At 43.5% G+C, this 72,089-nt stretch overlaps 2 protein-coding genes across 3 annotated transcripts; both read right to left on the bottom strand.

Moving 5' to 3' along the window:
• Positions 1-10,356: 10,356 nt before the first annotated feature.
• LOC134341748 (probable G-protein coupled receptor 139) lies at positions 10,357-37,068 on the bottom strand. Its single transcript, XM_063039658.1, has 3 exons — positions 37,004-37,068; positions 34,303-34,331; positions 10,357-13,155 (listed from the first exon to the last, which is right to left on the bottom strand). The coding sequence occupies exons 1-3, from the start codon at positions 37,066-37,068 to the stop codon at positions 12,254-12,256; spliced, it is 996 nt and encodes a 331-aa protein (XP_062895728.1). The 3' UTR covers positions 10,357-12,253.
• On the bottom strand, positions 34,411-55,878 carry LOC134341744 (gastrula zinc finger protein xLCGF3.1-like). 2 transcript variants are annotated; one of them, XM_063039652.1, is made up of 3 exons: positions 55,762-55,878; positions 48,183-48,350; positions 34,411-40,427 (listed from the first exon to the last, which is right to left on the bottom strand). In XM_063039652.1, exon 3 carries the CDS (start codon positions 40,018-40,020, stop codon positions 39,193-39,195), a length of 828 nt encoding a protein of 275 aa, XP_062895722.1. In that variant the 5' UTR covers positions 40,021-40,427; positions 48,183-48,350; positions 55,762-55,878; the 3' UTR covers positions 34,411-39,192. The 2 variants fall into 2 exon arrangements, with proteins under 2 accessions (XP_062895722.1, XP_062895723.1); XM_063039653.1 differs by lacking the exon at positions 55,762-55,878 and adding an exon at positions 51,247-51,362.
• Between the last annotated feature and the right edge of the window lie 16,211 nt (positions 55,879-72,089).

The raw sequence follows: 72,089 nt of genomic DNA on the forward strand, positions 1-72,089 counted from the left end.
GGGACCCATACGGGTGCCCATAGCTACACCTTTAGTTTGGAGGAAATGGGAGGAGCAAAAGGAGAAATTATTAAGAGTAAGGACTAATTCTGCTAGACGGAGCAGAGTGGTGGTAGAGGGGAACTGATTAGGTCTGGAATACAAAAAGAAGCGTAGAGCTTTGAGACCTTCCTGATGGGGGATGGAAGTATATAGGGACTGGACATCCATGGTGAAAATAAAGCGGTGGGGGCCAGGGAACTTAAAATCATCGAAAAGTTTAAGAGCGTGAGAAGTGTCACGAACATAGGTCGGAAGGGATTGAACAAGGGGTGATAAAACAGTGTCGAGGTATGCAGAAACGAGTTCGGTGGGGCAGGAGCAAGCTGAGACAATAGGTCGGCCAGGACAGGCAGGTTTGTGGATCTTGGGTAGGAGGTAGAAACGGGAAGTGCGGGGTGTGGGAACTATAAGGTTGGTAGCAGTGGATGGGAGATCCCCTGAGCGGATAAAGTCGTTGATAGTGTGGGAGACAATGGCCTGGTGGTCCTTAGTGGGGTCACGATCGAGGGGTAAATAAGAGGAGGTATCCGCGAGTTGTCGCTGTGCCTCGGCTGCGTTCACCAGCAACTTTGATGTATGTTCCTTGAATTTCCAGCATCTGCAGAATTCCTGTTGTTTGCGTTTAAACCGACGTAAATCCATCGTTTTGCTCTTCAGCATAACCGGTAGTTTCATACTGTGCTGGATAACACAGCAGGCATTTTATATCTATCAACGGATTTCAATGAGTTTTGTTTATTATTCTGTGACAGATCCCCGCTACCTCACTGAAGACATATCGGGAATGCTGCAGATTCTCGGTTCCTGCACCAACACTTTTATTTACTCCCTGACCCAGAGCAAATTCCGAGAAGAAATTAGGAATATGGTGATATTCCCATTCAATCGGATTTTGAAACTTATTAAACGTTCGAAATAAATAGTGTAAATTATTACAAACAAGCTGCCTTCACGATACCTATTCTGTAAACCCACTTGTCTATAAATGGAAACAATATGATGAACAGACTTATAGAACTAAAACGGGAGAAAATGTGCTGATGCTCGAAATAGAAAACAACACACACTGTCAGAATTTACTCTTTTCTATATTTGCTGTCTGGTCTGCTGAGTTCCATCATATTTTGTGTGTGTTGCCTTAGAGCAATAAACCAGCTGTTTATAGCTGATTCCGACGGCATCACTGGCTTCAGCGACCGAGAGAAATCCACTTTGCACCTTACCTCACCCCCCGATTACATTGAACATTGTGGCGAATCTGTTACCCTTGTTTACCGGTTCTAACAAAACTGCCTGATCATGGGGTATACTTTCGTCAGTAATAACCACTCCTGATCCCGTGATAACCTGGCCTTTCATTCACCCTCGTTTTCTCCTCTTTCTCAACCTGTAGGTTCTCCTTCTCTCAGTTATCATGAACTATCTTCCAGTAGCACAATTGTAACTGTCTTACATATGACAACAAAATACCATTGTCTTTACTGCAGAGAGAGAGAGAGAGAGAGAGAGAGAGAGAGAGAGAGAGAGAGAGAGGACAATGTAAAGTTTGGGATGCTGAAATTGTTATGGGTCTCGGAGGAATATGAGGAATCAACAAGCAAGTCAAATTGTGAATTGGGAGAGTGAATAGAGACGAGGAAATGACTAGAGTGAAGAGTATTAACAGGAATCCCAGGCAATTTTATCGATACAGTGTAAAAAAACGTAAACATTGTAAACAAACCACGATTAAATTGAAGCTTGCGGTGAATCTGTTACCCCTGCTTCCCGGTTCTGACAAAAAAGTATATTTTCATCTGTAACTATAATATCCCCCATATTCACTGGGATCCTTAGTGTAGAGGCTCAGAAGAGAAAAATTTGTACGTTGTTATCCTGGAAAGACAGCGATATTTACCGTCTATACTACGTCAGTTTGTGCAGATTTAGCATGTCATCTGAAACTTAGGCCAACTTCTAGAGTAGTATAGTGGAGAGTACCGTTACTGGTTGCATCATTGTCTGGTATGGAAACACCGGGTTCCTTGAAAATAATAAACAATTAAAAGTTGTGGATGCAGCCAGTCCATCAGATGAACATCCCTCCCCGCCGCTGAAAACGTCGACAAAGAGCGAAATCACAGGAAAGCAACATTCATCATCAGGGACGCCCATCACCCAGGTGATGATCACTTCTCGATGCTGCTGCCCAGAAGGAGTGACAGGAGCGTCAGGTCCCGTAGTAACAGGTTCAGCAATACTTCTACTCGTAAATGATCAGGCTCCTGCAGTAGAGGGGATAATTTAACTTACCCCAACAATGAACTCACATGAGAGTTCCTTGCCCTTCCCGTCGTCTATTGTTGCAGAAACATAGAAACATAGAAAATAGGTGCAGGAGTAGGCCATTCGGCCCTTCGAGCCTGCAGCGCCATTTATTATGATCATGGCTGATCATCCAACTCAGAACCCCACCGCAGCCTTCCCTCCATACCCCCTGACCCCCATAGCCACAAGGGCCATATCTAACTCCCTCTTAAATATAGCCAATGAACTGGCCTCAACTGTTTCCTGTGGCAGAGAATTCCACAGATTCACCACTCTCTGTGTGAAGAAGTTTTTCCTAATCTCGGTCCTAAAAGGCTTCCCCTCTATCCTCAAACTGTGGCCCCTCGTTCTGGACTTCCCCAACATCGGGAACAATCTTCCTGCATCTAGCCTGTCCAATCCCTGTAGGATTTTATACGTTTCAATCAGATCCCCCCCTCAATCTTCTAAATTCCAACGAGTACAAGCCCAGTTCATCCAGTCATTCTTCATATGAAAGTCCTGCCATCCCAGGAATCAATCTGGTGAACCTTCTTTGTACTCCCTCTATGGCAAGGATGTCTTTCCTCAGATTAGGGGACCAAAACTGCACACAATACTCCAGGTGTGGTCTCACCAAGGCCTAGAGTCTCACCAGTGTTCTCTTTGTCCTATCGCTCTTCTTCCTCCCAAGCCCATCGGTGCACCCCCCCGCCCCCCCCCCCCCCCCCCGAGGAACATATGTACACATGTGGATTATATATATATATACTTCATTCAATGAGTCAATTTTCAGAATTAAATCATATATACGAAAGACGATATTAAACACTCGATTACTGTTTCAAGGTTAAATACCGTTATTGCCATCTAGATCACAGTCGATCCCTGGATTGTGTCCGTGGACATTGGATGTCCTTTCGCAGCCATTCTGTGTCCCGCAGTAGCCACTGTAAGTGAATGTCTCACTGCATCCCTGACGCTCACATTAACCAGGGATTTGCCCATTTTAAGTCAGTACGTCACTCTGCATTTGGAGTCAATCTGGGCTTCTTCACGTCCCTGGAAGTCAAATGTGATTGTTAACCGCAGTGGTTCTGAGATCCACCTGTAGCCTCTCTGTGTCACAAACACGGATTCGGCAGCGCAGTAGATACGGCAATTGCGCTTGTGAACATGCACGTGTCAACTAATTATTAACTCATTGTGGTAATATTTAACTCCACACTCGTCTTCGTAGTGCTTGTTCGAGACTTGGACATAGCTACGCTTTGATATTTGCATTCCACCTTGGCTGTAAAATCGGACTGTGGATTGAGCTGACTCTGAAGACGAGCGGTACTGTATTCGTTTTATTCCTGGTTGTTCTTTTCAGCCGCAGTGTAGACTTCGTTTTCCATTTGAGCATTTTGGTCAATGACCCTGTTTGGCCGAGCGGTTATTGTTTTCCTTTTCCCTTTAACACTGTTCGCATTAAGGTCTGTGAAATATCGACCGGCTCCAGTGTCTCTCACTCCGCACTTGGGTCATATCCGAACCGGGTGACGCTCTGTCTCTTCCGCGTCCCTCCTTCCCCTGCGCCCCTGCCTGTCTCAGTGACTCTCCCTCTTCCACACCGCTCTACGTCTCCGCTGACCTTTTGATGTGTCATTCACACATTCACTCCTTCCCTGCCGCTCACCTTTCCAAGGCGTCACTAACTCCTTGATGCCCCTGTCAACACAGCCGACGGGTTCTCTTTCAGCCAGCACACCTCTCCCTTTGCCTCGACAAAACTAACCGTAGTGACGGTCGTTTTCAATCGACGTTTTACTCCATTCCTTCCAGGCGCTCTTTTTAACCAAGTGATCATTAACCCAACCAGCCCATCAGACACTTTCGGTCAGTCCGTCACTCCTTCCCAATTGACCATTTTACATCGACCCGTTACCCTCTCTTTCTTCTCAATGTGTCACTCCGTCTCCTCTGGCCATTTTACCCGGAGGGCCTCTCCTTCCCTTTTTCTCGTCACTCTCTCCTTTCGACCATAATAACAAAGGCGTCAGTGATCATTTCATGGCGGCCCGCCACGCCCTTTGGATTTCAGTGAGTCGCCGCTTCCTTGACATCCGTTTTCTGTCTCTGTATTTTCCATTTTCTTTCTGTCTATTTTCCCTCCCTGGTGAACACTGTCACCCTCCTTCCTGGTGACGATACTAACTCGACGCGTCACTCTCTCCCTGGTGACAATATTAAATTCTGGCTTTTTAATTCCATCCCTAGCTCCAACTTTTAATCAGCACATAACTTCCTCCCTGGTGTTGGCCAGAGGAAACTACAGTCTAATCAAGGACAGGACACGCAGGCAAACCAGTTGTCTTTGTTCCCCCCTATTTTGCGGACTCTGAATTGATTCTTACTGTTGGATAATCTAATAGGAGTAATTGAATGTGGATACAAGCAACAAGGTATTGGCCTGCTAAATCTGAGGCCGTTCCCATGGGAGTAGGTACTTGTTATGTAAAATGCCAGACCTACCAAAGAAGCAATCTGTAATCTCGTGAATCTCTGTCTGGGTTGCCTCATTTAACTGTATTGGACCACTCAGAGTGTAAAGGCAGAAACACACAAGGCTGGGGAGAGCAGAATCACGAAACAATGTTGGTTGTAGCCCTATACAATGACCAGTAAGAAGGTCATCCAGGTAGTTCAGGTGACCTTGAGCCAAATGGACGGAGATCCAACAGCCCAGTTAATGAGGGACAGTATAAGACTCAGGAACTGCAAATACGCAGGGGAGATAAATCTCCAGCAACCAGAGACCTACCACCGCGGATAAGGTGGATCCCACGGACACGTGGTGATCGGGACCACAGGCAACGCCTGGACAGCCTAGTCACCTTTTCCCAGGTAATAACTTTTCTCTTCATTCAAGTAGGGTGCACGCCTGGGAGATAGTTTGTGAACCCGTGCTTTTTAGTTCAGACAACAGCAGGTACTTTTCGGCAAACACGGATTCTCTATGCCTCACTGATCATTATTACAAAGGGTAATTCTTGTAACAGAACTGGAGTCCCTGTTGGGGTTCGAGAACAAATCTCTCTGTTCAGCGGGAGAGTCGGGTCGGACCACGTAGGTGAGGTACAGAGAGATCTGGGACTGGGTAGTTAGCGGGTGCTTCCACCTCCAACCCCCCAGGAAGAAGAATTTTGGAAATTCAGCAAGTCCAAAAGACTTGGATTGTTTTGAATGGAGGATGACTGGCAGAAAATTTAAACAATTACAAAAATCAGTCGTAATTGCTAGTTTAATGGATGATTTGATTAAATTACGAGAAAGTGCTAAGGCAGAATGGCACAGATTAGAAAGAGAAAACGAATGTCAACATAAAGCAGAAGCCGAGCGAGATAGGTTACAACAGGAAGTCCTGGAACATCTGCAAAGAGCTGACGCCGAGAGAGAGAGCTTGGAGGGAGAACACAAAAGGCTCCAAAAGGACATAGAAACGTACTATTTGAGATTGCCTTGGAGCCCTTGGCAATCGCTCTTCGTGATTCACCCAATATTTTTGGCATTATTCGTGGGAATGGGACGCATAAGGTATCATTATATGCAGATGACCTGTTACTATATATCTCTAATTCAGAGAAATCCATCCCTGCAGTAATATTATTACTTGCTCAATTTAGTAGGTTTTTTTTTCTGGTTATAAGTTGAATCTTAATAAGAGTGATCTTTTTTCCATTAAATATTCAAGTTCCAATCTATTAACAATCACCATTTGGACTGGTTACAGATTATTTTACTTATTTTACTGTTAAAATTACTAAGAAGCATAAGGATCTATTTAAAGTTAACTTTTTACCCCTCATTTATCATGTTAAACAATTGCTTACCAAATGATCACCATTGTCCTTATCATTGATTGGTCAAGATGACTATTTTACCTAAATTTCTGTATCTATTTCAGGTGGTACCAATCCTCATCTCTAAATCCTTTTTTTGATATTATTGATTCTAAAATTTCTTCATATATATGGCAGAATAGAAATCCTAGATTATGTAAGAAATATTTACAGAAATAAAAAAAAAAGGATGGCAGTTTGGCATTGCCGAATTTTAGTTTTTATTACTGGGCAATTAATATTCGATGTCTAACGTTCTGGACACAAGATTTGGATGAAATTCAATGTCCACGATGGGTGAACCTCGAGTGTGAGTCTGTACAGGGGTTCTCATTGGCTTCTATTTTACGGGCTTGTCTTCCCTTTGTACTTAATAAACTGAATAAACAAAAGATTAATCCAATAATTAAACATACAATACGAGTATGACTTCGATTTCGTAAATTTTTTGGATTGAATAAATCTGTCCTAGCAAGTCCTATTATATCCAATGTTGTTTTCTTACAACCATCCAGAACTGATCAAGCTTTTCTTTTATGGAAAACAAAAGGAATAATATGTTTTCGTGATTTATTCATAGATAATTATCTCATGTCCTTTGAACAGTTGTCTAATAAATACAATTTGCCTAGATCACATTTTTTGAGATATTTAAAGATTAGAAACTTATTGAAGGTTATTTTACCTACTTTTCCCATATCACATCAAACTGAAATATCAGAAAATATTTCAGGCTTAAACTTCTATCAGAAGAGTTTAATAGCAATTGTTTATGATTTAATTACGAAAATACCTTTAGGTATGGCTGATAAAATTAAGAATGAATGGGAAAGAGAACTTCAGGCATCTTTACCTATAGAGAAATGGAAGAAAATTATCCAACTAGTTAACACTTCTTCAATGTGTGCCAGACACGCTTTGATACAATTTAAGTTGGTCCATAGTGCCCTTATGTCTAAGGATAAGTTAGCTGGCCTTTATGGTCATATAAATCCTGTGCGTGGCAGATGTAATTCTGAGGTAGCTCCCTTGACACATATCTTATGTTCTTCCACGCTTTTGGAAAAATATTGGAAAGACATTTTTGATATTATTTCAGTAGTTTTGCTGATTTATTTACAACCTCATCCTATTACTGCAATTTTTTGTACTACCAGTGATGGACTCTAGTCATTTATCCCCTTCAGCTTGTCGTTTGATTGCATTTGTTACATTAATAGCCAGAAGATCATTTTTTTTTCAATGGAAGGAATCTAATCCCCCTACTACATTTCAATGGTTTTCCCCAAACTATAACATGTTTAAACTTGTAAAAAAAAAGAGTGGTACTATCGATCCTTCGGTTAAATTTGAAAAAAAAAAGAACAAACCTGGAGACCATTTATTCAATATTTTTATATGATCTAAGCTGACCTTTTCCAAATCCTTTTTAATAACTTTTTGTTTGTGTATAGAGGAGCGGAGTTAATGGCAAATAATGATTTTAACCGATGAAATATGGTAGCTCAGTCTATGTTTTGTTTTGTTTTGTTTTGTTTTTAGTGTAGGGGTTAAAAATAACTTGTTTGATTTTTGTTCATATTCAGTTATTAAGAGATTGAGATGCTGAAATTAAATATATCACTCGGAGTCTGTGTCTGTGTACGTTAACCGTTATCAATGTGATCCCGATCTCCTTGTATTATTATCATTGTTATGTTTATCAATTTGAAACTCAATACAAAAGATTGAAACTCAATATAAAAGATTGAAACAGAAAGAAAGGACGTAGAAACCTTCAGGGAAAAGATTACTGAGTTACAGTATCAGAGAGGTACGGGCTTGATGCATATGAAACAGTTTCAGTTGAAGTGTGAGAAATTACTTGAAGAAAATAAAAGTAAACTAGATGTCAGTGATGCGCCACCAGCAGTCTGATCGTTCCGTTTACTGTATATTGAAGTGATGGGTCACTTTGAAGGAGGAAGTCCTGCCAGTGATCTCACTCACTTTCGAGAAGTGTAATGAAATTAATTGCTAATCTTCACGCTCGATGGTGAAACTGTGCTTTCATTCAGAAGTACCTGAATCTATAGCATATTGTTTGCGCGAATTCACGGTTCAGGAAACTGTCAATGTGACCAATTGGAGATGAAGGGAATTCCCCAGCTGACGTCATTAGGATTAATGCAAAGGTTTTTTTCAGCGTAACATGGACAAGCAAACGCTGAAGGAAAGTGCTGGTACTGCAGGGGTACAATATATGCAATCGAAACCGAGAGCAGAAGCTCTAAACGGAGAGACAGGACTCAATAATAATACTCCCTGTCGATATTCGTCAGAAAATCCGTCTTTACAGTGGTAGTGTTCACTAAAAGAAAGCGGAAATTCTACCGCTGTTCTCCATAAATAATTATCGGTATTCTCATGTCCGTAAAAAAAGAACAAATTCCCAGGGCTGAGAGAGATCTTATCCCATGGCGTGTGTGGTAGTCTGGGTGGAAATTTCTAAAGACATGGAGAAACACAGCACAGAAACAGGCCACTCGGCTCGTGTAGTCATGCTGAACTATTCTGCCGAGTCCCATTGACCTCCACCGTGACCGTAGCCCTGCACTCCATTCCCAAACTTCTGTTGCATCTGTACTTATCCAAACTTCTGTTGTATCTGTACTTACCCAAACTTCTGTTGTATCTGTACTTACCCAAACTTTTGTTGTATCTGTACTTACCCAAACTTCTGTTGCATCTGTACTTATCCAAACTTCTGTTGCATGTGTATCCGAGTAGGCTTACCCGCACGTTCGTCTAGGGAAACCAGCTTTCGGCCCCGCCAAAACAGAGCATTCAAACTTGGGTGGATGTTGTGTAAGTACCCCAGTACAAACTCACAACGCAAATTTCAGACAGTACGCAATAACCGAGTCAATGATTACACTTTATAACTCTGATTTTGTTGTGTGGTTAGTAGAGAAACAAAATATAAAAGACAAAAGCGCCACTCTTATTAAAGTTAACATTTCGTGCATAAAACCCTCCTTTAACGACCTCCGCCGAAACGCCGCCATTCTCCGGACGCTCGAATTTCCATATTCTCCGTCTGCTGAACACCGAACGCGCCCCGCACTCGTTCTTCCTCTTTCCTCGCCTCGACCGAAAGCCCGCGAGCAAACTCGGTTCCCAGAAATATAAGTTAGAATAACATGTCTCCCATTGGTTAGTTTCCCGTTATCTGTAAGTATAACCCAAACAACGCAGCTACAGAGAAACCAGTACATCAGCACTTAGCATTACAGGGAAGCCACTACAGTAGTCTTAGCAGTTAACATTGCTGAGAACCCTACACATGTCGTAATCAATCCTCCGCTTGTTAGTCCCGAAGCCAGCCTGTTCCACTCTCACCACCCGCATGCTCCCCTTAAGAATTTCACCTTGCACTCTTAACCTCCGACCATTAGTCCCACCCAGCCTCAGTGGGAAAGAGCCTGCTTACAATTACCAGATCCAATCCCTAAAAATCTCTATGAACTCATTCAATTTCATTGATATCTTTCCTTCCGAAAGGTGACCAGGACTGCACACAATACACCTAATCGGCTTCACAAACGTCTTATTCAACTCCAACATAACATCTCATCTCCGATACTCAATACCTTGACCTATGAAGGTCCATGTACCAAAAGTTCTCTTTACCATCCTGTCAACCTGTGATGACACCTTCGAGAGATTATGGATCTCTATTCCCGGATCCCTCTGTTCCACCGCACTCATCGGTGCCCCAACATTCAACGTGTAAGCCTCCCAAAGTGCAATGGGTCGCAGTTCTCTGCATGAAATTCCATCTACCACTTTTCAGCTCAATTTTCCGGCTGGTCCAAAGACTCTAAGTGACTCTAACAGATTTTGGGGAAGTCTGATAAATTTAGAACTCACGCCAATGACATTAGATCTGTGATAAGTCTGAAGGAACGAGCTGTTCCAGAGTTTTAAGTCTACAGATCCCCATAGGTAAAACACCAAAGAATATGCGCTGTATTTCCCCCGCGTTTCTTTACCCAGACCGGGGTGAGAACAGAACGGCGTCCTGGATGTAACAGATTCCCGGAGCCACTGAACGATGAATTCCCAGCCCAACATTTCCATATAAACTGAAATGCATGCTTCCTTTAATTACACGAGACACGGTGCACAAGAACAGAGACATGATATTGTTGTACATCGTTCTACTCAATTATCTGTGCAATCATTGGAGTTTCATGGAACAAAACGCCAGACACAGTTCCACTGTATCTCGGTACACGTGAGAGACTCATCCTAAACCGATAAACTGGATAAGTTTGTGACCGCTGTAGCGAAACACCCTGAGGCTGAGAGGATCGCGATTATCGGCAGACGATAACCAGTTTGTAATATATCCCACGCAAGGAGGCGTCAGCATCCAGGCACCACAGATGGTTCTGAAGTACAGCGAACACAGAGAATATGGGATCGCTTTGTTCCTCACCGGGTGAGTTGCTGCAGATCTGAAACCGATTGCGTGAGCGCCCGGCGGCAGCAGAGAGTCTGACAGATCAGAAGGATCTGGGTGAACATTTGGATAGAAGGGGCGTAAAAGATTCGCCATCCACTTCTAGTCAGGGAGAACACCTTACCGGAAATGACGTGCCGCCGTTTCGTACTCTGTGAACTTGCGAACCAAGTAGCCGTTTACTTCTCAATGTGGTCCAGACAAGGGAACTCTATGTGAGCAGACTAATCTTTCCACGGACTGTGACTCCCTCATGTTGGGGAGACTGATACAGATTTGTTCTCTAGATGGAATGAATTGGAATCGGTTTAATATTGTCACATGTACTGAGATGCTGTGAAAATCCAGTCCTGTGTACAGTTCAAATCATTATATAGAGCCGTGAAGTAGAATAACCAGAAAAAGGTCAAACAGTAACAATGCTGAATAAAATGTAACAACTACAGATACATTGAATAACAAGGAGACAAAAAAGGAGGAAAATCACAACGGAATAAACTGGGAGGTGCAGAGTCCATATTATCGTGCTCGGGATCATTTCAACAATATTTTATCAGCGGAGTAGAAGACCTGCCCGAGCCTGTAGTTATGTGTTTGCAGTACTCTGTAGTTTTACTCGTGCTTTCCTGATCTTTTCCAGAAAACAGCGCCTCGGTCAGCTCTCCTTCCTCTCTGCTCAGTGAGACACATTCAGTGATACAGTTTCGGTCTAATCCGGCCTCTGTGATAGAGGCAACCCGCAGAGTTTCGGCTCTCTTCAACCAGCCGCGTTCGATAAAACCTGATAGCGGTCGTGCTCTAAAAAATATTGTTAATTTTGTCACCACACAGTACCGTAAAAACGAACAATGTAGCTGCGACAGACAGACAAAGCTGGAAGATCTGTACCAACACCTGTTCTTTTACCCAGGCCCTGCAATAGCCCTGTCGGGAGAGACTGCAAATGCAATGCAAATCCCTCGACATGTCTGTCTTCGGATGCCGCTGCGGCCAAGTTAATACTAAAAAAAAATCGAGAGCAACTGCACCCCACATTGCGGATTGGCATTCGCATTTCCCCAACACTAACATCGATTTTTCAAACTTACGTTCACATTGTGATTGCATGATGTTTCTGGAATGCTAGAATTTATCAGAGCGATACCCGGGACAAGAGCTAATTTCCAGTATGACCTGCGAGCTGGGTGAACCGGACCGTTCGCAGTCACTGTTAAACGGGAGAGGTTTCGGGAACACAGGAGAGGTTTCATGCTGGAGCGGAGCAGTACGGCTGGAACAGGCGAACAGAACTGTGGGTCACAACGATGGCGCTGATCTACACTAACAAATATAGGTCGTTCCACTGGGGAAGAGAGGGGGGATATAAACTGGTGAATGCAGGAAAAAACGATTAAAATGATCGTCAGTGAGCCAGTGCGAGGAATCATGCTGGCGAGGAATGAGATAAACAAGGAGAACGCCTGGCTCCATTGGTGCAGAGATTGCCTGCAATGGGTGTTGAATTATTTGGGCCAGGAAGGCAAACATCACTAATTCATGACATCCTTGCAGCAATGAGAGCCAGGGGATGTTTTATCGCGTCCTTCAGTTGCTCCCTGAACTTGGTCTGGGTGACGGCGTAAAGAGCCGTGTTTGTGCAGCAGCTCAGAATCTGCAGCATCGAGCCCAGTCCTCGCAGAGAATCAGCAGGAAGCGTCACGGCAGAGAAAGCAGACAGTCGGTTCCACGCAGAATACACAGTGAACGGTGCCCACAGCAGGACGAAATTGCCAGAGATGATCAGCAGTAAAATGAGTGATTTCCTGCGGCTCTCCATCTCCGGGTCTCTGGCACTCTGTCCCTTGTCAGCACGCCGGAGTCTCCTGCGCCCCCTGCTGGTGACTAAAACGTACCGGATGGTTAATCCATTCGTCAGGAGGACCAGCAGGAATGGGATTACAGGAGTGAGAAGGTAATTAAATAAATCAATTGACATTCCGACAAATAAAGACACATAACCTGCGGTATCTACACAAATAAATGGAGCGATCAGCGCTGCATAATATCCCGAGAGTCGAAAATACCAGTAAATGTTCCTTAAACAGCTGATCGCAGTCACTGTCCCCAGCATCACAGCCGCAGTTCTCCCGGTGCAATATTTTGTTTTCAGCTTCTGGCAACAAATGGCCACAAACCGGTCAAATGTGAAAGTGACGGTGAACCAGACCGAACAATCGGTGGCGGTGTAAAGCAGGACGGCGTGGATTTGACACACTGGTGTGTCCGCAGCCCAGATGAGAAGTTCAATTGGCGCGTAAATATTCGGAATCTTGTTCAGTATCAGGTCCAGGACAACAACCATAAGATCCGCCGCTGCCATGGCAACTAGGTAGCGAGTGACAACTCTGGAGAGACCGCACTTTCCTCTGGACAGGATTAAAATCGTCACCAGGTTCACTGCAAGAAGCATAAAACACAATCAGTGGAGACACATCCGGAAGCGTTCTCTATTATCATACAATTTATCGGATTTGTTCTCTGTGTCTAGTCACATGAGTGAATAAATGCTCCTCGGGTAGTCTATCAAGAAAATCAATGATTAGAGTCAAATCGTAAGTGAAATCAGTGAAAAATCAACCGCAATATTTTCGGGCCGATATCACACAGGAAACATCAGTGAATAACACAGATAACGATCACTGGTAATTGGTAACTTTGTATATGTTGAGGGGAAAGATGTAAATGGAACTTCAAAAACGAAATCTACAGAATCTTGAATTCTATTAGATAAATTTCCTCAACAATGACTGATTAGATCAAGGGCAGGCTCCCTCCCCTGATCATTATACGCTACTCTGCAAAAGTCTTTGGCAAACATATATATAGTTAGGTAGACTAAGCGTTTTGCACAATACCGTATTGTCAGCGTAGAGCGGAGAACCAGGTTGCAAATATGGCGGAAGAAAATGATGTTGAAAATGATTGTCAATTACAGAATGTCTCCCCGGTGCTTCCCGCTCCCTCCCCTCTCCCTTCCACTTTTCCCAACTACGATTCTCTCACCCTGACCCCTTCCCACTCTTAGTCGACAAACGACACCCATATCAGAATCAGATTGAACGTCACCATCTTAAGTCAAGAGATCAGTTCCTTTTTGTGCGGCAGCAGTACAGTGGAATACACACAATTACTACGGTACGGTGGAAAGGTCTCGGGCATCCTCGCTATATATAAAATACTGTCACTGGTCATCCTGTCAGCAGTAGTTCCGATGAATTCACTCAGTGTGCGAGTAATTCCGAACAGCGGAATCTATCCAAGTTTCAGACAACCCATTAACCGATTTGAATCCGCTGACCTAAAGCTCGGAGAAGCTGGTCGTTCAGATTTGACATTGCTCTGACACGTTCAGCGGGAGACCAGGTTTTGCTGCAGCCGATGCTATGTTCAGAAGCCGAAAGTTAACTGGGCAAATGATATTCCTTTGTTTCCCCCCCCCCCCCACGGTTCTGTATCCCCTTCAGATCCTCCTGCCCTTATTAAAGAGATTTTCCTCCATTCCTTTGCATTTTATTTCAGTCGTGGTAAAATAAAAATGCCTCCCGGCAATAATGACCCTCTTTTATCCCCAAAGCAATGCGTCGCTGTCAGAATCTCATGATCTGTTCGTAATCTTTCAGTGCGCAGATTTCTTGTCAGTTTTTGTTGCTTCAGAACACTGACCGAGTTGACAGTCAAATGTAAACGCCGACGATAATAAAATCATCAGTTGTGGACGGTTTTGAATTTCAATAGGAGAATGGAATCGGTTTTGTACCAGGGCTACTCTAAATTACTGAGATCACAGTCAATTTTCACTGGTCAAACATTCAAAAATAAAATACACAGAAAGGACAGTGGCATTTTATAATTGTTGAGTTCCAATCAGAGAATCAAATCCGATACTGATATCGATTGGACGAGGATCGTCAGAGGAGAGCGAATGATTGTGAGGAGACTTTAACGATAATATAGTAAAAATGAGATCCCTTTCCCTTTTTGTTTGAATAAAATGCCAATGTATTTCAAGGAAGAATTCTGAACTTCGAATGGAATTGCAGAATTCAGTCCATACAGACAACTACATTTTCCGCTGCACAGTGTTATTCAGATTAATATTGTTTGAGATAACCAGAGAATAAGAGAGTCGATAATATTCACCATAATGTAACTTCTCTCAGGAGAAGACAGATAATAAGCAGTCTCTCTTTATCATTATTATAACCCACTTCGGCGAAAGCCTCAGAGTGACATTTGAAAAGCGAATGAAGGATTGTTTTAAATCACGTGAATTACCACAGGAAAGGGCAGAGGTGAAACAATTCAGACATTTGCTGACAAATTCCGATAATGCGGAGATGGAGCTGCAGCGGGACGAATGCCAGTGGTGAACCGTCAGGAAAGGACCACGGATTCCCTGGACAGCCCGAGAGTTTTAGAATAGACAGTCGGTTCTGGGAGAAGTGGGAAGGCGGAATGTTCAGTTCGATGACGTGTCAGGCACGTACGAAGCTTGGCGGTACTGGATGTGCAGGGACGTTGGCGGGTAGTTGATAGTCAGACCGGTTGTCTGCGGGATTAATCCGCACTTGGAAGTCAGATTAAATTCCGTTGCAAACACAAGGAGCTTGAAGCAACTTGATTCAAAAGTCGATATTTTCGAGCGGATGATGGAGCGACTGAAAGGAAGCAAGGCTTCCAGAGGCAAAATATCAGAACCTCGTTCATGAACTGATGTGAGCAACGATTGAACGGAGGTTACCGATTGGATCATTGACCATTACACATGCACAATTACAAGAGCCACAGTGAACAGCATCGTTGCAGAGTTTGAACATTTGGAGTTTTCTTACCTGGAGTGTGCGACATTAGCAATAATTTCAAATGGGTGATAAACATTAGAATTGTAAATTTCACATTGTATATTTGAGCTTTGAACAGACACTCACCGGGAAGAGCAATGATAGCCAGACCAGGGTAGTAAATCACTTGAATGACTTTTAATGCGTGCGCGATTCGAAGATCCAAGGTCATCCATTCATACTTCGCAAAGATCAACTGAGCAGCCCAGAAGACATTCTTCGGAGCTTCTGTCGCATTCCACGCTGCTGTTCCCAGACTCTGGCCCATTACGGAACGAACAAACCTTCCTTCCGCAGAGTGTGCTCTCTCTGTCCCGCTGTGTGGATCGGCGAACCGCTGTGAGTGCCGGAGCGGCTGATCAGTGAGAACTCAGTGATTCCGATGCTTATTAATAGGAGAGGGGAACTCCCTTCTGACGCCTGAACCCTCCGTGGAAATGACGATGTTGGCATTAATGAAATGACAGATCCAGTTAACCCTTTTTGCATTGCAGCTGAGCAGAAGGTGTGGGGAGCTGTTGTCAAATAACTTCGAGCATTAAGGTTTTATATATTCATAATTTGCTTGGACGCTTTTCAGCAGATTTAGCAAAAAATGAGGCAAAGTAGATTTCGAAGATGAAGTAAAATGTGTAGTTTCCCTTATTAATCACGTTTAAAAAGAAAACGATATTTGTTTCATAAGATTTCTTTTGAATCTTATGATTGTAAAGCAGAGGGGCTTGAGTCTGGCTGAGAGAGAGAGGGGAGAGAGAGAAAGAGAGACTGAGAGAGAGGAGGAGAGAGAGGAGTGAGAGAGAGAGAGAGAGAGAGAGAGAGAGAGACGGGGAGAGAGAGAGAGGGGGAGAGAGAGAGAGTGTGAGTGAATGGGGAGAGTGATGAGAATGGGAGAGAGAGAGGGGGAAGAGAGGGAGAGACAGGAAAGAAAGAGAGAGAGAGAGAGAGAGAGAGAGAGAGAAAGAGCGAGAGACAGAGTTGTAAATTGCAAAATCAGTTGCATTGAGACAGTTCCACTCTCTTGGCCTCAGAAGTCTGTGTTCAATGGTACAAACAACCGTCACAAACTGACCTCTTTCTTGTTTCCAGTGAAGAACCGTGAGGTCATCTGTGTCTTGACATGTCCTTCACTCTCTCCGGATGCAAACAGATACTTACAGAATCAAAACCAGGTTTATTATCACCGGCATGTGCCCTGAAATGTGTTAACTTAGCAGCAGCAGTTCAATGCAATGCATAATATAGAAGAAAAAAATATGTAAATCAATTACAGTATATGTGATATTTAGGAATCGGATGGCAGAGGGGACGAAGCTGTTCCTGAATAGCTAACTGTGAGCCTTCAGGCTTCTGTATGGTAACAATGGAAAAGGCCATGCCCGGGGTGCTGGGGGGCCTTAATAAGGACACTGACACGGCTCCTTGAAGATGTCCTGGGTACTTAGTAGGCTGGTACCCAAGATGGAGCTGCCTAAGTTTACGACTATCTGCAGCTTCTTTCGGTCCTGTGCAGTATCAACACCCCCAAGCCCCCAACCCTCCATATCAGATAGTGATACAGCCTGTCAGAATGCTCGCCCATCTACAGAAATGTTTGCGTGTATATGTTGACATACCAAATCTCTTCAAACTAAAGTATATTCACTGTCTTGCCTTCTTTATAGCTGCATCGATATGTTGGGACCGGGTTAGGTCCTCAGAGATCTTGACACCCAGGAACTTGGAACTGCTCACTCTCTCCACTTCTGATCTCTCAATGAGGATCGGTACCTGATCCCTTGTCTTGCCGTTCCTGAAGTTCACAATCAGCCCTTTTGTCTGACTGACCCTGAGAGCAAGGTGGTTGCTGAGACACCACTCCACTAGCTGGTGTATCTCGTTCCTGTGCGCCCTCTCATGTTAACTTAGCAGCAGCAGTTCAATGCAATACATATCACAGAATAAAACATTAAGTAAATCAATTACAGTATATGTGTGTTGAATAGACTAAAACATCGGGCAAAACAGAAACTGAGGCAGTGTTCACGGATACAGAGCCCATTTAGGAATCGGATGGCAGAGGGAAGGAAGTTGGCATGTCGCAAAGGTAATGCTACAGTTGTTATGGGGGACTTCAACATGCAGTTAGACTGGAGGAATCAGGCTGGTACCGGACCCCAAGAAAGGGAGTTTGTGAAGTCCCTCCGCGATGGATTCTTAAAACAGCTTGTACTAGAGCCTACCAGAGAGAACGCAATTCTAGATTTAGTGTTGTGCAAGGAACCGGATTTCATCAGGGACCTCGAGGTAAAGGAGCCATTAGGAAGTAGTGACCATAATGTGATAAGTTTTAATCTACAATTTGAGAGGTAGAAGGGAAACTCGGAAGTATCAGTATTACAGTTGAACAAAGGGAACTGTGGTGCTATGAGGGAGGAGCTGGCCAAAGTTCAATGGAAAGATTCCCTCGCAGGGATGACAGTGGAACAGCAATGACAAGTGTTCCTGGGAATTATGCGAAAGGTGCAGGATCAGTTCATTCCAAAGAGGAAGAAAGATCCTAAGGGGAGCAAGGGGAGGCCGTGGCTGACAAGGGAAGTAATGGACAGTATAAAAAAGTCCCGTCAGTTGGTTGGCACAGGTTTTCAGAGTCTTTCCAGGAACTTTATCGAACCTTTCGCCTTGCGAGGATTCACTCACATTCAGGACAGCCTAACATCGGCCTCTGAGACGAAGATCAGAGCGTCACCGCGCGCAGCAGGGGTCTTCACAGCTGTAGTTGTACTCGCCCATAGTTGGGTATATCTGGTGGTGAAGCAACGCTGCCATTCATGCTATTGGGTTTTGCTTTATAGGGAGTAATGTCTTGCAAACTCTGCCAGAGTTGTTGTACATCCGATGTCACCTCGAACCTCGTTGGAAATTGTAGCTTCGCCCTCCCCAAATCATACCTGGCTTTCTGTTACGGACCAGATCGCCAGATTTAAATGCCACAGATCTGGACTTGAGCAGACGACGTATCCTCCGGTTGATCCACGACCTTTGGTTTGGGAATTACAGTAATTCTTTGTAGACACACATTCAGCCACACAGTTTTAATGAAGTTGGTGACAACTACACTATACTCATCCAGATTCGAAGATGAATTCCTGAATACAGTTCAGTCCACCGATTCAAAGCAGTCCTGTAGGCGCTCCTGCGTTTCCCTTGTCCGTACCTTCTTGGTCCTCACTACTGGTGCTGCAGTCTTCAGTCTCTGCCTATATTCAGGGAGTAGAAGTACAGCCAGGTGATCAGACTTCCCAAGGTGAGGGCGTGGAATAGCACGGTCGGCATTCTTGATGGTGGTGTGACAGTGTTTCAGTGTGTTGTTTCCTCTGCTATTGCAGGTAATCTGTTCATAGTAATTCATCGTGATTTTTTTCAGGCTGGCCTGGCTGACATCCCCCAAAACGCCGGTGAAGGCGTTAGAGTGCGCTGCTTCCTGCATGTTGATCCCATTGTTCCTTCCTCATGCCACCGAATGTAGGGTTCACACCTTTTAGATTTTTACTGAAATGTATGTTCTCGCTCTTCTCTCTAAATTCATCAAGTATTATTATTATTACTATTATTACTATTTATTATTATTATTAATAATATAATTATTATTATTATTATTATTATTATTATTATTATTATTATTATTATTACTACCCGGATACCTATCTTTGAAATCCACACGCATTATCACCTTTACTTCCTGCTTACGACTGGGTGTCCTGGTGTGCTATCCCATGTATTTTGGATTACCCTACACATAATACTGTATCGGTCGTCATGTTATTGTAGGACGCTGACTCTGAAACATGACGAGGATTTATAGTAATGGATGGCACCTTTTAAAGTAAGATTTTGCTGAATGAAGTTTGCCGCGTGATTGTGTCTGTGTAAGTAACCAGATGACGAGCTCCCGCGTGGGAGGTTGGTCACGAGGGTTCAGTCGCTCGGCATTCACGATGACGTAGTAACTAGGATAAGACACCGGCTTTGTGGCAGAAGCCAGAGAGTGGAGGTAGATTGTTGCAGCTCTGACTGGAGACCTGTGTCTCCTACAGTCCCTCAGGGATCAGTGCTGGACACATTTTTGTTTCTCGGCTATATCAAGCATCTGAATGATAATGTTGTTTCCTGGATATTTGCGGATGACAGTATGATTGGAGCTGTAGTGGACAGCGAGGATCTGCACCAGCTGGAAAAATGAGCTGAAAAAAATATCTGATGGAATTTAGAGCAGAGAAGTGCGTGGTGTTGCCCTTCGGTAGAAATAACCGGGGAGATTGAACGGTAGGGCACTGGGGAATGCGATAGAACAAAGGGAGCTGGGAGCTGGGAGTGCAAGTCCATAATTTATTGAAAGTGGCGTCACAGGTAGTTTCTACTGTAGTGATACTTCCTTCATTTTCATCTTTGTGCTTCAGTTAATTTCAGTTTCGTGTACTTCCTATCACAACAGTATATGTTCGTTGGAGCTGTTAGTCATATTTCTGTTAATGAAAGTACATCCTTAGAAGTTTTATCTGACTGTTCTGTAAAGTATTTATGTTTTATTCTGTTCATACCTCTTCTGTCCCCTCAAAACCATTGGAACTAATCAGGTGCCAATCAATATTAGGGAATTAAAAGTTACCCATGATAACAACACTGTTATTTTAGCACCTTTCCAACAACTGCCTCCCAATCTGCTCCTCGGTATCTCTGTTGCTACCACGCGGCCGACAGAATACTCCCAATAGAGTAACTGCTCCCTTCCTGTTCCTGACTTCTACCCATATCGACTCAGAAGAGGATGCTGACATATTACCTCCCCTTTCTGTAGCTGTAATAGTATCCCTGACCAGTAATACCACCACTCCTCCCCTTATCACCCCTCTCTATCCCTTGTAAAACACTGAAATCCAGGAATATTGTGAATCCATTCCTGCCCTGGTGCCAGCCAAATCTCAGTTATGGCCACTGCATCATAACTTCACGTATATATCCAAGCTCTCAGTTCATCACCTTTGTCCCTGATGCTTCTTGCATTAAAGTACATGCACTTTAGCCCTTCTACCTTACTGCATTTACACCCTTTATTCTGTTTCTCTTTCATCAAACCCTCTTTATATTTTCGATCCGGCTTTACTCCATACACTACAGTTGCAGCTCTTACATGACCTTTATCCCCCTCCACCTCACTATCTGCTCTAACACTCTGGTTCCCCTCCCACTGCAAATCTAGTTTAAACCCGCTGGAGCAGTAAAAGCAAACCTTCCCGCAAGGATGTTAGTCCCCCTCCGCTTCAGGTGCAACCCGTCCCATCGGAACAGGTCCCACATTCCCTGGAACAAGGCCCAATTGTCCAAAAACATGCAGTCCCCCCTCCTGCATCATCTCCTTAGCCACGTATTTAGCTGCATTATCGTCCTATTTCTAGCCTCACTGGCACGCGGCACGGGTAGCAATCCTGAGACTGCAACCCTGGAGGTCCTGTCCTTCAACTTTGCACCTAACTCCCTAAAATCTCTTTGCAGGACCACCTCCTTCTTCCAAGACTCGTCATTGGTCCCTGCATGGACCACGACATTTGGCTGCTCACCCTCCTTCCTGAGAATACCGAGAACTCGATCCGAGATATCGCGGACACTGACACGAGGGAGGCAACAGACCATCCGGGATTTTCGATCTCTCCCACAGAACCACCTATCTGTCCCCCTAACTATCGAATCCCCTATCACTACTGCTCTCCTCTTTTCCCTCCTTCTGTTCTGAGCTAAGGGTCCAGTGTCATTACCAGAGAGGCGACCACTGCAACTTGTCCCTGGTAGGTCGTCCCCACCAACAGTATCCAAAACGGTATACTTATTATTGATGGGAACGGCCACAGAGGTGTTCTGCTCTTTCTGTCTGTTCCCCTTTCCTCTCCTGACAGTCATCAAGCTACATGTCTCCTGACTTTTAGGAGTGACTATCTCCCTGTAACTCCTGTTTATTTCTGCCCCTGCCTCAGGAATGATCCGATCATGATGATAAACCAACATACTGTCAGGCATAACGGAATCCTTAGTTAGTCCTTATTGAATCGTGTAAACTACAATCAACTGAAGTCATTGGAAAAATAAGAAGGTGGAGCTACAGAGAATGGGACAATGGGACATAATTCAAAACCCAACATACCCATATTCCTAGCATGATTCGATCCCAGCCACCCAGAACTAAAAAAAAAAAGCCTTCTTGTGATGTTACCATCAGTCGTCCAGCACATCTTTAACAAAATATTCATTATTTTGCCCCTGTCAAATTAATCCAGCATGTTAACAGCAACTTCAACCTCCGAAATTGTAAATGTACCTGCTCCATTACAACCAGCAAACCAGACACCTTACTTCATCAAAACACAATCCTAAAACCTGTATTGCATTACACCCAAACTTTTTAAAGAAGAAATTAATCTGATCCATAAGCCATACAGCCATAATCAAAAACATGTAATTCAGCAAAAATTAGATGTTCAACAAAGATGTTCGAGTGGCAACTCAAGAATATTGACATTGACATTTGCAAATATTTTACATTTTACACTTTACACTTTACATTTATCACTTATTTTACTGATGTTGTCAAGAGTTTGAACTGAGCTGAGGGTCTATTAATACTATTTGTAAAAGATATAACTTGCATCTATTAATACTATTTGTAAAAGATATAACTTGCATTTTCGCGACTGAAAACTTAAAACCTCATCTATGTGCATGTCGATTGAACTTATTGACTGATATTTTCATCCTACTTAGTAAAATACAAATTTCTGCCTCTAATCTATTAAACTCCAGCATCTGTATGTAATGATTTACCCACCCAGTGCCTATCATATAGAATATATTTAAGCATAAAAATAGACGGCTATAAATATAAGAAAATAAATTGTGCACCCTTACATAGACGGACCAGATGAAACAAAGAAAAAAAAATATACACCCCAACTCATGGAGTAAATAAGGTGCTCGAGGAATATAAAGAATATAAGAAGTATCCTAGGAAAGAAATTAGAAAAGCAAAAAGTAGATATGAGGTTGCTTTGGCGAGTAAGGAGAAAATAAATCCAAAGGGTTTCCACAGTTATATAAATAGCAAAAGGATAGTGAGGAATAAAATTGGCCTCTTAGAGAATCAGAGTGGTCGGCTATGTGTGGAGCCAAAAGAGATGGGGGAGATTCTGAATAATTTCTTTTCTTCTGTATTCAGTAAGGAGAACGACATTGAATTGTGTAAGATAAGGGAAACGGGTAGGGAAGTTATGGAAACTATGATGATTAAAGAAGAAGTAGTACGGGAGCTTTTAAGGAATATAAACGTGGATAAGTCTCGGGGTCCTGACAGGATATTTCCGAGGACATTAAGGGAAGTTAGTGTGGAAATAGCAGGGGCTCTGACAGAAATATTTCAAATATCATTAGAAACGGGGATAGTGCCAGAGGATCGGCGTATCGCTCATGTTGATCCATTGTTTAAAAAGGGTTCTTAGAGTAAACATAGCAATTATCGGCCTGTGAGTTTGACGTCAGTGTGGGTAAAATGATGGAAAGTGTTCTTAGAGGTGGTATATATAATGATCTGGATAGACAGGGTCTGAATAGGAACAGTCAATATGGATTTGTGCGTCGAAGGTCATGTTTGACAAATCTTATTGAATTTTTTGAAGAGGTTACTCGGAATGTTGACGAGGATAAAGCACTGGATGTTGTCTATATGGACTTCAGTAAGGCCTTTGACAAGGTCCCACACGGAAGGTTGGTTAGGAAGGTTAAATCGTTAGGTATTAATATTGAAGTAGTAAAATGGATTCAGCAGTGGCTGGATGGGCGACGCCAGAGAGTAGTGGTGGAAAACTGTTTGTCAGACTGGAGGCCGGTGATTAGTGCTGTGCCACAGGGATCTGTACTGGGTCCAATGTTATTTGTCATATACTTTAATGATCTGGATGATGGGGTGTTAAATTGGATGAGTAAGTATGCAGATGATACGAAGATAGGTGGAGTTGTGGATAATGAAGTAGGTTTTCAAAGCTTGCAGAGAGATTTAGGTCAATTGGAAGAGTGGACAGAAAGATGGAAGATGGATTATAATGCTGATAAATGTGAGTTGCTACACTTTGGTAGGACTAATCAAAATAGGACATACATTGTAATTGGTAGGGCATTGAAGAATGCAGTGAACACAGGGATCTAGTAATAATGGTTCATAGTTCGCTGAAGGTGGAATCTCATGTGGATAGGGTGGTGAAGAAAGCTTTTGATATGCTGGCCTTTATAAATCAGAACATTGAGTATAGAAGTTGGGATGTAATGTTGAAATTGTGCAAGGCATTGGTGAGGCCAAATTTGGAGTGTTGTGTACAGTTTTGGTCACCAAATTATAGGAAAGTTGTCAACAAAATCGAGAGAGTACAGAGAAGGTTTACTAGAATGTTACCTGGGTTTCATCACCTAAGTTACACAGAAAAGTTGAACAAGTTGGGTCTTTATTCATTGGAACATAGAAGGTTGAGTGGGGCTTGATAGAGGTATGCAAGATTATGAGAGGGATAGATAGAGTTGACGTGTATAGGTTTTTTTCCATTGAGCGCGGGGGAGATTCAAACAAGAGGACATGCGTTGAGAGATAAATGGGCAAACGTTTAGGGGTAACACGAGGGGTAACTTCTTTACTCAGAGAGTGGTGGCTGTGTGGAACGAACTTCCAGCAGAAGTGGTTGAGGCATGTTCGATGTTGTCGTTTAAAGATAAACTGAATAGATATATGGACAGGAAAAGAATGGAGGGTTATGGGCTGAGTGCAGGTCTGTGGGACTAGGTGAGAGTAAGAGCTCGACACGGACTAGAAGGGCCGAGATGGCTTGTTTCCGTGCTGTAGTTTTTATATGTTTATATGGTTATATAACTCGTAAAATCCATAATTTAATCAACATTCCTTCCTTCCATAACATATGTTGTTTCAATATCAAATAAAATCACTTTTATTTCAAAATCTGTAACAAACTGCACTATCACAATGTCACGCTACGCTCCAGACTTAGAAATGAATCACTGATATCCTCCGCTTACGAAATTCACTCAGAAAAAAAATCTTATCGCTCGCGTCTGGTAAAACACGCCCCTTGCACTACACTCTCCAACTGTCTATGTGTGTCTCGGAATGGACATATAGACTGACACCACCTTCGACAACAGATTGCCTCCGGAGACACCACCACTCCTCCATTAGCCACTTCCAATCACCTAGTGCCTTCCGCACTGGTACACCCATTGAAACACGTCTATCCACAGGTTGCACCACTGACTATTCGCCATCACTACGCTCTCTCATGTAAAAAAAACACTTCCTCCACGAGCTCCTAACAACCACACGTCTCCCCAACAGTCTATTATACTGATATGAATCCTCCCACACAAAATCTAGTGAGCCAACTCTGTCACCATCAGCACAGCTCTTTCGCATCGAAATCACGGACGCCTTCACAGGTTTTTTACACCACTCAAAGAACACAGACTACTCATGGTCCATTCTTTGGCGGGTAAATAGTAAACTGATCCCAAGTGTGACAGGTGGAATGAAGCGACAGCGTGGAATGTTGACAGGCCGCTGTGCAGGAAGGTGCTGCCGATGGTTTGCCGTGAAGTCCAGCTGTTGTACTTACCGCACTGGGATCGCGGCACAGAGCGAGAAGAGGACAGGATGTCTGAAGGTGGCGATGAAGGAGAATCCCGCTGACGACATGTCACACAGATTCTGGGTGAGAGGCAGCCCAGGCTGAGAAAGAGAGGTTGGTGGGGGCGGGATGGGGGGAAGTACAGTTGGTTGACGGTTGGAGAAAATTCACCGATGCGAAGGGAAAGATTCAGAATGAGGCGAAAGAAAAGAGAGAAACGAGACAAAGAGATCATTCCGTCAAAATAATGAGATGGAATATGCCCGTGTTTTTGTTTATTTTGGCAAAATATTTGCGAAATTTTAATCGCCGAGGTCGGGTTTGAAACTGGGACTGCATAGGGAACCTGCTGCTGGGATGCAAATAGTAGTATTTATGTGCGGATACAGAATGAGAAGGGGGTTAGGCCAGGAAACACTCGACTGGGACATCACGAAGCAAATAAATCGGGATATCGTTCTTTTACATGAGAAACATATCTGACGGTGGAGTTGCGTACATTCTCGGTCAGGACTGTAATGAGGGAATTTGTTTGCCTAGCACCACGTCTCTACCACTCATTCTCCCACTTTGCGCTTCTCTTGTGAAAGCCTCTCACCGCTCCCCAACCACTCCCAATCTTAATACTAGAGATTGGCTCCGTCCTCCGTATCTTTCCCGGGGTCACTGTTCGACAGGAAGTTGAGCATAAAATTCACAGTCTGGATAAACAGGACAAGCCACAACCGGACGGGCGAGGACAAAGTGGCGTCTGAAGAGCAGCCCAGATGATTTGTTGTTTAAGACTTTTACTGACCGTAAATAGTAGGAAAGTTACGATCATGGAACGGCAGTTTGACCAGACGGCGGGCAAATGTGTTTTAATCCAGACTGCGGACTACGTGACGGGACAACTGGAAGAAGTAGTGAGGCTCCTAAACTTAGACAGATCAGGACAACAGGCAACGCAGTGGCAGAAAGAACACAGAGTTCTCCAGATCAGGGAAGTGAGCGGTGTTTTCTGTTGCAACTGGGGAGAAGATTTCAGCTTCACTGATAGAGGTGTGAACAATTTCGCATCGACCATGTTCAATCCTGTGTCAAGTTGTCTCTGAGAGAGGGATTAAATCTCAAAAAAAAAACTATAGCGGGATTCGTCGCCCTCGAATAATACTTAATATAACAATTAATATTGCTGAGGTCACTATCATTTCGTTTACGTTGCACTGCATGTTCTGTTATACATATTGATTTTTGACCGCTGTGTTATTGTGGTCCTGCATGGATTTTATTGTGTTTCCTGGATGCCCGTGAGAAAGTGAACCCCATTGTTGTACATGGTGATATATGCATATATACGCTGTGATGACAAATTTACTTTCTACTTTGAACTTTGAACTAGTTGGGCCGAAGGCTATTTTCTGTACTCTACGTCTTAAATCATCTGCACTGAAAAATAAGGAAGAGTAGCCTGTTAAACCACAGAAGGTGAACATAATCCAGTCCGGAATGATCAATGCGATATTCCCACATCCAGATTGTTGTTAAACGCACTGTACTGCGCTCCGCGGCAGATGTACGCCTAAGAACGACGATGTAAAATGCCGTTTCAATATAGCGACGAACAACGTGTCTGAATGGCACCGATGTCTTTCAGTCCAACCAACAGCTACGGCTGGGAAGGTGACACAGACCACAGACGCTCTTCACCGAGTCCTCTTTCTCTTCAAACTCTTCAGCTTGAATCCGATGTCTTGTGACCCGTTGTACTGCTCTCTGCTGTGACGAAAGCAAAATCTTTATCTTTCTACCAAACGGACCATGCTTTGATGACTCCAATAACATTACAGTGATTGAATGGTCCATTTGTAAAGCACAGTTGTTGTCAGGAGTGGGGTTCGATCCCACGCCTCTAGGTGGCGACCAGAGCACTCGCGTTTACAAGGAAGCGATGTTCTCGCCTTAAGTCTGGGACCTTAGACCACTCGCCCACCCTGACAACCCTGCAGTAATCTCTTCACATCGAACATAAACAGCTGTGTTTCAGAAGAGTCTGTATGACTGTTTTGGTGGGAGAGTATACATACAAACACACAGGATATCCTGGTATTTGAAATGAAAATAGACATGTTGCATTTCCTCAGGTTGCTAAGAATGTGCGAAATTAAAACATACAGCAGGTCAGCACTGGAACATGTAGTGCATACAGTTCAGGCTAATGGTCATAGAAAGAGTGACGAGGCTTTCGAGAGGGCAGAAAGGCTTTACCAAGATGCTACCTGAATTAGACGATTTGGGCGATAATGAGACTTTGGTCAAACACGGGTTGTTTTCTCTGGAGTAGCTGAGGGCGAGCGGGAATCTGATAGATGTTTCTGAGACTATGAGAGGCATAAATAAAGGTAGAGCACACAGAGATTATCTCCATCCCACCGTCGACACGGCTTATACCATCGGGCATACATTTCATCTAAGAGGGGATAATTTTAATGAAGATGTGGCAACACCCCATCACTCAATGTCGGCAATACCAAGGAAGTGATTGTAGTCTTCACTAGAGGGAAAAATGAAGTTCCATGAGCCAGTTCTCATCCGAGGATCAGAGGTGGACAGTGGAAGTAACTTTATATTAGTGGGTATTACAATTTCCTCTACTTTCTTAGGAGACTGCGGAGATTCGGCATGACATTAAAAACCTAGACGAACTTCTAAAAATGTGTAGTGGAGAGTATATTGTCTGCCTGCATCACGACCTGATACGGCAACAGGAAGGCCTTTGAAGAAAAACCTTAAAAACAAGTTCGTGGATTCGGCCCAGTCCATCACGGGTAAAGCTCTGCCAAACATTTATCTAATCTACATAAACCGGTGTACCCAGTGACAACAACATATGCAGTTAATTTTATATTTCGAGGTAATCATTTCAACAGCTAGCAAATCACTTTCAATAAGAACTATGATCTCCTCTGGGATTGATCGAGTTCATCTGCAGTCTCACACGACCTATGTAGCAGGCCTGTAGCGGGTAATGAAGGATTTTCTCACCAGAGGAGGTAGAACAAGGAGCACACAAAAAGTGCTGGAGGAAATCAGCAGGCCAGGCAGCATCTATGGAAACGAGTACTAATGTTGAATTCCTCCAGTGTTTCGTGTCTGTTGCTTGGATTTCCAACATCTGCAGATTTTCTCTTGTTTGTGATTGGAGGTAGAACAAAGGTGATTTTCTCAACTGGTGATGTAAAAGATTTTGTTCCCTTTCTCCGAGTTCCCAATCCTTGCATTTAGACAGCTGGAGCTCAGCTCTGTCTGAGATCCATCGGTTCCCATTCCCTCATCAGCCGGAAGCTCCCTGGGGCCCGTGTACGGATCGTGGGGCTGAAAGAGAGGGACAAGAGAGCTGGACTGTCCCGGGATTGCGGGTCACAGTGATTGTCCCTCCCGCAAACCCGCTCTTACCTTCACCGATTAATCGGAGGCCTTTTGTATACTTCGCGCAAGCGTGATATTCGCTAACAGCAACAACCCTGACGCCTGCGCATTTGATCGGTGGTTCGGCGATGGCGACATTTTTATCACAAGGATTTATGGGTAATCACGGTGCCATTAAAAGTTTCTGCAAGCACTGGTTCGATATCCACAGCTCAGTCTTTTTTTGTGTTGGCGGCTCCCACAAACAATATACTCAATATCAACAGGTATTCCATTTATTTAATGCCAAGGTATAATCCTCTTACAAATCCAGATATGAAACACGAAAATTGCTGGAAATACAGAGATGCCCACACACAAAATGCTGGCAGCAACTAAGCAGAGGGGTACACAGTCTTGGCATGCTGAAGGTACTCGGCCTAAACGTTCTCAATTTATTCCTCTCCACATTTGCTGCCTGATATGTTGATTTCCTCCAGTAATTTGCAGAAATTAACCACCTTTTTTTTTCAATCAAACGTTTTCAAAATGTTTCTGATCTTTCACTTGTTGCCACATCCTGCTAGTCTGATTCCTCTTCCTCCTCCTCCTTGTAAACTCTAGGGGCCATCTCTTCTTGGAGCCCTAAAGCCCTGACTCAGGCTGGAAATTATTTGGTTTCTGACTCTGTTCCATCTAACATTCACTCGCTGGTCTGCTGTCAGACTTTAGAGGTGCATTGCAACAACCCAGCTGTCAGAGGCACAGTCCTTTGAAATGAGTGAGAGTGACACAAAACGTTGAAAAGATCAGGGAAGAAGGAGCTTAAACACCTTAGACCAGAGCCCTGAAGAACATTAAAACCACAGTGTGCTCATCGTCTTATTCAGCCTGGAGAGAAGCATGCAGGAAATTCATGAAGATGTGTAGGATGATGAGAGGCTTTTTCCCAGGCCTGAAACAGCTAACACGAGGGGGCATAGGTTTAACCTGCTTGGAAGTAGGTAGAGAGGAGATGTCAGAGCTAAGTTTTTTAAACAAAGTGTGGTGTATGTGTGGAATGCACTGCCAGTGACGGTGGTAGATGTGGATACGATAGGGTCTTTTAAGAGACTCTTAGATAGGTACATGGAGCTTAGGAAAATAGAGGGCTATGCAGCAGAGTAATTCTATGCAGTTTCTAGAGTAAGTTACATGGTTGTCACAACATTGTGGGCCAAAGGGTCAGTAATGTGCTGTAGATTTCTATGATTCCATGAAATTCAAGGGAAATCTCCTATCCCACGGAGTGGTGACTAGTTGCAACTTGTCATCACAGGGAGAGTGAGAGGGGAACGGCAGGGATAGATATTGATATACTGATATGGAACAGAAACATGGGCAGGGACCAGATGGGCCAGGTGGCCTCTCTAGTGTACATTGTGAGTGTGGTAGAGACAGGAAGTACCTGAGACACGGGATTTGATACAGAACTGATTGATCTTTCACAGATCCACAATATTAAACACCAGTCTAGTTTAAGGCTAACATCAGCGGAACAGACTCCTCCAATGCTCAGTGACCAGGGTTCAGTCCTGGGTGCGATGAGCAGCCGCAAGAACTGCAGAATCTGACAGTAACAGTCTCTCATGAACCTGCAGCTGCCTTCTGTCACCATGTTGGTTAAATGTTTAACACAGAGCATTCATATGAGAATTTAGCCTTTCCTATTTTCCTGAGCTTCTCATAAACGTGTACAGTTTAGTTAAGCTTTGCTCCAGAATTTCCACACTATTAAAAGAGTTTATTACATTTTTTTTATTTTTAGTTTTGGACCACTGAAGTAATTTAACTATTTAATATATATTATTATAATTCACAATTGTTAAAATCTATTGTTATGAATTAGGTTCTGCTGCTGCCGCAGAGACAACGAATGTCATGAGATATGCCGGTGCTATTAAACCTGATTCTGATATTGATATGGGAGACCCACCACCGGTCACCTGATCCCAGTTACCGCAGATTGTAATGCGAGATTGAAGCCTTTTCGATTTATCTGCATTCCTCAGAAATGACAACAGTTCAGTTAAGTTTCCTGCTGAGGTCGCACAGCAGAATCTCAGTCTGTCTAATATTTCCACACCATTAAAATGGGGAATTTGTTTATCTTTATTTTCAGAATGGCAGGCGGTGACTAGTGGGGTACCGCAAGGCTCAGTGCTGGGACCCCAGTTGTTTACAATATATATTAATGACTTGGATGAGGGAATTAAATGCAGCATCTCCAAGTTTGCGGATGACACGAAGCTGGGTGGCAGTGTTAGCAGTGAGGAGGATGCTAAGAGGATGCAGGGTGACTTGGATAGGTTGGGTGAGTGGGCAAACTCATGGCAGATGCAATTTAATGTGGATAAATGTGAGGTTATCCACTTTGGTGGCAAAAATAGGAAAACAGATTATTATCTGAATGGTGGCCGATTAGGAAAAGGGGAGGTGCAACGAGACCTGGGTGTCATTATACACCAGTCATTGAAAGTGGGCATGCAGGTACAGCAGGCGGTGAAAAAGGCGAACGGTATGCTGGCATTTATAGCGAGAGGATTCGAGTACAGGAGCAGGGAGGTACTACTGCAGTTGTACAAGGCCTTGGTGAGACCACACCTGGAGTATTGTGTGCAGTTTTGGTCCCCTAATCTGAGGAAAGATATCTTTGCCATAGAGGGAGTACAAAGAAGGTTCACCAGATTGATTCCTGGGATGGCAGGTCTTTCATATGAAGAAAGACTGGATGAACTGGGCTTGTACTGGTTGGAATTTAGAAGATTGAGGGGGGATCTGATTGAAACGTATAAGATCCTCGAGGGATTGGACAGGCTAGATGCGGGAAGATTGTTCCCGATGTTGGGGAGGTCCAGAACGAGGGGTCACAGTTTGAGGATAGAGGGGAAGCCTTTTAGGACCGAGATTAGGAAAAACTTCTTCACACAGAGAGTGGTGAATCTGTGGAATTCTCTGCCACAGCAAACTGTTGAGGCCAGTTCATTAGCTATGTTTAAAAGGAAGTTAGATATGGCCCTTGTGGCTACAGGGGTCAGGGGGTATGGAGGGAAGGCTGGGTTCTGAGTTGGATGATCAGCCATGATCATAATAAATGGTGGTGCAGGTTCGAAGGGCCGAATGGCCTACTCCTGCACCTATTTTCTATGTTTCTATGTTTATCACGTACCGAGCTACAGTGAAAATCTTGCCTGACGTACCAGCCACACAGATCAATACATTACAACAGTACATTGAGCTGATATACGACAAAACAATAACTGTAACAAAGCACTATGGCTACAGAGAAAGTGCAGTGCAGATAGACATATGGTGCAGGGTCACGTCGAGTTACATTGTGAGGTCGAGTCCATTTTATCGGACTGGAGACCATTCATTGGCTTATAACCGCAGACAGGAGGCCGTCCTTGAGCCTGGTGGTACGGGCTTTAAGGCTTTTGTATCTCTTCCCCGCTGGGGGAGCGGGTTTGCAGCAAGAATGTCCAGGTTGTGGGGATCTTTGAGTACATGGCCTGCTTTTCCGACACAGGGGAAGTGTAGGAAGAGTCCATATAGGGAGGTCTTGTTTATCTCATGTTCTCTGATCTCCAAAGCTCTCTGCAGTTCCTTGCAGTCATGGGCAGAGCAGTAGCTATACGAAGGCGTGAAGTATCGACAAGAAGCTCAGAGACCTCGGCCTTCACTCTGCCTTGTGTAGCTGGATCCTGGACTTCCTGTCAGATCGCCGGCAGGTGCTAAGAGTGGGCTCTCTCACCTCTGTCTCTCTGACCCTCAGCACACATACCGCACAGGGTTGTCTCCATGGCCCCCTGCTTTACTCTCTTTATACCCATGACTTGTGTCGCCACCCACAGCTCCAATCTGCTAATTAAATTTTCTGACCACACTACATTGATTGGCCTAATCTCAAATAATAACTTTCAATCGATGAAATGCCTCCAAACAAGGCTCGGTCCAAACAAACTTTTCACCCTTCTTCAGGAGATTATTCAGAGGAAGAGCGATATCTACAAAGTTCTTACAGAACTTATGATAATATCTAACCATTCCCAGAGACCTTCTAAGAGGCTTCTTACCAGTTGGAAATGGAACTTCAGAAATTGCCTGAACAGGAGCCAACTTACCTTCACCTACAACATAGCCAAGATAGGTCACAGTGGCTTGGCCAAATTCACTCTAAGCTAAAGTTAACTGTAAGGTTGGCCTGGGAAAGCCTGTCTAACAGCTTTTCTACTGCAGAGATATGCTCTTCCCAAGTGTCACTCCCTGTGACTAACTCATCAATATAGGCAACTGTGTGTGTTCTAACCCTTGAATTACAGAATCAATCATTCTCTGGAATGTTCCCGGAGCATTTTTCATTCCAAACGGCAAAACATTGTATTCATACAACCCAGAAGGTGTCACAAATGCAGAAATTTCTCTACCTCTGTCCGTCAATGGAACACACCAATACCCTTTCAACAGATCAATCTTTGTAAGAAACCTTATCGATGCAATCATTCACCCTAGGGATAGAATAGGCATCTGTTTATGTTACTGTATTTACCTTCCTATAATCAGTAGAAAATCTAACACTACCATCAGGTTTGGGCACAATAACACAGGGTGAGCTCCAATCTGATTTTGAAGGCCTAATAATACCATTTTTCAGCATATATTCAATTTCTTGCTCAGCCAATTTACGCTTTTCTACGTTCATGCGATATGACTGTTGTTTAATCGGTTTGGCTTGACCAATATCTACATCATGTACTGCGACCGTGGTTTGCTTGGGAACGTCGGGAAATAAATCTTAAAACCTCAGAATTAATTCCTCAGCTGTTGTTGTTGCTTTGGCTGCAGATGAGCCAACTTGTTATCAATGTTTTCTAGAACAATCAAGTTCATTAGCCTATCTGGGACCATGTTTGGCTTGTAAAAAGTCTCAGGCTGCATCGACACTAGACCGGATAATTTTGAAAATGCCAGTTTGGTGTAAAAACGATAGGCGTCCACACCAGGTGATTTTCAAAATATCTCCGTCCTCATTAGAATGGATATTTGGGTGAATCTCCTCCTACTGGGCATGCGCAAGACACACGGAAAGCAAGCGAAGAGGAAAAGGTGTACTTGGTGTGCGTTTGTCCAGAAACATTTTCTACAGCCATAGTCTCTTCACCGATGAAAGGGACAACAGCTACAACTAAATGCAATAAGGCTTGTTACTGGGCAAAAGTGAAATTTGTTGTTACCTCATTTGTTTACCTTTACTTTTGCCATGTCTTTGTGTATTATTTTGCTGTAGTTAACATGCGCAATGAAACGAGTTACTGGGCAAAGGTGACAATTGCATCTATTAAATGTTTGCACAAGCAATACATTAATACATTATTTGCACAAGCGTGGCGGTGGACCAACGCAAGTGCAGAACACAGGCGTGGGGACAGAGTCGGGAGGCGTTATCACCGTAGCAAGCATGGAATCGGTTTCCAGAAGAGTATATACCTGAAGTCTTGGGTTTGGAGAGAATCCAGGAGCGATGCTAGACTTAGAACTAATGTCCCTAAGAACCATGAAACAAGGTTACTCACACCAGAGTTGACCAACGAACTGAGAGCTCCTTGTTGTGATCACAGGGTCTTTATCCTGCATTTTCTGATGGAAAGCAGGTGTGTGTAGTTGGTGGAACCTGGAAATGATTGGAAATTAAACGAGGGGATTGAAGCCCAATTCCTGAGGTAAATAGTAAGGTGGGGGATTGCCAGAAGGGTCCGCGACAAATAAAGCGCCTTGTTACATGTATAAAACATGTCTGCATCAGTGTTATCTTGCATTTCCATACGATGTAACATTAGGCTGTTGCACATCTATTGTCAAAGAAGTACTTGCTGTTCATACAAGCAAGGACAGAAAACAGGGCAAAGTAAGTATACTTATTTATTCAGAAAGCTATGGGTCAAAGTATTTGGTAAGTACATTTCTAACTCTTCTGGCTTCAGTATTGTTTCTGTCTGTTCTGAAATTGTTAGGTTGTGTGGGGGGTTGCGTTCAAGAAAACAATGAAATGCCACACTGCCGCCATCTGTTCCGGCACGTCATGACAGCGTTTTTAAACATATCTGTTTAGCCCGTCCACACTGCACTGCACAATCGGCGTTTTCAAATTTACACACTCTGGAGGGCGTTGTACAAAATCTCTGTTTTCGAGGGAGGAAAACACCGTTTCAGTGTGGACAGAGGGTCAAAACGAAGAGAAAAAGCTTTGGTTATGGATTTAACCGGTCTAGTGTGGACGTAGCCTTAGACGAGTCAATTGTTTCATTCTCAGGGTTGCCAGATTCATATATTTTGACAACACACACAGATGGTGCCTGCTTGTCCAATAAGGCTTTATCATATTTATGTGTACCACCTGTGTTAGTTTACGTTGGTTGGGTGTTTTAATAACATAATTTACATCATTACTTTGAAAAACTATTCCATATGGTCCATTGAATTTTCCCTGAAGTGGATTCGTCAACATTGGAAATAGCACAAGCACGTTATCCCCCACCTGGTATTTTCTGTCACAAGCCCACTCATCAAACCGACACTTCATTTTGTTTTGAGAAATCATTAAGTTTTGTCTTGCTAGACTACAAACTTGGTGTAGTTTATTTTTGAACTTCAAAACATAGTATAACAAGTTAACATGTACATCCCCATCAAACCACTGTTCCTTTAACAAGGCCAAAGTTCCCCTCACTCTATGACCAAATACAAGTTCAAAAGGACTAAAGCCCAGTAATTCCTGTACCGACTCTCTTACTGCGAACAAAAGCAAATGTTTCCTTCATCCCAGTCTTTTCCATTTTAAACAAGGTATGTCTTAATCATTGTTTAGAGGGTAGAATGAAATCTTTCTAAAGCCTCTTGTGATTCCAGATGGTATTCAGACAATGTCATTTGTTTAGCTCCCAGTTCATAAACTACCTGCTGGAACAATCCAGATGTAAAATTACTTCCTTGATCAGACTGCATTTCTTTAGGTAAACCAAATAAGGTAAAAAACTTGGTAAGAGCCTTTGCCACAGTTTTAGCTTTAATATTTCTGAGAGGTATTGCCTCTGGGAATCCGGATGCAGTACATATAATAGTTAGCAAATACTGATGGCCAGATTCAGTCTTTGGCAATGGGCCAACACAATCCACTATAACTTTAGAAAAGGGTTTACCGAATACAGTTATAGGCCGGAGTGGGGCCACTGGGGTGACCTGATTAGGTTTACCGACAAATTGATAAGTGTGACAGGTTCTGCAAAAGGTCACAACCTCTTTCCTCAAATTAGGCCAGTAAAATTGTTTCATAATCCTGTTTACAGTTTTATTCACTCCAAAATAGCCACCTCAGGGCATACTGTGGGTCAAAGCTAAAATTTTAATCCTATAAACTTTAGGGAATACAACTTGGTGAACAATTGCCCATTCCTCACTCACAGGTATAGCAGGTGGCCTCCACTTCCTCATTAATACTCCACCCTTGAGATAATAGCCAACTGGCACTTTCTTAATCTCATTATCTGAGAGAGCTGTTTCTTTTAAAGCTTCAATCTCAGGGTCTCGGTTCTGTTCTGCTATAAACTCCTTCCAAGACAGGGATAAATCTTTTCCATCAGACTTACTACCTGAATCCTGTTGAAACAATGAAAGTAGAAAAGTCCCTGACAAGTCATCATAACTTGAATCCCGATTTTGGCTATCATGGGTATCAGAATCATGCTGCACAGAACCATCTGTGTTGGTAGACTTTTTAGACATACTTCGAGTTACTGCGCAGGAAGGATAAATGCAAAAATCCATCTGTGGGTCGTCAGTGGTTGGCTTAGTTGTCAACTGCACTGCAGGAACAACTTTACCATCTGCCAGGTCATTCCCTAACAGCAAAGTAACAACTTCCACCTGTAAACTGGAGCATAATCCAATCTTAACAGGTCCCAAAACCAACTCTGACTATAAAGTTACCCTGTGCAATGGCACAGAAACCATGCCACCCCCAATGCCTTTAATAAGATTCATCTCACCAATGTTAGTCTCATCACCAAAATTTAGAACGCTGTCTAACGTAACTGACTGAGAAGCCCAGTATCTCGAAGAATTTTCACTGGTACTGGGGTTGACCCTTCCTTTACTAATACAAACCCATCTGACATAAAATGATCAAATACCTTCTTAACTCGGTCAGACCTCTCAGTCCTTAACTAAGCCTCAACAGAGTGTTCAGAACCCTGTGGGTTTATATGTGCTTCAACATACTGATCACAGGCATTTGGGACTGCCTCCTTTTCCTTTTTCTTCTTCAGGACGGAACAATTAGCCATCATATGACCAGCTTTCTTACAATATTAACAAGTAAGACCAGAATATTTCTCCTTCAACTGCTGCCCTTCATCCTTACACTTGTTACTAATCCCAGCTTTAATTTCTGGTTATCCCTGCTGCTCTTCTGGAAGCTCTCATTCGGCGTAAAATTAACCTTATGAGTTAAAACAAACTCATCTGCTAATCTGGCAGACACCAGCAAAGGGGCAGCATCCTTTTCATCTAAATACATCTTTATGTCATCAGGGATGCACCTTTTGAATTCTTCAATTAAAACCAACTCTTTCAAGCTGTTAAAATCATCATTTACATTTTTATATTTGTACCAGTGGTCAAAACACACAAATTTCTCATAAGCAAATTCCATAGAACAGATATCCTCAAATTTCTAAACTTTTGCTTCTGGGACCAATCCGTAAGCTTTGAGGACAGCCTGTTTCACTATGTCCAAAACAGCTGCTTCATCAACTGTCAAAGTAGAATAGTCTTGCTGAGCCTTCCCCTGAATTACACTTTGTAAGAGAACAGGCCAACCCTCTTTTGGCCACTTTATACTCTGAGCAAACGTCTCAAAATGCTGAAAGTATTTATCAACATCCGCCTCATCAAATGGAGGTACCAATTTAACTTCCCAACTGGCCTCAAACTTATCACCAGAGTCTAATGCCAGACCCCTTTGCTGCAATCTCTCCATCTTTTCCAGCTCAAACAGCCCGTCTTTGTGCTTCCTCCCTCTGGTTTTCTGCCTCTTCTCTGTTTTTCTGCTTCTCTGTGCCCTCCTCATTGTCAATTTCACCTTAGCAAATTTTAACCCTTTAGCAATACTCAACAACCCAATCCTTCTGGCATCCTCTCATGCCTCAGAGACTAGTGCTTCCAGAAATCTATCAACATCCATTGCTGCTGATTTTTCACACACAAATAAATCAAAAGGGATTTCCCCAATAAAATCAATAATTAATCAATAAATACGCCCCCAAATTTGTTCATATCCCGAACGCAGGTCTCAATTTTGTTACGAACCATAACGCTTTAGAAACAAACCAGCAGCAGTAGACTACACCTGGAGTCTGGTTTTGATGTTAAAACCACTGTCTTTACGAGTATCTACTTATAATATAGTAACCTAAGCAAGATAAACAAAAGTGAACAGTATTATGTGTATATATGTGTTTAAATATAACTCACAAAATATTGAGCTGTGGGGAAACAAGGCTTAGAGTCTTGAGATGGTAAAGTATGAAAGTTCAGTTCACCCATGGAATAGGTGATGAGAGAGATATTTGTAATCCAGGGTAAATGTCAAGAGAAGGCAATTATGTCGAATTCCACAGGTCCCATGGTGGTAAAACAAGAGAATAGTCGCTGTAGATTTTATTCGCCGTCGTTCCAAATCCACATACGAATTATCACCAAAAGTGACTTGTCACAAGGGGTATCGTCTTCAAGTGAATAACCACACCCAAACCCAGGCAATGGTTAACACATAAGTGGTCTTCACAGGATATTCCAAATCTGTTCCACTTCAATGGAACAAACAAGGTGACAACCACACATTCGATGAATGCTGAATCGATAATTAACCCACCCTTGTGGGCAAAGTATAGTTCTAAACAGTGACCCTTGCCACTAGTTCCCTGGTTTCGATCCTTCCATTTTTCTTCCTTTGTCTCCATTTGACTCTCGCTGTTTGTGCCCTTGGTTAAAAGTGAACAAGCTGTGAGCGATGTAAACAAACTGCAAATCAGACTGATTAGCCTTCTTAATCTCTCTCTCTTAAAATGACAGTCCACAGCAAACGAAACCAAGGGATTCATGACAATGGCCACTCCCCACTGTGAACTGACTGGTGTACCAGTAGTAGGGATGACTGAGTGAATCCTTTCCCACATTCTTAGCAGGTGAACGGCTTCTCCCCAGTGTGGACTTGCTGGTGTCTCTGTCGGTTGAAAGCGTTAGTGAATCTCTTCCCACAGACTGAGCAGGTGAACGGCTTCTCCTGTGTGTGAACTGACTGGTGTGCCAGTCGGTGGGATGACTGAGTGAATCCTTTCCCACATTCTGAGCAGGTGAACAGCTTCTCCGCAGTGTGAACTCGCTGGTGTCTCTGTAGGGTGGATGAATCAGTGAATCTCTTCCCACATTCTGAGCAGGTGAACGGCTTTTCCCCAGTGTGAACTCGCCGATGATTCTGTAGGTAGGATGACCGAGTGAATTCCTTCCCACAAACTGAGCTGGTGAACAGCTACTCCCCAGTGTGAACTGACTGATGTACCAGTAGGTTGGATGACTGAGTGAATCTCTTCCCACAGACTGAACATGTGAACGGCCTCTCTCCAGTGTGAACTGACTGGTGTTTCTGTAGGGTGGATGAATGAGTGAATCTCTTCCCACAGACTGAGCAGGTGAATGGCTTCTCCCCAGTGTGAACTCGCTGATGACTCTGTAGGGTGGATGAATGAGTGAATCTCTTCCCACAGTCTGAGCAGGTGAATGGCTTCTCCCCAGTGTGAACTCGCTGATGACTCTGTAAGGTGGATGAATGAGTGAATCTCTTCCCACAGTCTGAGCAGGTGAACGGCCTCTCCCCAGTGTGAACTCGCTGATGTACCTTCAGTTGAGATGACTGAGTTGAATCCTTTCCCGCAGTCTGAGCAGGTGAATGGCCTCTCCCCAGTGTGAACTCGCTGATGTACCTTCAGTTCAGATGAGCAAGTGAATCCCTTCCCACAGTCTGAGCAGGTGAATGGCCACTCCCCGGTGTGAACTGACTTGTGTACCAGTAGGTCGGATGACCGAGTGAATCCCCTCCCGCAGTCTGAGCAGGTGAATGGCCTCTCTCCAGTGTGAACTCGCTGATGTAACTTCAGTCTAGATGAGTAAGTGAATCCTTTTCCACAGTCCGAGCATGTGAATGGTCGCTCCCCGGTGTGAACTGGCTGGTGAGCCATTAGGTCAGATGACTGAGTGAATTCTTCCCCAGAAATTCAGCAGATGAACAGCCTTTGCCCAGTGTTACCAGACTGGTGTGTCCACAGGTGATAAGACCGACTGAATCCCTTCTCACACACAGAAGAGGTGAATGGCCTTGCCCAGTGTGAACTAGCTGATGTACCTTCAGTTGAGATGACCGACTGAATCCATTCCCACTGTCTGAGCAGATGAACGGGTTCACCCCTGTGTAAAATGACGGGTGTGCCAGTCGGTCAGATGATCGAGTGAATCCCTCCCCACAGTCTGAGCAGGAAGGATGATCGAGTGAATCCCTTGCTCCACTTCTTAAATATCTGGACAGATACAGCAAAACTGGCGTGCTGTGTTTGAGATTCCCGGAGACAAATTTCTTGTCATTTTTAACCTGTAAAGAGATTTACAAAATCCATCAATGGGTGTAGGACAACATTTCAGATGAGATCACTTGAGTTGTCAAGGTGAGATCTGACATCACCCTGTTACAGTGAAGTTCAACCCAAGTTGGAGAGAGAAATCATCTTCTAACTGGGCACAGTGCTGGTATCTGGAATGACCATCAAATTCTCTGATGCTCTTCCTGTCTCTATAAGAATGGGGCATTTCTGCCATCTCCAATCTGTGACCTGGCTCAGTTTGACTCTCTCCTTTGGTATTATTCCCTGTTCTCAGTGATCTGAATGGGTGTCTGGCCCCACAGTAACTGAAACACTCTCACTCAAATAGCCGGCAGTGTATTCCACACACCCACCACTCTCTGTGTAAAAAAACTTACCACTGACACCCACTCGGTTTCTATTTCCAAGCACCTCAAAACTCTGCCCCTTCGTGTTAGCCATTTCAGCCCTGGGAAAAAACCTCTGGCTATCCACACCATCAATGCCCCTCATCATCTTATACACCTAAAAAGGCTCTAAACATAAACAAGGAAATTATACATTGCTTCGTGGATTTGTTAGAAGTATACAAAATTATGCCGGTACAGATAGGGTAAATGCAAGCAGCTTTTTCCACAGAGGTTGGGTGGGATGACAACCAGACGTCATGGGTAAATGGGAAAGGTGAAAATTTAATGCGAACATGTGGAAAAGCTCTTTATTGAAATGGTCGTGAGAGTGTGGAATGAGATGTCAGCACAAGTGGTGAATATGAGCTCAGTTTTACCATTTAGAAGAAGTTTGATAGGTACCTGGATGGTAGGGGTATGGAGGGCGATGGTCCCAGTGCAGGTAGTTGCATTAGACAGCTTAAATGTTTTTTCAGCATTGACTAGATGGGCCAAATGGCCTGTTTCCATCCTGAAATTCTCCATGTTTCTATGACAGAGAAGCTAGCCAAACTTGTTTGGAAGGGAAAAGGTAGGAGTGACAATGGAGCAGCAATGGCTGGAGTTTCTGGGAGCAATTCGGGAACTGAGTGATCGATCCATCCCAAAGAAACGGAAGCATTGGAAAGGCAGTAGGACACAACCGTGGCTGAAATGAGAAGCCAAAGCCAACATAGAAGCCAAAGAGAGGGCAAACAAAAGAGCAAATACTATTTCGAAGCTTTTAGAAAAAAACAGAAGACGACTGAAATAAAAGTCAGATGAGCTCAGAGCATGGAATTATGATATTGTAGTCATTAATGAGTCTTGGTAGCACCCAACAGTCTGAGGCATTTAGAGGAACAAAATATTTGGGGGGCTCAATATCTCTTGAAAACCAAGGTACCCTGCACCAGTTACCTTTCAACTTTTATTTTGGCAGGCTCATACAAAATAGACACCCTCAAAATTTCACTTCTGAAGAACTCCCAAATACCAAGTACTCTTTTGCCAAAAAGCAGCCTGTCCCAAACCACACTTGTCAGATCCTTTGATACCATCAAAATTGACCTTTCTCCAATTTAGAATTTCAACCTGTGGTCCAGACCTCTCTTTTTCCATATTTGCTTTGAATCTCATGGCATTATGATCACTAATTTCTGTCACCAGCACTGAATCATTTACTTACAGCTTATTGCACACTTCTACGTCGGGTATTCTACGTACTGATTAAGGGCACATTTGACAAACTCTACCCCATCTAGTCCTTTTACAGTATGGGAGTCCCAGTCAAAATATGGAAAGTTAAAATAACTTACTGAATCAACCTTTCTTTCTTGGCATGGTCTGCGATCTCTCTACAAATTTGTTCCTCTCAATCCCTCAGACTGTTGGGTGCAACCAAATCCCAATAATGGCTACAACATCATAATTCCCTGCCCTGAGCTCATCTGGCTTTCCTACGATGCTTCTTGCATTGTGATATATTCAGCTCAGCACATTCATCACACCATGCTCAACCATTTCATCGCTCACTCTATCTGAGGTCTGAACAACATCTGACAGATGGCAAGAAAACAACCTCTCCCTGAGTGTCACAAGAACAAAGGAGCTGATTGTGGACGACAAGAGGACTGGAGACAGGCTAACCCCTATTGACATCAATGGATCTGGGGTTGAGAGTGTGAACAGCTTTAAGTTCCTTGGCATAAACATCACCGAGGATCTCACATGGTTGTGTTTTGATAAGAGCACAGCAGCACCTCCTTCACATCATATAGTTGAAGAAGTCTGGGATGGGGCCCCAAATCCTAAGAACCTTCTAAAGGGATACAGCTGAGAGCATCCTGTCTGGCTGCATAACTGCGTGGAATGGGAACTGTACTTCCCTTCATCGTAGGACCCTGCAGAGAGTGGTGCGGATAGCCCAGCGAATCTGTAGGTGTGAACTTTCCACTATTCAGGACATTTACTTGGACAGGTGTGTAAAAAGGATATTGGGGACCCAATTCACCACCACTACAAACTGTTCCTGCTGCTACCATCCAGGAAACTGTACCACAGCAAAAGGACCAACAGGCTCTGGGACATCATCTTCTACCAGGCCATCAGTCTGATTAATTCATGGTGATACAATTGATTTCTATGTCTTATGTACAAACTATTTATTATAAATGACTCTAAGTTACACATTACACATTTAGACGGAGACATAAAGATTTCTACTCCTCATGTATATGAAGGATGTATGTAATAAAGTCAATTGAATTCACCCTCTCCACTATCTGTTCTGTCATTCTGGCTCCCATTCCCCCCTACAACTACTTTAACCACATCACCCCCTCCCCCACACTAGCACTAGCAAGCCTTAACTACTAGGATATTAGTCCCCTCTCGTTCTATTCCCCTAAGTAACGAATCCCCTGTCATCCCTTTGAATTTTTTATGCTAAGTAATCTCCCCAACAGCTTCGAAAGTGGTCCACCTGTTGTTGTGTGGGATAGCAACAAGAGTACTCTGCGATGGCTATTTAACCTCATTCCCCTTCCTGACTCTCACCCAGTTTCCTATGTCCTGCACCTTGGGTGCAACTCACCTCTCTTCATGTCATATCTATCACCCCCTCCAACCTCTGGATGATCTGGAATTCATCCATTTCAAGTTCCAACTCCTTGAAGTGCAGGGTTACAAGCTGCAGCTGGATGCACATCCTGTAGGTGAGGGCATCAGGGACACTGGAGGTCTCCCCACCTTCCCACCAATGTCCCCTCCAGTTTGTAATGACCAGTGTGCACATAAAACTTGTATTGTGTATTTTCTTTTACCCAGTGACAACATGTGCACAGTGAATTTTATATAGAGAGAAGTATTCATTTTAACAGCTAGCAAATCACTGTCGATAGGAACTTTGATCTCCTCTGGGTTTGATCGAGTTCATCTGCACTCTCACACAACCTATGTAGCAGGCCTGTAACCGGTAATGAAGTATTTTCTCACCAGAGCTTTTGCACATTGTCCATCTGTGGTTTGCTTGCTAAATTACACTTTAAAAAGTCAGATTTCCGAATATCACTCCACTTCGTCCCACTTGCGAATTCTCCAGCAACTTTTGTATCACCACAATACACACAGGTAACACCAGTTTCTGTATTGGACATAAATATTTTCCCTGAACCCTCCTGAGGAATTGAGGATATATTAAAAAATCATTTCGAACCTATGTAACCTCTGGCTAAAAGAATAATAGGGACTGAATAGGAATGTTTGAACTGAAGTAAACTCTGTCGTCAGCGGTTAGCTAAGACACGTTCATTACCAGTTCTCTGCGGCTTGCAGAGAGACAGACTGTGAGCTGATAACATTGTACATTGTACCCTCATTAGTTGATAACATTATACATTGTACTGTCATTTGAGTAAAGGGAGGAGGCCTCACTGATAAGGACAGGAATGGATATCTGTCTGTAATTAAGTCAGGGCCTTGCAAAGGGAACAATGGATAAGGACTGGATAGTACATCCATCTGCAACTAAAACCTTGATTTAATGAACTCTCTTATCTAATTAATTAAGTTTTGCACGACAGACATGGTGGCTGTACCAGTTCAAATAACATCTACCAATAGTAATGTATGGGGCTTACTATGTATAAATATACAGCTGTAACCTGACTAACTCATTCCACTTGTCAGTTGGTGGCAGTGCTTACGTGCCTTCCCTTTGACAACTGGGTCTCAAACTCCTGCAGGAGAATGCGCAATAAAGTGTGGTGATGATAAGAAGCTGGTCTCCCGAGTTTTATTCAGATTCAACTTTAACATTTGGTGTCACAAACTGGATCCCAATATCGGGAGTGCCAAGCAGACTGTGGTGGGATATTACCTCATGAGAAAAAGCAGTAAATTTGATATTGAAAAAGAACTGTGGAAAGAAGTGGAAATTGTTGAAAAGGGAATGGAAGGAAAAGGCAGATGTAAAGTGGAACAGTATATTATTAGCAAGTTGGAGGAATAATGCATGTGACAAAGGGACAGAGGTATGTACTGCAGAAGGAATGCCAAAGGTTGGGAGACGCTAAAAACGGAGTGTAAATGGTGGATGGGCGCTGAAAACGAGAGCAGGAAAAACAACGTAAGCAAACCAAGGCTGGCCTAGATAGGAGAGAAGGGCAGGAACGTCACACTAAACTTCGAACTGATCGGGAAACAAGGGATCCCGAACACATGTTTGGCATACTGACCCGTGCACCCAGTGCTCCCGAACCCCAATCCTCCCAATGCTCAGATACGGTGGTGGCTCAGGTAAAACAGCGGCATCAGGGAAGGGGAGGTCCCTATACCCTGAGATCCAGAAAGGGAATACCGAGGATTATTCCGAGACAGTGAGGGAAGAATCCAATAAAACCCCAGAGTTAATGGCTCCACAAAGACAATTGTCCACCCAAATGCTGCCCCATCCACGAGCAGGAGGAGGGACAACCCTCAGTGATTCCTCGGTATGCACCCTGGAAGCCTCAGGAAATGATAATGATCATGAATCAGGCCCCAGACAGAAAAGGAAAACCAGCACAGTTTGCTCAGTATGTCCGCAGTACTATACAGGTGTTCAATGCCACCCCGCTAGATTTATTCCGTCTCTGCTGCATGATTATCTCAGCTGATGAGGGGCGGAAATGGAAGGCAGAATTGAGATACCAAACCTATCAGGAGCTTCAGGCGGGAAACCATAATGAGAATGAACAGACAGACCAGATTATTCAGGCCTTGGAAAGGGCTCTCCAGAACTCGTAAACATCACTAAAGTACTTGAATGCAAACCTCAGCCTGGGGAATCGGGACCAGACTATTGGGAGCGATTTGTGGCCTGCCAAGGCACCTTCACAGGAGACCAAGCCTTCAATGTGGGAATCTGTTGCCCCAGTTTAATCCCTTACTGCTCTAATGCTTACCAATTAAGTTAGCCAACATGATTAAAACAAATAATATAGATTGGCCCGACAATGACCAAAATCGATTGCAACGAGCTTTGACATATTATTGGGACCCGGCTTTCGAACCCGTTCAACCCTGAAGGGAACTAATATTAAAGGTGAATATGTTTAGCGGGAAGCAGGACGCGAGTGGACTATATCTGGGGATCAGAAATGGGAACAAAAACCTACCAAGGGACAGGTGGGGACAACAACCCGTTTAGAAATTGACAAGCAAGGATGCTTCCTACCGTGAATACCACCCCTCAGGAAGAGCCCAATGTGATATTGCAAGTTGCTAGAATTCCAGTTCTGTTTATGATTGATATGGGGGCAACCACAACCACTCTCGGTCAGGAAATAGTATCGGAAAAGGGATTCCAGCTATCAGACGCTACAATCACTCTGTCTGGGTTTGAAGGCACAAAACGTACGTATTCACGTACCCAGCCACTGCAGGTAGATTTCCATGGGAACCAGTGTGGGGTTTCATTTACACTCACCACCAGTCAGGGTGTAATCTTTCAGGGAGAGACTTTCTCTGTCCGTTGGAAGTCGAGATTCTATACACAGGCAAGGATATCACCCTGGGACTAGCGAACAACCAACAGCTTTACCAGTTACTAATCCCCCGGCCCCCTGCCACAGTGGTGGGCACTTAATTTGGACACCACTTCGTTTGAAGCCCCTCTGCCAGTGGTTCATCCCCATGTGACTCTGTGCTATGACCCTACGGGGTGCTCAACTGAGGAAAGCCAATATTATGCACCCTTCGAGGGACAGAATTTCCCACTCACGGTGTTTGGAGAGGTTAAAGGAAGAGAGGGCAGTGCATTACTGGCTGAAGTTCGGGTTTCCTTTGGCGACAGACAGGACTGGTGATTCCCCATACAACCATTAGGGTTTGCCCTGGATTCAAGCCAAAGAGCTGAGGGAAGAGCCTGGGTTTCCTTGCCTACACCTTGACGAAACAAGCATCCAGCACCAAGGGAGACTGGCAAGACTTGGCTGCAACTGCCACGTCTGGGTCACCGTGTAAGAAGGACAGACTCTCCCACACGTTCTGCAATATCCCCTCAATCCCGAAGCAATATTTTATGAGGATGGAAGCTCTTTTGTGGATCCAGCAGGATATTCTGGCTATGCGATAGTGACGGACAGTGAGATGGTTGTGCAGGCCTCTTTTGAAGCAGCTGCCTCCGCCCAGAAGGCTGAGCTCATTGCTCTGACTCGTGCCTGTATCCCAGCAACAGACTAATGTGCAAACGTTTACACAGACTCCTGTTATGCATTTGGAATTGTACATGACTACGGGCCAACTGACCAAAATTCTCCAAGCATTACATTCACAGTATATTACATTACATTATATTCACAGGACCTGTGCTATTATTGACACAGAATGCTGCACCTATATCCCTCATAAGTCTAAAATTACATCCCTCTCCGAGCACACTGCCAAGGAAACTGACAGCATCAAGAGAGTAGGGCAGGATTTACACGGGTTCACCAAAGGCTCGAAATGGTGGTCTTTGAAGGCCTGTTCGGTAATATGTGGGGCATGATATTGCATTATGGCCTAATAGTTGTACATATCATTGTTATAGTTACTGATGTACACTGCTTTTACCCACTGATAAGTCTGTGCTGTACTCGGTTGGGTTCTCTGTAAAGAATTACTACTTTGTTGATCATGTAATGATCAAATGGAGGGAATGATAAAGAATGTAAAAGGGTTAACACTTTGTTAAACAATAGCAGCCTGTTTTTCTGAAAGAAACTGCTGATGATCAACAGATGTGCTAAGCCACGCTGAGCCATATTTCTTCTTGAGGGTTGCTAGCTGGGGTTTCAGGATGCTTATCTCCTTGTGCACTCATGCATAGAGACAGGACAGCTTCAGTCTGTTGTGTGTGTGAAAGCCATTATGACTACTTTGTAATTTGTCTTTAGGGGCTGTCACGTAGTAAATAACTTTGGCTCCAGCCTATCTCATGTGGGGGGTATCTGGATGGATATATCTGTGGTGTAAGGGGAATTGTTAGTCAGTTAATGGATTGGGTGGGAACAGTCATAGACTGTTCCTGTTTGAGTGACTGACTGAGTAAGCCCCGGGTGCTTGGAATAAAGAGTTTGAACTTATACAGTCTCTAAGTGACTTTATCCGGATTCAACTTCCACAGAATGGGAGTGGTTTTAAAGGGTTGGACTGCTGGAAGCACATTTCCAGACCTGGAATGATTGCAACTGGGTCTGACGAGGCATAACTGGTTCTTCTGGGCACATTCAGTCTCACTCGAACTATTTCCTACCTTCCTTTGTACAGGTATGCAATGTCTAAAGGACCAGTGTTTGAGTAAATGAGACTCACCAAACTTTCTCCCGACAGAATCACTGGAATCTCCGAGTCAGATGGGTTCTCTCTAGTTGATGCTCTCAATCCTCGGGCTGGTTCACGTGTTGCTGTTCCCTCGTCTTCAGTCGTGGTTTGCTTCCAGTTGGGGTTCTTCTTCCAATAAATCTCTCACCGCAGGTCTAACTTTAACATGAAAGATAATGAAGCACATTAACAATAAAATTGAGAACCAAACATTTCTGCTTCATGTTTCTAAGAACAAAACTCACTGAAATTTAAACATTGAAGGCAGATATAATGATCTCAATGAACAATCTTTTATTGTCTCTCACACGTCACAAAACGATATGGGATAAGAAGGAGCCATCATTCAGTCATGGTGAGACATAAGACACAGGAACAGAATTAGGTGATTCGATCCATCTGGTCTGCCCCACCACTCAACCATGGCTGATTTTTATTCCAACACCATATTCCTGCCTTCCTCCTGTAACCCTGAAGCTACTTAGCAATCATGAACATATTAATTTCTGTCATAAATATACCCAAATGGCAGCTTCAACCAACCTCTGCAGCAACAAATTCCACAGATCAGATATATTTAGGCCAAAAAACTTTCCTCATCTCAGTTTTAAAGGGAAGCATATTTATTCAGAGACTCTGCTGTCAGATCAGACTGTCTGTCTAATGGAAACATCCTCTCCATATCCATTGTATCCAGGCTTTTCAGCATTTGGTAGGTTTACTTAACCATACATCCCTCCACCACCCCCACCGTCCCTCTGAACTCCATTGAGCACAGGTCCAGAACCATCAAATGCTCCTCAGACACAACGCCAATCATTCCTGAGATTATTCTTGTAAACCTCATTAGCAACAACTGTGCGAAACACATTTCCAATAACAGACAGATTGGTACCAGGATAATTTACAGGGAAAAGTTGTGCTTTCTTTACTGTTCCACTGTCACAGAATGAGCCATTTCCTTTCCCAGGTTAAAACAGGTCCATTTCAGGAAATATAAACCAGTCCAGGGTGAATGTAATAAAAAGAAACCGGAATTTCCAGAAATGCTCAGCAAGTAAGGAACAGCTATTGAGAGAAGAACAAATTTTACAATTCAGGTTAAAACCTTTTTGTCAGAATGACGTCAAACATTTTCTGTTTTTAGTGCAGATCTCCAGCAACTTGAGATTCTGCTTGATTTTCACCGAGTGACAGACAGGTGACAGTGAGGGGGGATTTCCAAGCACAGTTTGAACACCAGACTCACGGGTCTATTTCCACTGTTGTAAACACGGAACAGCCCATTTACTCATAGCCTCTCCTTGTGAGGATGGAATGGGAACTCATCCTCTCCTCAGATTAGCAGTCATTGCTTCCAAAAGAACTCCAGAAACAAACATCTGATCCCAGACCAGAAATACTCGCTCAACACCTCATAAGCCCAAGCAGCTCATTCCTCGGGTCCATTTTACCTGGATCAAAATCTGTGATATCCCAGGACCCAACCTCACAGAGTCACACAACTGAATCTGCCACTCACCGACCCTGACAGTCTCACACATTGTCCCCGCATCTCACACTGGGTAGTGCAGTCTGGGATTTTCCCACAACCAATGTCCAGCAGCTCGAAATTTCTGCTTCATTGTAAAAGGACTACCATCCAGCCCCATCTGTAGAAGCACTAACCAATGTCAAAGCCAAAACACCAACAGTTCCATATGCCTGGAATGTAGATCACAGGATTGTAGCCCAAGCACCAACTCTCCCAGTACTCTTTGCTGCCAGTAAAATGCTGCAGTTTGTCAGCCAGTCACAGTTCAGAAACTAACACCTCCACACCAATGCACAACAGAACTGGTACCTGGTGACCCTCTGACATTCCAGCTAACAAAAACTGATTCTGGAAATAACTCAGCAAGGCCAAAGGTGTAAAATAACACTTCACAATGAAGACAAGGTTAGAAGAAAGATTGCTGATATATAACATTGAGGAGATGGGATACAGGGTGGACCGAGGTTGACCTAGATGGTTGGTATACATCACCGAAGTGGGGTTAGGAAAGTGGACAGAGGTTGAACAAGATGGACAGGAATGAGCAGATGGAACCAGGTAGGAGAAGGGATCAAGGACAATCACTGCTGGTCCTCCAGCAATACACAGATACTGAATTAATCTCAAATACTACTGTATAAAAGATCCTAAAATGACCAAGTTAGAACAAACAATAAGAACTTTGGCATATGCCCTTTGACCCTCACCAAATTTTTATCAACACACAACAGAAAGTTTCTGATCTGGACACTTCACGCTTTTGTATGGTAACTACCCTGTTCGTGACTGCGAGGAACGGCAGAGAACTTTGGCTACAGATCAGCACATCACAGAAACCATTCTCCCCCCTAGTCTTCCCAGTCCCTCGGTAAAGCCGACAGTGAAATCAAAGAACCCCAAAACCTGGGACGTTCTCCTTTCTCACCCACCCTAATCGGGGAGAAGGCACAACAGCCATAAAGCTCAAGGACAAATGCGGGGAGCCTCAGGAAGCCAGGCGAGTTGGGGGAAGTTAACGGGTCTCGGGGCCAACATCAGATTTCCCCAACACAACATGGAGGAAGCATTACAACCCATCCGGGGACTATAGCACACATCACACACCACACACCACACGATCTTGCGTCACAAAGCGGAAGGCAGGGCAGATCTGCGGGAAACAGCCTCACGTGAGCTGTGGGCAGGACTCCCATTTCGATTCTGCGGAAATAGACAGCCTGGGCTCCTGGTTTGGATCATTCAATGCAGGTTCAGTGAAGTCTACACATTTTTGACGAGCCCAGATAACTTGGTACAAAATGGCCCTCAGTTCAGGGCTCACGGCCAACATCAGATCCACTTCAGCACAACCCATCCGGAGACTGTGAGCATGCGCGAAGAACTTGTTATATCTGCGGTTAAGTGCGAGGGGAAAATGGGATCACGTGACTGGTGGGGTCTCCCATCACCCCACGCAGAGCACTCCAGCTACCCACCAGTCATGTAGAAAGAAACAAACTTGCCGCTCACATCTCCTCTCACCTTAAATGTGTTAGACAGTTTAACCCCCAGGAAAAATATATCGTCTGTCCACTCTATCTATTCCTCTTGTAATCTTATAAACGTCCATCCAGTCTCACCTCAGCCTGCGCCGCTCTGGAGAAAACAACACAAGTTTGTCCAACCTTTCGTTATAGCTCATGCCCTCTAATCTAGACAATATCCCGGTAAACCTCTTTTACACCCTCTACTATTATTCTGACATTTCACATTCTTAAAATAAAGTACTGATCCTAACTGACCTAAGACAGGGAATGTTTTCTTGGATTAAATGTCAGGAATTGTGTAAAACTGAGTATTTGGCTATGGTGTTTGTAAACTTCTGACTGCAACATTAGCCATTAATATGAAAATGAAAATTTGCTAGCGTATCAAACAGAAAAAATGGCAAATTTTCTGTTCTCATTGATGAATCCACAAGCCTGAGCATCAAGACCGCCCAAGTAGTTTATTTGAAATGTGATAAGGAAGGTGATCCCCATTTTATGTTTTTAGATCTAATTGAACTGCCTGATCAGAAAGCTGCAACTATTGTAGAGCATCTTTTGAATTGTCTCATGAACCATGGGTTTGATGACTCTTACTTGAAACAGAACCTTGTAGCATTTGCTAGTGATCGGGCGAACGCAATACCTGGTGTCAAATCTGGTGTTGCTACAATTCTCAAGGAACATTACCCTGATGTGACAAATTGGCACGGTCTTAGTCACAGATTAGAACTTGCAGTAGGTGATTCAGTGAGAGAAGTTCATAGAATAAACCATTTTCAATCATTTATGGATAAATTGTACTCTGTTTACAGTAGATCATCTCTAAATCAAAAGGAACTGTCTTAATGTGCCTCTCAACTAGAACAACAAATTTGCAAAACAGGCTGTGTTCTGGGCACCAGGTGCGTGGCTAGCTCATTTCGAACAGTTTCAGCAATGTGACAAAATTATGAAGCACTGTGTTTTCATTTTGAAAAAGCAATGAAGAATGAAACAAGATCTGGGAGTGACAGAAAAACTTATGAAGGTCTGTTGAAAAGATTCTTCAGAACAGTTTCTATTGGACTGAGCTCTAACGTATGACACGTTGCATGAACTTGGTTTACTGTCAGAGTGTTTACAGAAACGCACTACTACGACTGTTTATGCAGACAAACTGACCCAACTGCATGGACCGAAAGACCAACCTGGTACAAAAACTCTAGAAACTCAAGAGGCAGTTGAAAAGGGGAAGTTTGGAGAAATTACCTTAACAAGAAACAACAAAATTGTCTCCATTAATTATCGACAGTTTCTTACTCGTCCTATAAACAATTTGCATCACCTTATGTTCACGGCAACATCCTTGAAAAGTTCTCAAACTTATAAACCTCAAAGTATGTATTAATTCCCTGCTAAATGAAATGTGTGTCCTTGATAAAGATAACTGGCCTGCTGAAATACCGCTTAATTTTTTTTCAAGTCAAGTCGTATTTTATTGTCATTTCAACCATAAACCGCTGGTACAGTACATAGTAAAAACAAGACAACGTTTCTCCAGGACCCTGGTGCTACATAAAACAACACAAAACTACACTAGACTATGTGAGACAGCACAAGGCTACCCTAGGCTACGTAAAAACAACATAAAAACATGTACTAGACTATAGAACTGCACAGGATTACATAAAGTGCGCAAAAACAGTTCAGGGCAGTACAATAATTTATAAACAAATCAATAGGCACAGTAGCGGACAAATTACAATATAATAATAAATGATGTGAATGTCAATCTAGACTCTGGGTATTGAGGAGTCTGATGGCTTGGGGGAAGAAACTGTTACGCAGTCTTGTCATGTGAGCCTGGATGCTTTGGTACCTTCTGTCTGATAGAGAATTATGGAGAAGCTGCAATGTCATCTCTCTGTAAGAGGTTTAAGCTTTCTTCTTCCTCTGTAATAAATGCCTTCAGAGATTACGTGGAGGATCGTGGACGCTGCATCCCCCAAGATTTATGCCCATTACTGAGCTGTTCACAAGTTATTCCTATTAGTACTGCTGAGTGTGAGAGAGGATTCAGTCACATCAACTTGATAATAACAACAACACACTCAAGGACTCTCATAGATCATGTATCAGCACTTATGTTTGTTAAACTACACAGACCTCCTCTAGTTCAGTGGAATCCTGAGCCGTATGTCACAACATGGCTGCAGTACCACAGATCAGCAGATGACACCAGGACAAGAGTTGCTTCAGACCCCCGAACACATATTACACCTGACCCTTTGTGGAAATTATTGTGAAACTTCTCACTGGTGGCATTTGGTAAGTAGGTAATTACTTTTAAATTGGTAAAATACATGATTACTGTCTTTTTCTTTACTTGCTTGATAATTATATTTTATGATATTAAGGAGTGCAACAGTGCAATACTTTATCATATTATTAAGTATTATATGTTTTATTGTACCAGTTAGGCACTGAATTGTAGTGATAGGCAAAAATCATGTTAATCTCTGAACTATCACTATATTTCTGTGGAGCTCTGGAATTGATATATTTCTTTCATCTTGGTTTACCATTATACCAGTGCCAAAGAAGAAGAATGTGGGCTGCCTTAAGGACTATTGCCCAGTCGCACTACATCGACAGTGATGAAATGCTTTGGGAGGTTGGTTATGACTGAAATGTACTCCCGCCTCAGCAAGGACCTGGACCCACTGCAATTTGCCTGTCGTCACAATAGGTCAACGGCAGACGCAATCTCCAAGGCTCTTCACACGGCTTTAGACCACCTGGACAACACAAGCACCTATGTCAGGCCGCTGTTCATCGACTACAGCTCCGCATTTAACACCATCATTCCCACTATCCTAATTGAGAAGTTGTAGAACCTGGGCCTCTGTAATTGTATTCTCATCTTCCTAACCAGAAGAACACAGTCTGTGCGGATTGGTAATAACATATCCTCTTCGCTGACGATCAACACTGGCACACCTCAGGGGTGTGTGCTTAGCTCACTGCTCTACTCTCTGTATACACATGACTGTGTGGCTAGGCACAGCTCAAATACCATTTACAAATTTACCGACAATACAACCATTGTTGGTCGAATCTCAGGTGGTGACGAGGGGGCGTACAGGAGTGCGATATGCCAGCTAGTGGAATGGTGCCACAGCAACAACCTGGCACTCAAAGTCAGTAAGACGAAAGAGCTGATTGTGGACTTCAGGAAGAGTAAGACGAGGGAACACGTACCGATCATCATAGAGTGATCATAAGTAGAGAGAGTGAGTAGCTTTAAATTCCTGGGCATCAAGATCCCTGAGGATCTAACCTGGTCCCAGCATATCGATGTAGTCATAAAGAAGGTAAGACAGCAGCTATACTTTATTAGGAGTTTGAAGCGATTTGGCATAACAACAAGCAAGCTCAAAATCTTCTATAGTTGCACCGTGGGGAGCATTCTGACAGGCTGAATCACTGTCTGGTACGGAGGGGCTACTGCACAGGACTGTGACAAGCTGCAGAACGTTGTAAATCTAGTCAGCTCCATCTTGGGTACTAGCCTACAAAGTATCCAGGACATCTTCAGGGAGCGGTGTCTCATAAAGGCAGCATCCATTACAAAGGACCTCCAGCACCCAGGGCATGCCCTTTTCTCACTGTTACCATCAGGCAGGAGGTACAGAAGCCTGAAGGCACACACTCAGCGATTCAGGAACAGCTTCTTCCCCTCTGCCATCCGACTCCTGAATGGACTTTGAAAGCTTTGGACACTACCCCACATTTTAATATACATCATTTCTGTTTTTACAAATTTTTAACAATCTACTCATTACGCATAATGATTTACTTTTTTATTTATTATAATTTATTATCTATGTCAGAATATGTATTGCATTGAACTGCTGTTGCTGTCAACAAATTTCACGTCAATTGCCTGTGATAATAAACCTGATTCTGACATTATAAGAAGCCCTATAATATATATAATGTATAATAATAATTATTATTATTATAATATAATATATATACCACACTCAATTTGTTCACCTGTTCGTTACTCGAATGGGGCAAGGACGTTGCCCAGTACATGAAATCAGCAGGTACACAAACTGGGTGAGACATATATATAGATAGAGGGGATATAGGAAATGACAAGCATTTTGTCAGCTCCAGCACCTAAAAACATTAGCACTGCACCCCTGCTGAAAGGACATCCCACTTTCTAACAACCGCCCCCTTTCAGGCCTGGGGTCCCACATCTTTCCGACCACTCACCCCACACCCACAGTCCACCCGTAACCTCTACCCACACACACAGACAGATCCCCTTCACCCCAAACCCCCTCCCAGCCTGGGAACCACAACTAACTGATCCCACAGCCCGAGCTCGGGCGCAAAGCTAAAACCGGGGCTGCGGGACCGGAGAGCCCGGAGTCTGCAGCCGTCCGGCAGAACTCGGTCCTGGCCCTTTCCAACTGCAGCAAACCCCCGATTTACACAAACCCCCATTACTCACCTCCCCGATAGCAGAACCGCCGGCGACAACTGTGATGGGCACCGGGCCGACGGTCAGCAGGATATTCGCCGCAGCACCACCCGTGGCCGGAGGTCTGCACATCGCCGCCGGTGGCCGGAGGTCCGTGCAGCGCCGCCGGTGGCCGGAGGTCCGTGCAGCGCCACCAGTGGCCGGAGGCGGGAGTGACAACGGGGAGGTAAATCACAAACACGACCAAGTCTGCTGATGCTGGAAATCCAGAGCAACACCAACAAAATGCTGGCGGAACTCAGCAGGCCGGGCAGCATCTATCGAAAAGAGTCAACAGTCGACGTTTCCAGTTGAACTGAGGACTGAGATGGAATGAGGGAAATATCTGAATAAAATCGGGCGGGGGAGGAAATGGCTCGCTGGAAGGTGATAGGTGAAGCCAGGTAGGTGGGAAGGCTCAAGAGCAGAAGAAAACAGAATCTGATAGGAGAGGGGAGTGGAGAATAGGAGAAAGGGATGGAGCAGTGGACCCAGAGAGAAGTGATCAGCAGGTGAGAGGACGTGAAAAGTCAGAGAGGAAGAGAGGGAGTGGGAGGGAGAGGTGAGGGGGAGATTTGTTCATCGGAAGAAGAAATCGATATTCATGCCGTCAGGTTGGAGGGTACCCAGACGGAATATGAGGTGCTGATCCTGGACCCCGAGGGTGGCCTCAACTTGGCACAAGAGGAGGCGATGGGTTGACACGTCGCAACCGGAATGGGAATCGGAGTGAAAATGTTTGGACACCGGGCAGTCCCGCTCGGAGCAGATAGTTCAAAGGTTAATTTATTATCAAAGCAGATATCCATAAACAACTCTAAGTTTTTTTTTCTCCGGTGAGCCACGAAACAAAGAACATGAAAGTCGTTCAGAGAGAAAAAAAATCAAACTCCCACCCCAACCCCGTATAAAAATGAACGGCATCCCGATCATCAACCCCCCAAAACCCACCCGTCCCACAAAAGGGAACAATAACATCGATCCCCCCGAAAAAACAACCCGACCCCGCACAACTGCGGAGGAGCCGGTGTCACCGGTGTAGAGGAGCCGCATCGGGAGCAGCGGACACAACGGGCGACCCCGGAAGATTCACAGGTGAAGGGTCGCCTCACCTGGAAGGATGTTTGGACAACGGAGAGAGTTCGGCCGTCCGGCCCTTTCACTGTGACCCCCGAACTCCACATCAAATCCGTCCAAACGAATCTGGGTGAACTTTAATGACCAATAAATATAATTCCTCTCTTTGATCAGCTGTCTGAGTGATTCCCTGACTCTGAGAGGAAGGGGTATCTATGATCCACATTGTCAGGGTGTTGAGTTTACCAGGAGACAGAGACTGCAGGGACGAGAGGTTTTCTGTTCACTAATACACTGTGTGTGGACCCCGCTGGCAATTCTGTTGTTGTGACCCGAATCGAGACAAACACCACGCTGCCCACTCCACCAACAACACGGCACAGCCGGACACATAACAGGGGACTTTACATCTCACAACACTGGATTCAGTGATGAAACCCGTGATTAATGTTGTTGTCCCACTGAAATCATAAGAAACGTCCATTAAGGTGTTTTTAAATATGAGCGCACCCCCACAGGTGACGTCACACAGGCGCACCCACGCGCCTGACGTCACACATGGGCTCCACACACCGAGATCTGCCCTCACGTGCGCGGTGTCTTACGTCACCCACGCGCTGCTGTGCTCGAGCTTTATCGGTTTAACGGCTGGGCTACTAATCACGTGACCAGCCTCCTCCCCCACCGCTGTCAACAGAGGATTCAGGCACTGCGCTATTCCCATTGGCGCGAAGCGATGTCAATCACTGGTTACAACCAATCGCGGAGGCGGACCGGCAGAGAGGGCGTTACCCCGCCGACTCCGTTCGCCGCCCAAAAGACAAACTCCTCATCAGAGCGGAACAAATCCCAAAGTAAATGTCCGCTTTCTGATTTATTTCCATTTCCCTCCGAGGGAAGTTGGGGCGTTTGTGAAGCGTCTCCTGCGGCCGGAGTCTGATGTGTCGCTGAGAGGTAGGAGGAGACCGCTCGGCCCGTCGGTTTGATGCCGGTTCCCCGGGGAGGGAGAGGGGGATTTTATTGAAAGGATGAAGACGGTGAGAGAGGGGGCGGACAGGATGTTTGTCCCGGTGGGGACAGGAGGGGCTCATCTGTGGAAATGTCTGAGCCCACGGTGATGGCGATTCACCACATTGGGGGGCAAACACCGGCAGACTGTTGCCCTGCAAGCGGGGCCAATGGTCCGGGCAAAGTGACAAGTTTTGACTCATTCTCTCTGGGAAGATAATGATATCAAACATCTTTACCGTGGGGGAAAAATAGCTTTCATATCACAAATGTGCCCTTCCCTTCATATTCTTTGGTATTACGATCAATGAGTTCACCACCGTCAGGCACTTGGGGGAGGGTTCAGGGGAAATATTTACATCCGAGGGGTGATTGATATGTTTGTGACCTAGAAGGAGTCAACCTTAGAAAACCTAGCACATATATTTTTCTACATAGTCCCATCCTACATTTACACACTTAGTCCAGCAGTCGTGGAGGATATGATCCCTTCTTTGTAGAAATCGGCGTCTTGGACCTGCAGAAGTAGTCGACAGCAGGGGTGAGTGATAAGTTCGTGGCCTAAGGTAGAAGAAGATGAGTTATTAACTTCAAACTTTCTGCATAATCACTCAAAGAGTTGTGCATGTAATGACAGCTGTATAACATCTCATTCTACCTTAAACCACAAACTTATCAATCACCACTCGTACAACACAGAAACTGGTGTTACCTGTGTTGATTGTGGTGATGCAAAAGTTGCTGGAGAATTTGCAAGTGGAAATAGGTGGAGTGATGTTTGGAAATATGATTTTTAAGCGTCATTTGGCAAGCAAACCACATATGGAACGTGTGCACAAGCTCTGGCGAGAAAATCCTTCAATACCCTCTATAGGCCTGTTACAGGGTTTGTGTGAGAGTGCAGATGAACTTGATCAAACCCAGAGGAGATCAAAGTTCTTATTGATAGTGATTTGCTTGAAACGAATAACTCTCTGTATAAAATTCACTGGGCACATTTTGTCACTGGGTAAAAAAAATACACAATACAAGTTTTATGTGCACACTGGTAATTACAAATTAGAGGGGACATTGGTGGGAAGGTGGGGAGACCTCCAGTGTCCCTGATGCCCTCACCTACAAGATGTGCATCCAGATGCAGCTTGTAACCCTGCACTTTAAGGAGTTGGAACTTGAAATGGATGAATTCTGGATCATCCAGGAGTTGGAGGGGGTGATGGATATGACATGAAGAGAGGTGAGTTACACCCAAGGTGCAGGACACAGGAAACTGGGTGAGAGTCAGGAAGGGGAATGAGGTTAAATAGCCATTGCAGAGTACTCTTGTTGCCATCCCACACAACAACAAGTGGACCACTTCAGAAACTGTTGCGGGGGGGGATTACCTGGCAGAGGAAAGTCAAGGTGGTGATAGGGGACTCGTTAGTTAGGGGAACAGAACAAGAGGGGACTAATATCCCAGTGGTAAGGCTTGTTAGTGCTAGTGTGTGGGGAGGGGGTGATGTGGTTAAAATAAGTTCTTGGGGGAATGGGAGCCAGAATGAGAGAACAGATAATGGAGAGGGTGAATTGAATTGAATTGACTTTATTACATACATCCTTCCTATACATGAGGAGTAGAAATCTTTACATCATGTCTCTGTCTAAATGTGCAATGTGTAATTTATAGTCATTTATAATAAATAGTTTGTACATAGGACGGTCAATATAACATAGAAATGCAATTGTATCAGCATGAATTAATCAGTCTGATGGCCTGGTAGAGGATGATGTCCCGGAACCCATTGGTCTTTTTGCTGTGGTACCGTTCGTGGTTGTGGTGATTCGGGTCCCCAATATCCTTTGGGCCCCTTTTACACACCTGTCTCTGTAAATGCCCTGAATATTGGGAAGTTCACATCTGCAGTTCCTATTCCACGCAGTGATGCAGCCAGTCAGGATGCTCTCAATTGTGTCCCTGTAGAAAGTTCTGAGGATTTGGGGCCCCATCCCAAACTTCTTCAACCATCAGAAGTGTTGTGCTCTTTTCACAACACAGACGGTATGCACAGATAGTGTGAGATCCTTGGTGATGTTTATGCCGAGGAATTTAAAGCTGTTCACCCTCTCAACCCCAGAGCCACTGATGTCAATAGGGGTTAGCCTGTCTCCATTCCTCCTGTTATCCACAATCAGCTCCTTTGTTTTTGTGACAATGAGGGAGAGTTTATTTTCTTGACACCAGTCAAATGTTGTTCAGACCTCAGATAGAGTCAGCAATCAAATGTTTGAGCATGGTGCGATGAAAGTGCTGAGCTGTGTATATCACAATGCAAGAAGCATCGTAGGAAAGCCAGATGAGCTCAGGACAGGAAATTATTGGTACTTGCTTGCACCCAACAGTCTGAGGGATTTAGAGGAACAAATTTGTAGAGAGATTGCAGACGATGCCAAGAAATAAAGGTTGATTCAGTAAGTGATTTAACTTTCCATATATTGACTGGGACTCCCATACTGTAAAAGGACTAGATGGGGTAGAGTTTGTCAAATGTGCCCTTAATCAGTTTGTAGAATTCCCGATGTAGAAATGTGCAGTAAGCTGTTAGGAAATGATCCAGGGCTGGTGGCAGAAATTAGTGATCATAATGCCATGAGATTCAAAGTAAATATGAGAGAAGATAGGTCTGGACCACGGGTTGAGTTTCTAAATTGGAGAAAGGTCAATTTTGATGGTATCAGAAAGGATCTGACAAGTGTGGATTGGGACAGGCTGTTTTCTGGCAAATGAGTACTTTGTAAGTGGGAGGCCTTCAGAAGTGAAATTTTGAGGATGTACAGTTTGTATGTGCCTGTCAAAATAAAAGTTGAAAGGTTATTGGTGCAAGGAAACTTGATTTTCAAGCGATGTCGAGGCCCCAATTATTTTTTTCCTCTAAATGCCTCACACTGTTGGGTGCTACCAAGACTCATTAATGACTATAATATCATCATTTCACGCCCTGAGCCCATCTGACTTCTTTTTTTGGTCGTCTTCTGTTGGTTTCTAAAAGCTTCCCAATAGTTTTTGCTCATTATTTGCCCTCTCTTTGGCTTTGATGTTGGCTTTGGCTTCTCATTTCAGCCACGGTTGTGTCCTCCTGCCTTTCCACTGCTTCCACTTCTTTGGGATGTATCTATCACTCAGCTCCCGAATTGCTCCCAGAAACTCCAACCATTGCTGTTCCGTTGTCACGCCTACTGTATCTCTTCCAAACAAGTTTGTCCAGTTTCTCTGTCATGGAAACATGGGGCAAGTTCAGTACAGAAACAGGCTATTTGACCCATCTAGTCAATGCCAAAAAAACATTTAAGCTGTCTAATGCAACCACTTGCACTGGGACCATCACCCTCCATACCCCAACCATCCAGGTACCTATGAAACTTCTTTTAATGGTGAAATCGAGCTCATGTTCACCACTTGTGCTGACATCTCATTGCATACTCTCAGGACCAGTTCAGTAAAGAGCTTTTCCACATGTTCCCGTTAAATTTTCACCATCCCCACTTCCCCATGACTTATGGTTGTAGTCCCACCCAACCCCAGTGGAGAAAGCTGCTTACATTTACCCTATCTATACACTCATACTGTTGTGTACGTCTGACAAATCTTCAAAGCAATGTATAATTTCATTGTTTATGTTTACAGCCTTTTTTTAGGTGTATAACATAATGAGGGGCATTGATGGTGTGGATAGCCAGAGGTTTTTTTTCCCAGGGTTCAAATGGCTAACAGGAGAGGGCATGGATTTAAGGTGCTTGGAAATAGATACCGAGGCGATGTCATGGGTATGTTTTATTACAGAGAGTGGTGGGTGTGCGGAATGCACTGCCAGCAGTGGTTGTCGAGGCAGATACAATAGGGTCTTTTAACAGTCTCTTAGATAGGTACATGGAGCTTAGAAAAATAGAGGGCTATGCACTAGGGAAATTCTAGGCAGCTTCTCGAGTAAGTTACGTGGTTGGCACAACATTGTGGGCTGAATGGCCTGGAATATGCTGTAGGTTTCTATGTTTTATGTTGAACAGCGAAATAACTTTGGCTCTTCCACAATCCTCTGATAACTCCCCCATCACAAAGGATGATTTAATTATCTATGCTAGGGCCCCAATATGTTCCGCACTTGCCTCCCGTAGGGTCCGAGGGTGCAGCTTGTCATGCCCTGGAGATTTATCCACCTAATCTGCCTCAGGATGGCAAACATCTCCTCTTATCTAATCTGTACATGGTCCACGATTTTATTGCCGCTTTTCCACACTCCCATAGACCCATCTCCTGAGTAAATAGAGATGAAAATAATATTTGAGATCTACCCCATCTGCTTTGCTTCCACACGTGGATTGCCATTCTGGTCTTCCAGAGGACCAACTGTGTGCCTTGCAATCCTTTTGCTCTCAATCTACTTGTAGAATCCCTGAGGGTTATCCTTCATCTTTTCTGCGAGGACAACTCATGCCTTCTTTTAGCCATCCTGATTTATTTCTTACTTGTTCTCTTGCAGTTCTTATACTCCATAAGAATCTACCTGCCTATCCCTGTTATGCAACTCCATTTTGTGCTTCACCAGGGTGTCAATATCTCTTGAAAACCAAGAGATACAGTTTCTAACTTTTCCTTTTATTCTGACAAGCACATACCCGCATTGTACTCTCAAAATTTCGCTTCGAAGGCCTCCCATTAACCAAGCACACCTTTGCCATAAAGCAGCCTGTCCCAATCCACAGTTGCCAGATCCTAGTGTCATAATTCCAGTGTTGTTCCATGCCGTGAACACATCCGCCTTTCCTACAGTGTTCCCTGTATTGAAATATACAGGATTGAGCATATTCACTGTACCATGCTCAACTTTTTCATTCCTGACGTTGTCAGAGGACTGAACAACATCTGTTTCCACAACCCCTCCACTATCTGTTCTGTCATTCAGGCTCCCATTCCCCCTGCAACTTTAGTTTAAACATCCCTCCCTAGCCCCACCTCCCAGCATGCAACTCTATCACCCCTTTGTGCTTCATCTCCCAGGTCAATAAAAAGGAGGTGCACACCAGGTACAGGCAAATAGGAACAAATAGAAATACAGGAAATTCAAGTGAACACTTATGAAAGAAATAAAAGAAGGCATGAGGTTGCCCCAGCAGACAAGGTGAAGGAGACTCCTCAGGGATTCTGCAGATATGTTAAGAGCAAAAAGATTGCAAGGGAAAAAAATAATCCTCTTCAAGATCAGGATGTTAATCCATATGAGGAGACAAAATATATGGGAAGATTTTAAATATTATTTTTGCACCTGTATTTACTCAGGAGATGGTCACAGGGTCTGTAGAAGTGAGGCAAAGCAGCATCAACTTCATGGACCCTGTACAGATTACAGAGGTGGAGGTGTTTGTTGTCTTAAAGCACATTAGCGTGGATAAATCCCCAGGGCCTGACAAGTTGTTCCCTGGGACTCTGCGGAAGACAAGTGCAGAAATTGTCAGGGCCCAAGCACAGATATATAAATCATTCTTAGTGACAGGTGAGGTACTGGAGGATTGTAGGACAGCCAATGTTGTTCCGCTGTTCAAGAAAGGCTCTGAAAGTAAACTAAGAAATTGTACGTTGGTGAGCTTGACATCAGTAGGGGAAAGGTTATTGAAAGTTTATATGCAGGAACCGGATGGGTAAGTATTTGGATAGATGTTGACTGATGAGGGATAGGCAACATGGCTTTGTGCATGGTAGTTCATGTCTAACAAATGTCTAACCAACGAGAGTCTCTCGAGGAAGTTATCAGGAAAGTGGATGAAGGCATGGCAGTGGATGTTGTCTACACGGACTTTATCAAGGCACTTGACAGAGTCTCATATGGGAGGTTGGTCAAGAAGGTTCAGTCATTCAGCATTCAAGATGAGATAGTAAATTGAATGAGACACTGTCTTTGGGAGAAGCCAGACTGTGGTAGCAGATGGTTGCCTCTCTGACTGGAAGCCTGTGACTAGTGGTGTGCAATAGGGATCAGTGTTGGATCTGTTGTTGTTTGTCATCTATATCAGTAATCTGGATGATAGTGTGGTTAACTGGATCAGCAAAGTTGTGGATGGCACCAAGATTGGTGGTGTAGTGGACAGCGAGGAAGACTACATGGCTTGGAATGCGATCTGGACCCGCTGGAAAAATGGGTTGAGGAATGGAAAATGGAAGTTAATGCAGACAAGTGCGAGGTGTTGTGCATTGGTAGAACCTACTCGGGTAGGTCTTACACAGTGACTGATAAGGCACTGAGATGTGCTGTAGAAGAAATGAATCTGGGAATACATAGAACATAGAATAGTAAAGCACAGTACAGGCCCTTCGGCCCACAATGTTGTGCCGACCCTTAAACCCTTCTTCCAATATAACCCCCCATCTTAAATTCTTCCATATACCTGTCTAGTAGTCTCTTAAATTTCACTAGTGTATCTGCATCCACCACTGACTCAGGCAGTGCATTCCACGCACCAACCACACTCTGAGTAAAAAACCTTCCTCTAATATCCCCCTTGAACTTCCCACCCCTTACCTTAAAGCCATGTCCTCTTGTATTGAGCAGTGGTGCCCTGGGGAAGAGGCGCTGGCTGTCCACTCTATCTATTCCTCTTAATATCTTGTATACCTCTATCAGGTATACAGTTTTATATTTCACTGAAAGTGGTGTCACAGTTCGATAGGGACGGAAAGAAAGATTTTGGCACATTGGTCTTCATAAACTGAAGTACTAAGTACTGGAGATGGATATTATGTTGACCTTGTAGAAGACATTTGTGAGGCCTAATTTGGAGTATTGTGTGCAGTTTTGGTCACCAACATACAGGAAGATGTAGAAAAAAGTTTAACCGAAGGATCAGAGGTGCTACTTCTGATTTTCTCTAAATTTAAACAACATATAGTTTGAGAAAACCATTGAAATGTGGTAGGAAGATTGACCTCTTTCCAATTCAATAAGATATATCTTCTAGCCATTCATGTAAGGAATGCAATCATCCGGCAGGCTGAAGGGGATAAGTAACATAAAAATTGCAGTAATGGGGTGAGGTTGTAAATCAATACACAAAACTGTGGAAATAATATCAAAGATATCTTTCCAATATTTATCCAAAACAGGGCAAGACCAGAACATATGAGTCCAGGAAGCAACTTCAGAATGACATGTATCACAAATAAGGCTTATATGAGAATAAAGATGAGCTAATTTATCTTTAGACACATGATCCCTATGTATCACTTTAAAATGTATCAATGTATGTTTAGCACATAGAGAGGACAGGTTAACCAATTGAAATTTTTTCCCATTTTTCAGTATGTAAATCAAATTGAAGTTCCCTGTCCCATTCTGTCTTAATTTTATCAGATATACCTGAATTTATTTTCATAATCAAATCATAAATGCTTGCTATTAAAGCCTTCTGATAAGGATATAAATCCATTTTTTCCATGATATCAAATAGATATGAAATTGGAAATGTAGGTAGCTTGGTATTTTAAAAGTTTCTAATTTGTAAATATCTGAAAAAATGAGATCTAGGCAAATTATATTTAATAGATAACTGCTCAAAAGACATGAAACAGCAATCCAAAAATAAATCACGAAAGCTTAATATACCCTTCATTTTCCATGCCAAAAAAGCTTGATCTATAACAGATGGTTGAAAGAAAAATTTAGATGTAATAGGGTTTGATAAAATTAATTGGTTCAAACCAAAAAATTTACAAAATTGAAACCATATTCGTAGCGTATGCTTAATTATTGGATTAACCATTTGTTTATTTAATTTAGAAAGAACAAATGGAAGAGAAGTCCCTAAAATGGAAGTCAGAGAAAACCCTTGTACGGCATTGTTGGGTCAAAGTTATATCCAAATCTTGTGTCCAAAATATTAAATATCGAATAGTAATTGGCCAGTAGTAAAATCTAAACTTCGGCAATGATAAACCACCATCCTTTTTAGACTTCTGTAAATATTTTTTTACTTAATCTAGGATTTTTATTTTGCCATATATATGAAGAAATTTTAGGATCTAAAACATCAAAAAAAAGGATTTAGACATGGAAATTGGTAATGCTTGAAACAAGTATAAAAATTTAGGTAGGACAGTCATCTAAATAGCATTAATTCGACCAAGCATTCATAGAGACAATGGGGATCATTTAATAAAGAATTTTTTAACCTGATGGATTAAAGATAAAAAAAATGCTTAAATAAATCGTTATGTTTCTTAGTAATTTTAACATCCAGATGAGTAAAGTAATCAGTAGCCAATCTGAATGGTGAACATCTATAAATTGGAACCTGCATATTTAAAGGGAAGTTCACTCTTATTCAGGTTCAATTTGTAGCCAGAAAAATTACTAAACTGATCAAGCAAGGATATTACTGCCGGAATAGAATTTTCGGGGTGAGAGATATATAGTAATAAATCATCAGCATATGTATAATATGTATAATAATTTATGTATAAATAACTTATGCATTTCATTCCACCGAGTGATACCAAATACATTAGATGATTCACGAATAGCAATGGCCAAAGTTTCCAAAGAAATATCAAATAACAGTGGACTAAGAGGACAACCTTGCCTGGTGCCGCGAAACAACTGAAAAAAGGGAGATCTTTGATTATTGGTAAATACCAACGCCGAAGGGGTAAGACATATTAATTTAATCCAAGATATAAATATCGAACTAAAATTAAATTTCTCAAGCGTAGTAAATCAATATGTCCATTCAACTCTGTCAAACGCTTTCTCAGCATCTAGTGAAATGACACATTCTGGAATTCTAGATGAAGGGGTATAAGCAATATTCATTAGTCTCCTAATATTAAAAAATGAATAACGATTTTTAATGAATCCAGTCTGATCAACAGAAATAATTCGAGGCAATACCTTCTCTAATCTAGCTGCTAACATTTTAGAAAAAAATCTTGGAATCCACATTCAACAGGGATATAGGCCTATATGATGCAGATTTAGTAGGATCTTTATCTTTTTTAAGAATTAAAGAAATAGTAGTGCCGTAAAAGGATTGTTGTAATTTACCTTTAGATAATGCATCCTTAAAAGTTCTATATAGCCAAGGTGAGAGAATATTAGAAAAGGATTTAAAATTTTCTATAGTATAACCACCCGTACCAGGTGCTTTACCTGAATTCATCGAAGAAATAACACTTCTAATTTCATCTTCAGTAATGGGAGCTTCTAATACTAAACATTCATTGAATGATAATTTCGGGAAATTCAGTTTCCTTAAAAATTCGTGCATTTTAGTAGAATCATCAGGAAAATCTGATTGGTGTAGTGAAGTGTAAAATTCTTGAAAGGATTTATTTATCTCATCATGGTCAACGGTCAAGGTATGATCTCTTTTACAAATCTCAAGAACATGACGTTTGACCAAAGCAGTTTTCAATTGATTGGCCAGTAATTTAGCAGATTTATCACCATGTATATAGAACTGACTCCTAGTTTTAATTAATTAATTTTCGATTGAGGATGTTAGTAATAAACTATTATTACTAAATTGACTTCGGTTAAATTTGAAGAAACTTGGAGATCATTTATTCAACATTTTATATGATGTAGTTTGACCTTTTTCAAATCCCTTTTTTAACTAAAAATATACAGATAGAAGAGTGGAGTTAACAACATTACTGATTGTAGCTAATGTAATATGTTAGCCGGACTTTGTTTTAGTTTTGTTTAGTTTGGTCTAGATTTGCTTAGCTTAATTTAGTGTGTTTTTTTTCCTTTTCCAGTTTGTTTTTTTTTAGTTTTTTTTTCCATCAATCTTTTACCATGTTCAATTATATTTAGAGTTGGGGAGATCTAACATACTTGTACTATCAGCAATTTTATATTTGCAAATGTTAGCTATCAATAAGGTCATCCCATTCTCTGTTTATCAATATTATTTTTATGTTTAAACTTTTGAAAATTAATAAAAAGACTGGAAAGGAAAGTTGAAAGAGTCCAGAGAAAATTCGCAAGGATGTTGCCAGGTCTGGAGGACTTGGGTTATAAGGAGAGATTGAACAGGTCTGGGCTTCCTTCCTTGGAATGTAGAAGATTGAGGGGTACCAAAATTATGAGAGTTATATGTAGATGGGGTAAATGCAGGCTGGCTTTTTCCACTGAGATTGGGTAGGAATACAACCAGAGTTCCTGGATTAAGGGTGAAAGGTGAAACATTAAGGGGAACATGAGGGGAAACTTCTTCACACAAATGGTCATCCAGGTGTGGAATGAGCAGAGAGCCCAACTACTGCACGCGTGCTCCAGTTCAACATTGAAGAGGTTTGTATAGGTACCTGGGTGGTAGGGGTACGGGAGTAGACAGGTTAAATAGTTCAACACAAACTAGATGCTTCTGTTTTGTACTTTACTATGACTCTGTGACAAGAACCTGAAATAATACTAATATTCATTTAATTCTTTTTAACAGCTGTGCGGACCAACCATTCATCTGAGCAGGAAATGTTTACGTGGCTTTAAAACTGTGGCACTTTAAGTTGACAATAGATGAAAAAAAACAGCTGCACATCAACAAAGGCTATTTGTGTGAGAGTGTTTCAGATACTGTCGGGCCAGGCACCCATGCAGCTCCTGGCCCGACAGTATCTGAAACACTCTCACACAAATAGGGAACAGGGAATAATACCAATGGAGAGTATCAAACTGAGCCAGGTCACAGATTGGAGATGGCAGAAATGCCCCATTCTCATAGAGACAGGAAGAGCATCAGAGAGTTTGATGGTCATTCCAGATGCTAGTACTGTGCCCATTTAGAAAATAATTTCTCTCTCCAACTTGTGTTGAACCTCACTGTAACAGTGTGATAGCAGATCACACCTTGGCAAATCAAGTGATCTCATCTGAAATGTTGTCCTTCACGCATTGATGGATTTTATAACTCTTTCATTTCAGGTTAAAAATGACAAGGAATTTATCTGCGGGAATCTCGAGCACAGCACGCTAGTTTTGCTGTCTCTGTCCATGTGTATAAGAAGTGGAGCAAGGGATTCACTCGATCATCCTTCCTGCTCAGACTGTGAGGAGGGATTCACTTGATCATCTGACCGACTGGCATGCCTGTCAGTTTACACAGGGGAGAGGCCGTTCACCTTTTCAGACTGTGGGGGTTCAATGTCATCTCATGAAGGTACATTAGCAAGTTCACACTGGGAAAAGGTCATTCACCTGTTCTGTGGGTGAGAAGGGATTCAGTTGGTCTCCCCACCTGTGGACACACCAGTCAGTTCTCACTGGGCAGAGGCTGGTCATCTGCTGAATTTGTGGGGAAGGATTCACTCGGTCAACTGACCTAATGCCTCACCAGCCGGTTCACACCGGAGAGAGGCCATTCACCTGCTCGGACTGTGGGAAGGGATTCACTTGCTCATCTAAACTGAAGGTACATCAGCGAGTTCACACTGGAGAGAGGCCATTTACCTGCTCAGTCTGTGGGAAGGGATTCACTTGCTCATCTAACCTGAAGGTACATCAGAGAGTTCACACTGGAGAGAGGCCGTTCACCTGCTCAGACTGTGGTAAGGGATTCACTTGCTCATCTGAACTACTGAGACACCAGTCAGTTCACACAGGGGAGAGGCCATTCACTTGCTCAGAATGTGGGAAGGGATTCATTCAGTCATATCAGCTGCTGAGACACCAGTCAGTTCATACCGGGGAGAGGCCATTAACATGTTCAGTCTGTGGGAAAAGATTCCCTTTGTCATCTCAACTACGGAGACACCAGTCAGTTCACACTGGGGAGAGGCCGTTCACCTGCTCAGACTGTGGGAAGGGATTCACTCAGTCATCCGATCTGAAAATACATCAGCGAGTTCACACAGGGGAGAGGCCGTTCACGTGCTCAGACTGTGGGAAAACATTCACTTCGTCATCTCAACTTAAGGTACATCAGCGAGTTCACACTGGGGAGAGGCCATTCACCTGCTCACTCTGTGGGAAGGGATTCAGTTTGTCATCTCAACTACTGAGACACCAGTCAGTTCATACTGGGGAGTGGCCATTCACCTGCTCAGACTGTGGGAAGGGATTCACTTTTTCATCTCAACTACTGAGACACCAGTCAGTTCACACAGGGGAGAGGCCATTCACCTGCTCAGACTGTGGGAAAAGATTCACTACGTCATCACAACTTAAGGTACATCGGCGAGTTCACACTGGGGAGAGGCTATTCACTTGCTCAGACTGTGGGAAGGGATTCAGTTTGTCATCTCAACTACTGAGACACCAGTCAGTTCATACCAGGGAGTGGCCATTAACCTGCACAGTCTGTGGGAAGGGATTCACTTTTTCATCTCTACTACGGAGACACCTGTCAGTTCACACTGGGAAGAGGCCATTCACCTGCTCAGAGTGTGGAAAAGGATCCACTTCGTCATCTCAACTTAAGGGACATCAGCGAGTTCACACAGGAGAGAGGCCGATCACCTGCTCAGACTTTGGAAGGAGATTCTCTCAGCCAAATCAATCAAATGTGCGTCATTGAGTTCACACTGGGGAGAGGTTGTTCATCTGCTATGAATGTGGTGAAGGATTCATTCAGTTATCTATCCTTGTGACACACTACCAGGTTCACACTGGGGAGTGACTGTTTATATGCTCTGAATGTGGGAAGCGATTCACTCAGTCATCGAACCCTATATAACTCTCGCTTCGGCTAGCAACTTAATACAGGGTGTGATAGCCCCCCAGCCCGCCAAACTTAAGAAATCCCTTTTGGGTGGATGCTGCATGATGTGTCCCCTGTTAAAAATCAGTACCCGAAATAACAAACAGTAGACAATATGCGATTAAACAATTGAGCTTTATAATCCTTACTTTGACTATGTGGTTAGTGAAGTAAACAAAAAGAAAAAAAGAAAGAAAAAGGGCCCACTCTCTCTACTCATGTCTTCTCAGTTCTCCCCAGCAAAAGACTATGAAAATCTCTCTTCCAGACTCACAAGGAAGAACATTTCTGTCATTGGATAGCCCCGCACTCCAAAACCCTGTTATCTCTTGTCGTTACCTAAACATTGCTGCTACAGAGAAATCATTACCTCAGCAGTGAAACACTGCACAGAGGCCGTTACTTTAGCAGTGAACCTTACAGCGTGTTACACTTATGACACACTACCGGGTTCACACTGGGGAGAAAGTTTCCATGAGCTGCAAGCTGGATATTTGTCCATCACCGTTGCTGATGCAATTTCGAGAGTGACTGTCGGTGCTGAACTCTGCAATTATTGCTGCTGCTCACCACACCCAGTTCTGCACCCTGGTCACTGGGCATGAGAGGAGTTTCATCAGCTACATATTCACCTTTAATTGGACGGGAGTTTAATATTCTGGATCTGAGACAAATAAATCTGTTTATTTTAAACTCTGTCTCCAGTACTTAGTGAATTTATAATACACCTAGTGTACAGTAGAGAGTCAACTCAGGCCGGCTGGACCTTGCCAGTGGTTCTGTTCCACGATGGTCCTTTTCAATCCTCCCCTGTTGTTCATCTCTCTCTCTCTCCCTGTTGTTCACATCTCTCTCTCCCTGTTGTTCATCTCTCGCTCTCCCTGTGGTGATGGGTTCCAAACAGTCACCACTCCGTGGGTGAAGAGGTTTCCGTAAATTTCCTGCAGACTGAAGAAGTCGAGCTGATTGCGGTTCTGTCTGACATGTTCTTCGTCCCTCAAATCTCTGGGCTGAGGAAGAATGACATTGGTAGTTAACTTCCTTAATCTCTACTCATTTCCACGTTATGGGTCATTTTCCCTGCTTCTAAAGGGTTGTTAGAAAACAGTACTGTCCTCTAAAGACCGAAAACAGAATGGAAAACCATTAGTTGGATGTTTAACGAAGCAGGGTCGGAAACCAGAGGCGGGTCTGCACAGGCAGAGTTTGGGGATCTGGACGATAGTCGGGGTAAGAGTGTATGATGAGGAGAAGGGAATCAGCAGCGGGGCATGGCAATGAATGACAGAGTAGCAACATTTGGAAGATGATTGACAGAAAATAATCCCGTTGTTTGACTGATGACACAAACAATGCCTGTTGTGAGGTGCTCCACTGGTCGAGGGACATGCGTGTGTTGGAAATAGTTTTATCAACTGAGGGAGTTGTTCCTGCTTGTTTATCCTGTAATATTCCGATGGTTTTGAGGATTGTCCTATCTGCAATAATCTATTGATTATGTATAATTT

This window comes from Mobula hypostoma, unplaced genomic scaffold (genome assembly GCF_963921235.1).
Source record: "Mobula hypostoma unplaced genomic scaffold, sMobHyp1.1 scaffold_116, whole genome shotgun sequence".
Lineage (NCBI taxonomy): Eukaryota > Metazoa > Chordata > Chondrichthyes > Myliobatiformes > Myliobatidae > Mobula > Mobula hypostoma.

What these genes read in the sequence shown, in the direction of transcription:
- LOC134341748 (XM_063039658.1), bottom strand. Translation starts at nt 37,068, where the DNA reads ATGGCTAATTGTTCCGTCCTGAAGAAGAAAAAGGAAAAGGAGGCAGTC. An exon ending in GTCCCAAATGCCTGTGATCA is followed by an intron (nt 34,332 to 37,003) that starts GTATGTTGAAGC and finishes GATCACAACAAG; the next exon opens with GAGCTCTCAGTTCGTTGGTC. An exon ending in GTTCGTTGGTCAACTCTGGT is followed by an intron (nt 13,156 to 34,302) that starts GTGAGTAACCTT and finishes TGCTTCTTGCAG; the next exon opens with TGAACCTGGTGACGATTTTA.
- LOC134341744 (XM_063039652.1), bottom strand. Translation starts at nt 40,020, where the DNA reads ATGGCTCACCAGCCAGTTCACACCGGGGAGCGACCATTCACATGCTCG.